We start from the raw sequence: 72,089 nt of genomic DNA, 5'->3' as shown, positions 1-72,089 counted from the left end.
TATCTTCCCTCTTCCTCTCTCTCTTCCTCTATCTCTATTCATACATCCCTCCCTCCTTCCCTCCACCTCTCTACTTACCCCTCAGGAGATCTTATGACCCCTTTTAACATCCTAGTACATGACATGAGCCCTTAGGACACCATGTGACCCCTTAGGACACCATATGACCCCTTAGGATAATATGATCTCATAAAGGGTCATATGGTGTCCTAAGGGTTCATATGGTGTTCTAACACATGTGTGGCCTCTTTGGACCTCATATGACCCCTCATGACACCATATGACCCTTTTTAACATCCTGGTATGTATGACATGATCCCTTGGGACACCATATGATTCCTTGGAAAATATGATGTCCTAAGGGGTCATATGGTTTTCTAACACATGTGTGGCCCCTTAGGACCCCATATGACACCAGGACACCATATGACCCTTTTTAGCATCCTGGTATGTACAAAATGACCCCTTAGGACACCATATGATCCCTAAGGACACCATATGACACTCTAAGGGGTCATATGGTGTTCTAACACAGGTGTGGCCCCTTAGGATCCTATATGACCCCTTACACCATATGATCCCTAACACCACCATATGACCTCCGACGACCCCATATGACCTCTAACAACACCATATGACCGCTTAGGACACTCTATGACCCCTTAGGACACTATATGACCCCTTGGTACACCATATGACCCCTCAATACACCATATGACCTCTTAGGACACCATATGACCCATTTGAACATCCCAGTACACAACATGACTCCGTAAAACACCATATGAACCCTTACAACACCATATGAACCTTTAGGACAATATGATGTCCTAAGTGGGCATATGGTGTCTAAAGGGGTCATATGGTGTTCTAACACATGTGTGGCCCCTTAGACCCTATATGACACCTAACGACACCATATGATCCCTTAAGACCCAATATGACCCCTAACGACATTGTATGAGCCCTTAAGACACTATATGACTCCTCAAGACACCATATGACCCCTTTTAACATCCTAGTGCACGACATGATGCCTTAGGACACCATATGACCCCTTAAAACACCATATCAACCCTTAGGACAAAGTGATGTCCTAAGGAGTCATATAGTGTTCTAACACGTGTGGCCCCTTAAGACACCAAATGATGCCTTAGGACACTATATGACCCCTCAGGACACCATATGACCCTTTAGAACACTATATGACCCCTTAGGATACCATATGACCCTTTTTAACAATTGAGTACATGACATGTCCCCTCAGGACACCATATGACCCCTTACAACAATATGATGTACTAAGGGGTCATATGGTTTTCTGACACATGTGTGGCCCCTTAGGACCCCATATGATCCCTAATGACACCATATGACCCCTTAAGACCCCATATGACACCTAACGACACCATATGACCCCTTAGGATACCATATGACACCTAACGACACCATATGACCCCTTAGGACATCATATGGCCCCTTTTAACATCCTAGTACATGACATGACCCCTTAGGACACCATATGATGTCCTACGGGGTCATATGGTGTCCTAAGGGGTATTTGGTGTTCTAACACATGTGTGGCCCCTTAGGACCCCATATGACCCCTAGCGACACCATATGATCCCTTAGGACACCGCATGACCCCTTAGGACACCATATGATGTCCTAATAGGTGATATGGTGTCCTAAGGGGTCATATAGTGTCCAAAGGGGTAATATGGTATCATTACGGGTCATATGGTGTCTTAAGGGGTCATATGGTGTTGTTAGGGGTCATATGTGGTCCTAAGGGGCCACACATGTGTTAGAACACCATATGACCCCTTTAGGCACCATATGACCCCTTACGATATCATATTGTCCTAAGGGGTCATATGGTGTCCTAAAGGGTCATGTGGTATCCTAAGGGGTCATACCATGTCCTAAGGGGTCATATCATGTCATTAGGGGTCATATGGGTTCCTAAGGGACCAAACATGTGCTAGAACACCATATGACATGCTAGGACACCATATATCCTATTAGGACATCATATTGTCATAAGGGGTCATATGGTGTCCTAAGGGGTAATATGGTAACATAAGGGGTCATATGGTGTCTTTAGGGGTCATATAGGTCATAAGGGGCTATACATGTGTTAGAACACCATATGACCCCTTAGGACACCATATGACCCATTAAGATATCATATGGTGTCCTAAGGGGTCATATGGTGTCGTTAGGGGTCATATGGGGTCATAAGGGGCCACACATGTGTTAGAACACCATATGACCCCTCAGAACACCATATGACCCATTAGGACATCATATTGTACTAAGGGGTCATATGGTGTGCTAACACGTGTGGCCCCTTTGTTACCCATCTGACCCCTAACGAAACCATATGACTCCTAAGGACACCATATGAGGGCTCTAAACACCATATGAATGTCTTAAGGGATCAGGTGTCCTAAGAGGTCATGTCATGTACTAGGATGTTAAAAGGGGTCATATGGTGTCTTGAGAGGTCAAGATATTAAAAGGGGTCATATGGTATCCTTCATATGGTATCCTAATGGGTCATATAGTGTTCTAAGGGGTCATATGGTGTCCAGAAGGGTCATATAGTGGGTCATATAGTGTCGTTAGGGGTCTAATGGGTCACACATGTGTTAAAAAACCATATGACCCATTAGGACATCATATTGTCCTAAGGGGTCATATGGTGTCCTAAGGGGTCATATGGTGTCCTGAAGGGTCATATAGTGTCCTAAGGGGTCATATGGTGTTCTAAGGGGTCATATAATGTCCTAAGTGGTCATATAGTGTCATTAGGGGTCATATGGAGTCCTAAGGGGTCACACATGTGTTAGAACACCATATGACCCATTAGGACATCATATTGTCCTAAGGGGTCATGTTGTGTGCTAGGATGTTAGAAGGGTTCATATGGTGTTCTAAGGGGTCATATTGTGTCCTAAGGGATCATATGGTGTTGTTATGGGTCATATGGGCTCCTAAGGGGCCACACATGTGCTAGAACAACATATGATCCCTTAGGAGTATGGGGTCATATGGTGTCCTAAGGGGTCATTTCATGTACTAAGATGTTAAAAGGGTTCATATGGTATCTTGAGGGGTCATATGGTGTCCTAAGGGGTTATATGGTATTGTTAGGGGTCATATGGGGTCCTAAGGGGTGACACATGTGTCAGAACACCATATGACCCCTTTGGACACCATATGACCCCTTAGGAGATCATATTATCCTAAGAGTTCATATGGTATCCTAAAGGGTCATATGGTGTCCTAAGGGATCATGTCATGGACTAGGATGTTAAAAGGGATCATATGGTGTCCTAAGGGGTCATGTTGTGTACTAGGATGTCAAAAGGGGTCATATGGTGTTCTAAGGGGTAATATGGTGTTGTTAGGGGTCATATGGGCTCCTAAGGGGCTACACATGTGCTAGAACACCATGTGACCCCTTAGGACACCATATGACCCATTCGGATCCATCATATTGTATTAAGGGCTCATACAATGTCCTAAGGGATCATGTTTGTACTAGAATGTTAAAAGGGGTTATATGGTATCCTGAGGGGTCATATGGTTTCCTAAGGGGTTATATGGTGTCGTTAGGGTTCATATGTCCTAAGGTGTGACACATGTGTTAGAACACCATATGACCCCTTAGGACACCATATGACCCATTAGGACATAATATTTTCCAAAGGGGTCATATGTTGTCTTAAGGGGTCATGTCGTGTACTAGGATGTTAATGTTACAAAATAGGGTTGTCATTGCACCAAAAGATCGACCTGTCAATGCCCGATACAACCACTAGACTTGTAGAATCCACATGAGGCTTTTAAACCATGTCTTGAATCCCTACGAGGGATGTTGGCCCACTACCAACAATCCCCCTCCCAATATCACTCGTCACGGCCTACGTGATTCGAACATGTGACAAAGCTCTGATACCACTTGTTACAATCTAGGGTTGTCGTTGCACCAAAAGATTGACCTCACAATGCTCGATACAACCAATAGAATTATAGAATCCATAGGACGTTGTTAAACCATGTCGTGAATCCCTGCGAGAGATGTTGGCCCACTACCAACAATTAAAAGGGTTCATATGGTGTCCTAAGGGGTCATTTCGTGTACTAGGATGTTAGAAGGGGTCATATGGTGTTGTTAGGGGTCATATGGGTTCCAAAGGGGCCACACGTGTTAGAATGCCATATGACCCCTTAGGACACCATAAGAGAGAGAGAATATTAAAAAGGCTAAAAGGGGACAAAGGGAGAGAGGTCCTAAAAGGACTTAAGGGGAGAGAGAGAGAGAGAGAGAGAGAGAGAGAGAGAGAGAGAGAGATGTACTAGGATGTCTTAAGGGGCCTAGGATGTTCTAAGGGCCCATCTTATGTAATAGAATGTCTTAAGGAGCCTAAGATGTACTAAGGGCCCATCTTATGTAATAGGATGTCTTAAGGGCCTAAGATATACTAAGGGGTCATATGATTTGTCTTAATAGGTCCTAGGATGTACTAAGGGGTCCTAGGTGTCTTAAGGGGTCCTAAGATGTACTAAGATGTCCTAAGGTGTGGTATGATGTCATAAGATGTGCTACTTGGGGTCCTAGGTGTCTTAAGGGGTCAATAGATGTCTTAGGATCTAGTAAGGGGTCGCATGAGTCTTAATAACTCTTAGGATGTACTTAGGGGTCGTATGATATCTTAATAGGTCCTAAGATGTACTAAGGGGTCCTAGATGTCTTAAGGGGTCAAAAGATGTCCTAACATGTACTAAGGGGTCCTATAATGTCTTGATACGTCCTAGGATATACTAAGGGGTCCTAAGTGTCTTAAGGGGTCAAAAGATGTCCTAGCATGTACTAAGGGGTCCTATAATTTCTTGATAGGTCCTAGGATATACAAAGGGGTCCTAAGTGTCTTAAGGGGCCATAGGTGTCTTAAAAGGTCCTAGGATGTACTAAGGGGTCCTAGGATAACATTTTAACATCTAAATATACATGTATAACATTTATATATAACATTGAAAATATCTAGAATGTATAAATAACATTTAAACATATAAGAAAGAAATTTAAACATTTAAACATCTAACTAAGTAGGTAGGGAGAGAGAGAGATAGAGAGGTATATAGAGGGAAATAGAGGTAGGGAGGGAGTGAGGGGAGGTTCATAGAAAGAGAGAGGAGGCAAATAGTAGAGAGTTAAGGATGTGAGAGAGAGGTGGAGAGATAGATCTAGATTTTGGGAGAGAGAGGAGAGAGATAGAGAGAGGTAGAGAGGGATAGAGGAAGAGTAATATGGAGAGAGATAGGTCTAGAGCTTGAGGGCAATAAATAGAGTGATATAGAGAGAGCAAGAAAATGCTGATCAGAGCCTGCTGATTGTTGGAATTTGACTAAGTCTTAAAGTTTATAAGATCTTCTAAAATTTAAAATTCCCATTATAACTCTTAGAGATTTGAAACCACTCTCAAATATCTTGCCAATATATACATGAAATTTAACTTAAATTATAAGAAAGGAAAAAGACAAAGGGAAATGTGACTTAAATGTTATATTTCATGTATAAATAGCTTATTTTTAATTAAAAAAAAAAACAAAAAAAGGAAACGAGATCCTATTCTATTTTAAAATGGGAAAACAGGATCCCATTTTCAGTTCTATTTTTAAAACGAGATCTTGTTTGCTTTTATATTTTTAATTATTGAAAAAAACAAAACGGGATCTTGTATCCTAAACAGTAAACCAGATCCTGTTTCTAAAAATTTTGAATTTTGGCCAAGTTTTTCTTTTGGATTTTGGCTTGGGAAATGGGTTGGAGTGCCAACCCTCTTGCTTGGACCTGGTTTGACCTGCAACTTAAAGGTCAAATCAATCTTCATATAAAATAATGACTTCAAAAATATATCTGAACACCAAATTTTTTAGATTTTTTTCAAACAATGAAAATCCATTATAGTAGAGACTATCTAGATTCCAAATATATAATTTTTTTTAAAAATGGATCAATATTTTATTTTTAAAATAATTTCTAATGAAAGAGGTCCATAAACTTGAAATAATAAGATTTTTTAGTTTTTTAATAACTTTTTTGTCTTTAAGTTTTTTGAAAAAAAAATTATATGGCATCAAACTAGAGACAATTCTATATAGTTTTTTTTTTTTTTTAAATGTTAAGTTTAGGTCAAAGTATGCTTGTCATACACGAGGATTTTTCAAAACAATGATTATGCCCAATAGAAAATTAACAAAAAAAAAAATATGAGAAAAAAATTACAAAAAAAATCTTCATCAAAGGTGAGTGGGTTATAGATATTTTCGCAGAAGGGTTCAAAAAAATCCTTTCATTTAGGTCAAATTATGCTTGTTGTACACGAGCATGGTATGGTCCTGAAAAGTGACTTTTAAACTATAGGTTTTAGTAATGCCTATTCAAACTTAATTGTTAAGATCTGGGTAGTAAAATAAATTACATATTTGGAAATTAGACTTCGAGCACTACATTTTCTGTTACTATCTTTTTTCAAGATTCATTCTTTAAGTGCTTCAAATTTTTAGGTCAAACAGGACGAAATCTGAAAAACAGAGAAAACACTTTCACTTTTTGGCCAAAAAGTGGACTCAACTTCTTGCAGGCACCCCTTTAGGCACTATAATAACACACATTCTAGTTGATTGCTTTGGAGACTGTCATTTGATGCTGCCCCTCATAAATTTTCTTCCCCTTTGATATGGAGGCTCATGGTAAATGCATCAATGGCAATGTCAAACCTTCTGATCTATCTTCATTTGTTTTCTCTATCATTAGGTACTTTGACTGGGTTATCTTTATGGTACTGTGCACTGTCAATATGCTTTGGGATGTACTCTTGATTGTAATTTTCATTTATTATCAAAGGTGGCTACTAAGGACTACATTATAGTGTTCATGTTGTGAAAACTTACTTTCCTTGGCTATCCTTTCATGATTGTGTTTAACCAAGATAGTGTACTTTGATCCTCTATATATATGTGGAACTCTGACCACTGGGGTTTGTTTCAACTTTGACATACTCAATAAACTTGGTACCTATTATTTTCCTTTGATGTGCTTACTAATCACTACTGATGCCTCTGAGTTATTCTTTTATCACTAAATCTTGATATATTTATCTATTACAATACTGAGAAAGTAATATTATTTGTCTTTTTGGCTATCATTTGTGGATGAGATGTCTCTATTTTAAAGAATCATTTTGTTCTGAGATGGTTGCATTGTATCTTCTTCAAGGTTTTTTTTTGCCCTTGTAATCTCACTGTATTTTATGACCTTGATCTGATCATGATCCTCTGTGGCTTATGTCTCATTTTCTATCTAGCAATCTGACCTATGTATGTGTCCATTGATCATTACATCTATGTCACTTCTAGGTGGTCTTTAGTCACTATGACTAGTTACTATCACACTATTTGTCGAAGCCTAATTGAAACTTACAACCTTTTGAATCCATCATGTTTTTTATCCCCTTGTGATCTTTTGTGTTATAAGTGATCACTGTATTCTCATGAATATCTTTGTGGCAATGATTCTAGACTTTTTTTTTCTTATCACAACTCTACTAGTCTTTTGGACTGTCCTAAGCATTGTTCTTTGTGTTTTGGGTACAATAGTAGATTTGATTCATATCATTCATACTTGGACAGTGGATGGCTCTTTTTTGGATACTTATCTTTGAATGTGTACAAAAGAATATTCTGTGCTCATTAATATATAGATGCTTCTCTAATTACTCTGAGACTCTATTGGGACTACTTGGCCTTTTAACCTACCAATATGTTTCCATCAAATAGAGATGCGTTATTTACAATAGTGGTCTCAAAATTTCACTGTTATGATTGATGGGCCCCATTCAGTGAAGACATATTAACATGTTAGCATGATGGGCTCAACCCTTATGGGAGCCACATTTCACCCCACATTTTGAATCTGATTAATAAAAAGAGTGTGATTTTCACCTGTATCTGCACACGAAGCAAACATGTTAGAAAAATAAATGTATATTGCAGATGTTTATGATAGCTTGGCTGCTTCCTAAATGAATATAGTGTGCATTGCTTGTTTACTATGAATAAAGATTAGCTTATACATGCATAAGTGTTTGTTCATGTAAGGTTAGATACCTTTCATTGCTTAGAGCATTTCTCTAACATCATTGTTATTGTCAGATGCAGGAACTAGCAGCGAAATGAAGCTAGGCAAGACACATGTAGCTCGAGGCAGCAACATCGCAAGACAACACACTTTGAACTAGTCATTCCCATGCAATGACTGGTCTCCCTCATTAAATGCATATTTATATTTGTGAAGAGGGGAAAACAGATTTGAAAGGTAAACTGATCAAAACATAACGAAATAAACATGCAGAATGCTAAAATATCATTAAAAGACCATTTCACCTTGCTATTTTACCTTCTCCTTCGGATTGAGCTTGATGAAGTGAAGGTGCCCCTTGATAATGCTCCACTTGATGTGCTCCTTTGATTGATGGATGTGGATGGCTCTCCAATAGTGTTCACAAATGATAAGGATGAGATGATCAAGTTGCCAAGATGATTTCCTGGGCTCAAAAGGGCAGCATAAGCTTACTGGATTTCAAGATGTTTTGAATGAAGGGATGGAACCCTATTTTATAGGAAGAGGAGAGGAAAATGGATGGCTAGGATGAATTCAAGATTAAGGGCTAAGATTTACTTGTGAGCTCACACAAGCTCCAAGAGAAGGTGTGGAGACCAAGAAATATGCCTTAAAGGCATTTCGTATCTCCACACTCTACAAGATGCATTGGAGGAATTAAAAATTCTCAAAAAATGGATATTATGGGGATTAGAAGAATAAAAAGGAATTAAAAATTCCTTGGGAGAGGAAAATGCCTAGAGGAATGTGAGATTTCGAAAATCTTACGTTCATCTAGAAAAAGAGCATTTAAAGCTAGTGGCTGGATGACAGGACAAAGAGTTGACTTTGTGGCTAATCATGATGATTAGCCATTAACAACTCATTAGGAGGGGGATTAGAGGAAATGTTAGGTGGGATTTATATTTGTAGGAGAATTTGACTAGAAGAGAGAATGAGTGGAGGGAATAAAAAATTAGAAGAATAATGTTAAGTGAGTTTAGGGAGTTTCTAGAAGAATTTATTAGGTTAATGATGAATTAAGAAGATGATTTGTAGGAATCATGTAGGTTAACTAATTAATTGAAATTAATTAGCTAAGAGGAAGATTTGTGAGGATTTGATTTTTTAGAAGAATAAAGAAAGGGATTTATTTATTAAATAAATCATATGCTATAGTGACAATATTAATTATATTTAATTAATATTGAGAAGAATTTAATTAACATAATTAATTAAATAATTATGTAAGGAATTAAAATAATTAAAATAATTATTTTTAAGTGTCTACAATTTGTTTACTTATTCATGTATATGCTCTTTCTTCATTTGCATTGAATAAGCAAATTTAGTCTCAAGGCTTGTGTGAGACAGTGTACATTTTTACATTCAATAAAGACTACTTCTTTGTATAGAAAAAATTTGCATAAATCCTTTCTATGTTACTTGCACTTGTATGAATGCAATAATTTGTTAACGTAATATTTTGATTTTTGCTTATACACATGAATGTAATATATGAAAGATTAAGAAATGTACATTTTCTCCTTTTAATTTAAAACAATAAGCTCTACCTGATTGAGTTGTAAGTGAGAATCTGGTAACAAATACCACAGGGCCATCCAATATCTTTTTTGACTCCACACAATGAGACAGATAATAATATGTTCTTTCTCCATTGTCTTCAATTGCAATAAATGCATAAACATGTGCAATAATATAAAATTGAATTTGATTAAATATGTATGTAGATAATTTACCTAGTCACACTAGATCTGAAACACAATCAAAGTCAACTGATCCTTTCATCTATGTGAGTTGGGATTCTATTAGGAGTCGATCTGTATCAAGTGGGCTTAGAGTTCTCGTACACCATCCGTCGACCCACTCCTTCAACTCACACTTATTCCATGATTCATCTAAACCTGACAAACAAAAGCACACCATATGTCGCATATGTATAGTCCATGTACCTGCATTAGAGCTTCTAAAGAGTGTAGCTCACTCGATCCTATCAATGTATAACAATCCTCATATTTTACAATGTTAGTTTCATCTATCAACCAGGAAAAATCTATGAATTGTAGACTCACCTTGATTACCTAGACCCATTGTAGCATTACACCACTTGACTTCACATCTGTCAACTTTGCTCTATCTTTCTACTTTAACTCTTCTCATGCCAAGGCTTTTTTGATACATGCTCCCCCTTTCCATGCATGACCTCACAAAAGTTCCACATATGTTGAACACCAATGCTCTTATTCATTTTGCTCAACCAATAAAACATCTGAGAGTTCTTGAATTATGATGCACAATTATCTGACCATATGATATGTTGATTGAATGAAATACCCATATGAGCCAAATCACGATAGAACATTTGAAAGAAACCTTGCACAAACTCAATAGAATGTGTGCGATCATCGCTAATATAGACATGGTACTCCCTCAATATCTTCTGGTTGTCAGTATACTAACACCAACATGAATGAATGCTATATGTATAAATATAGAAACCTATGTGGAGTTGTAATACTGGGATTGCACCTCATCATGTGGCTCTAGTGTGTAGTTCTCTACAAAGTCATAAATTGCAATGATGGAATCAAGTGGAAATGTGTCCTTGCATAGCTTGAATTGCAAGTCCAACCATCAATCTTTGTGGATAGTCCTTGCATACTCATATAGTATATTCTCATGAAAAATGCCCATAAACTGATACACTTGAATCTTATCAGTGATAGATTCGCACCTTTTTGCCTTCTTTGTCATCTTTTAGACTATAGGACATTGTCTTATATTTGTCAAATTCCACTAGTTTGTTCCCAATAACATGTGTACTCTCCATATGTTCACACATTGGTAAATTTTTCAAGCCACCACAGTAACACGTGTCATCCAAGGATACTTTATTGCAAAATTGTTGACCATCAACTCTTTCACATAAAATGGTAGATATGAAACCCCTTGAAGATCTAGGTGGAGCCTTTATGCTACATTCTTGCAAAATATTATTAGTATGAATATCTACACATATATGTCAATAAAAATCATAATGATAAGAAAATTCAATATTTTCTCTACAACAAGTTGTGCATGTGTGTGATTTATTTTGACATAAAAAAGGCTAATAGAATTTCAAAAAATCTTTGACTAATTTTAATTTGAGGATACATCTCTTGAAACTTGGCAAAAAATTATGTTTGAGTCATATCCAAAAAAATGCTTTCGATGCAAATCATGGATTTGACTATCAATTCTCCTCCTTACAACATCTCTTTGATTAGGAGAGACCCTTGTGTTAGTCTTCCAAAATTATTCAATTAAGGATCTCAAGGCTTCAACAATTGCTATCTTTTCGCAGTGGTCTGCTAGAGAATGCCCATAATTATTTTTCATTTGGATGCTCAAATCTTTCATGCCTTCCCACAACTCTCATTAGAGATTTTCTACTTATTGTCATTTCTTTATTTGTCTTTCTAATGAGCTGAGATTTCTTGGTTTGAGAGCTTACTATTCTTGATGTGAGGAAACATTGTGTGACATTTCTATCTTTCGCGCATGATGTAGAACCCACACACTTATATATGCACTCATTATATTCTTGACAACTGATTTCTCACTTGAATCATTCGATGCTCTTAGCCCAAGAATCCTCATGATGGGCCTAAATTTCAGATTTCTCATCATTTCAACAAGTAGTTGACATCTTTTGGTCTCATTTAACTTCTCAAAATATAATCTCCAAATTTGGTTAGCATATCTTTGAGAATTGCACTTTGGAACCTTATCAACCATTGGCTACAAAATATTAGTATCAATATCAATTGAATACTTAGGCTTTTTATGCAAATTATAGGAGGTGCTCTCAGAGTTTGAGTTGCCTCAATATCAAGAATGTTAACAACATTAGGGATAGATGACATACCTTCAACCAAAGATAAAAATGATGATGTACCTTGAAATTGAGATTTACGTGCAATGTGGCATGTTGTAGAAGGGGCACCTTCAACTTCAAATGTGAGGGATGGTGTGCCTTTAACTTGAGATGTGAGAGATGGTGTGCGATCAACTTGAAATGTGAGAGATGGTGTGCCTTAAACTTGAGATGTGAGAGATGGCACACCTTCAACTTGAGATGTGCTAAATGATGTGCTCTCAACCTTGGGCATCAATTATCTCTTTGTATGGAGGTTTTGCATTCGTTCTCTTTGTCTTGCCAATTCCATATCTCTCTTATATTGGGGCGAGAATTCATGTTCCTTTTGAATTGGCATGTCTTCTTCTCTGGTGTTCAATTTCCTTGATTCACGAAGTTGTCTCATATTGTCTCATCTTTGCATTCTTAGCTCATGCTCTTCCCATGTGGAGATAGAGAGGGAGAGGAAGGGAAGCAGAGGAAGAGAGAGAGAGAGAGAGAGAGAGAGAGAGAGAGAGAGAGAGAGAGAGAGAGAGAGAGAGAGAGAGAGAGAGAGAGAGAGAGAGAGAGAGAGAGAGAGAGAGAGAGAGAGAAGGGGAGAGAGGGAGATGATTTGTGTGTGCGTGCGTGTGTGAGAGAGAGAGAGAGACAAAGAGAGAGGGAGAGAGAGACAAAGAGAGAGGGAGAGAGAGGAAGAAGGAGGGAGAAGATGTGTGTGTGTATGTGTGATAGAGAGAGAGGTAATGAGAGATGGGGAGGAAGAGAGGGAGAGGAATAGAGGAAGGAAAAGAGGAAGAAGAAGTAGGGGAGGGAGGAAGATGATGCGTGTGTATGTGAGAGAGAGAGAGAGGGAGAGAGAGGAAAATGGAGAGATAGAGAGGGAAAATAAGGAGGGGAGGGAGGGAGAAGGTGTGTGTGTGTGGGAGAGAGAGAGAGAGGAATAATGGAGACATAGAGAGGGAGGAGGGGAGGGAGGGTAGATAGAGAGGGAGAAGAAGGGGAGGGTGGGAGAAGATGTATGTGTATGTGTGTGTGAGAGAGAGAGAGGAAGAATGGAGAGATAGGGAGGGAGAAGGAGGGGAGGGAGGGAGAAGGTGTGTGTGTGTGTGTGTGTGTGTGTGTGTGTGTGTGTGTGAGAGAGAGAGAGAGAGAGAATGGGGAGATAGAAAGGGAGATGAAGGGGAGGGAGGGAGAAGATGTGTGTGTGTGTGTGAGAGAGAGAGAGAGAGGTAAGGATGGATGGGGAGATAGAGAGGGAGATGAATGGAGGGGGAGGAAGAGAGGGAGAGGAATAAGGGGAGGGAGGGAGATGGTTTGTGGGTGGGTGTGTGAGAAAGAGAGGGGTAAGGAGAGATGGGGAGATAGAGAGGGAGAGGAAGGGAAGAAAAGGAAGAGAGGGAGAGGAAGAAAGGGATAGAGGGAGATGGTGTTTATGTGTGTGTCTGTGTGAGAGTGAGAGAGAGGTGGGTAAGGAGGGATGGGGAGATGGAGAGGGAGATGGAGGGAGGGTGAGGAAGAGAGAGAGAGAGAGGGAGAGGGAGGGAGATTATGTGTGTGTTGGTGTGTGATAGAGAGAGGGGTAAGGAGGGATGGGGAGATAGAGAGGGAGATGAAGGGAAGAATAGGGAGGGAGGGAGAGGAAGAAGGGGATGGAGGGAGATGGTGTGTGTGTGAGAGAGAGAGAGAGAGAAGAAGAAGGAGGAGGAGGAGGAGGAGGGGAGGGAGGGAGAGGATGTGTGTGTGTGGGGGAGAGAGAGAAGAATGGAGAGTTAGAAAGGGAGAAGGAGGCAAAAGATGTCTGTGTGTGTGAAAGAGAGAGAATAATGGAGGGATAGAGAGGGAGAAGGAGGGAGAAGATGTGTGTGTGAGAGAGAGAGGGGGGGGGAGATAGTGAGGGAGATAGTGAGGGAGATAGTGAGGGAGATGAAGAAGGGGGGGGGGGGGGAGGGAGAATATGTGTATGTGTGAGAGTAAGAAGGGATTGAGAGATAGAGAGGGGTAGGAAGGGAAGTAGAGCAAGGGGAGGGAGGGAGATGATATGTGTTTATGTGTTTGTGAGAGAGAGAGACAAACAGAGATAGAGAGAGGTAAGGAGGGATTGGGAGATATAGATGGAGATGAAGGGAGGGGGGGGAAGAGAGGGAGATGAAGAAAGGGAGGGAGGGAGATGATGTGTGTGTGTGTGAGAGAGAGAGAGAGGGAGAAGATGTGTGTGTGAGAGAGAGATGGAGAGAGATGAATAATGGAGAGATAGAGATGGAGAAGGAGGGAGAAGATGTGTTTGTGCGAGAGAGAGATAGAGAGAAGAATGGAGAGATAGAGAGGGTGAATGAGGGAGAAGATGTGTGTGTGTGTGTGGGAGAGAGAGAGAGAGAGAAGAGAGACAGAGAGAGAGAGAATGTGTGTATGTGTGTGTCTGAGATCTAGAGAGAGAGAAAGGGGAGATACATAGGGAGAAGAAGAAGAAGAAGAAGAAGGGGAGGGAGGGAGAATATGTATGTGTGTGTGTTTGAGACAAAGACAAAGAGAGGCTTAATGAGGGATAGGAGGAAGGGATGGGGAGGAAAAGAGGGGGAGGAAATAGGGTCAGGAGGGAGGGAGGAGATGTGTGTGTGCGTATATGTGTGTGTGTGAGAGAGAGAGAGAAGACACATTGTGAAGGTTCTCAATACAAAGCATTTGACATATGTCATATTTAGCATGCGCCAAATAAGGTGTAGGCCAAATGTTTTTTTCATTTGGCGTGTGTCATATTTGGCATGCACCAAACTTGTTGCCTTGGCAAACACCAAGCCTCGGGCTTGTATTTGCCTTGGGCATCCAACCCAAAGGCTTGGATGTTATTCTCAAGCATGAGACGTGTTTTCCAGTAAACATTAAAAAAATTCTAACTTTTTTGTTCGTGTTCTCCAACAGTATGCACGTGTTTCAATGCAAACAAGAAAAAACACCATATTATCATCAAGCTCTCTCTTAGATATCCAACCATATAATTCTTTTCAAATTTTTATAATTTTAAGGTCTTCATCTCTAAAAAAATTTGTTAGTGTGTCCATTTTCTATCAAAAATCAACATGTCGTATTTCAGGCATAGATTTTTACCCGTCTATCAAATTTTTAACAAAATACTTTTCTAGAAACTAGACCCCATTCTACACAATTTATAAGAAAAATAAATTTTGATTTTTGATTAGTTTTCACATTTTTTTAGCAAGGAGCATGCTGAAATTTTTGTTTTTCAAGATGTGTCCACTTCAGAAATTTGTAATTATTCAAATATTCATAAAAAATTACCAAAAAATCTGGCATAAACCTTAGTATGTTAGCTACTTTCTCTCCATAGCAGAAGGAAAAATTATTAAAAAAAATAATAATAATATTTTAAGGGCACCACATTTGGTGGTATGTTTTGTTTTTCTGAAAAAAAATAGGAACAATAAATGTGGTGCCCCTTTTTGAAACTCTTAATCTCTACCATTTTCCAAAAAAAATAGTAGTTTAGAAAGTAGATTTGGAGCACTTCAACTTTTGTTCTTGTTACATCTTTAAATTTTGAGTGTACCTATCTTCAATTTTTCATCGAAGTTTAGACTTTGCTGATTTGAGAAAAAAAAAAAGTGGCATCTTAAGACCTTTTTTATCCCCATCTTTGTGCACTTACCCATAATTTACTGGTGCACCTCGGAGTCGCTTTTGATAGTAAGGTTTGCATGTTTTTCATGGTCACATGCACGAGGCTTTTCTCTCAATATAATGGGTGACAACCTCATGAAAGCAAACAGAGGGTGGAAAATTTGGCTGGGAGAACAATAACTGAAGTCTCATTTTTATTGTGAAGACAATTTATTGATTTGTCATAGTATTACATGAAGCAAGATAGGAATGTTGAATAGACGGAGCAGAGTAATATGGAGAATTCAGACAAAGAATTAGAGGATAGAAATTGCAGAATGTCGAATTGACATTGTCAAAGAACGAAGCTGAAATGTGAGGTGATCAATGAGTGAGAGTGGGAAGTAAGTTTGCGAATTCAAGAAGATAAAGAGTACTACCCTTCCATATTTAGTTTTGCTTGATGCAACCTGTTCATAGACCAAAAATACAGGCTTTCCGTTAAGATGGTCCTTTGCAGATTTTCTTCTTTGATGCCGATAGGTAAGATATCATGTAGCTTGGACCTTATAACCATCGATTTTACTTAGATGAATACTAGATATGTAGTAACAACACTATCTTTATATATAATTACTTAGCTTCTAGAAACATTCAAGGTGGATACTTCTATTTCTTGCATATGTATCATTGAGATCATTGCTTGTGTATTTAATACATGGACAATCTCTTTCTATATTAGAGAGCCCATATTATGAGACTAGGTGAAATCAAGTCACACGGAACAGAAGTAGGATAAGCTTTCCAAACTCTAATTGATGCTATCTTTCTACTGAAATATTGAGCTTAGTAATGATCATCTAAGTTATAATTAGATTTCCTATCTCTTTGTTTAGATTTCCTCATTCCTGGTTGTATAATTATAGTAGACTAGGATATCTTTGAAACTTGTATGGGGTTGGCTTTTGTCTATCTAAGTCCTTGGAGTAATAGTATGTCCATTTTAGAATCGACACCTTGAAAATAGAGTATTGACCTCGGTTGACGCAATATCTCTACTCTTTGAACATAGAATATGCATTATATTTATATATGAAAAAGATTGAAATTGACATAGCTCAAACTTATTGTGGATTCTACATATATGCCCTTCATTAGAGGAGTGTCATTGAGGTACCATCTCGTAGATATTCTTATTTTATCAAATATTGTACTGAGAGAAAGTAGAACTAAGTAGTAGTCATTTGTCATGTTTTATACTGGGATAGAAAAGTTGGTTCTTTAATAGAATGTGTTATGTCATTGAAGAGATGTGAATTAATTAGTTATCCTTAATAAATATTGTTATGTTAAAATTTTATTAGATAATTGATTACCTTGAGGGAATTTAGTCAATAGAATGGAATTTGGTTTCATGATTGATCCTAGTTTTTATTTGGGGATGGGTCCTTGGAGCATAATTGTGATTGTATAAAGCATCATTTGCATGATTTTAAATTAGTTTATCAAATTAGAGAATGGGTTAATATTAGTGTATGCTCCCTTAAGGTTATTATTATCTACTTCCTCATTAATGTAAGTATAGGTATAAATACATAAATTATACAAGGGGCCTTTTTAGTTAAGTCATATTAATGCAATTAGCTTACTTAAAATTCATGTCAAGGATTAGGAAATCTTTATCTTTAAGCTTGGACTTCATTTATTTTGACTTCATGGAAGAGCTTGGCTCTATAAGTATAGTAGATGCCTATCTTGTTGCTACTTGTGCAAATATTAAGTAGGGAAGTAAAGATGACATAAATTTTCTTACAACTGATATCATAAGCTATTATACTATATCATACAGTTTTGGAAACACCAAGTTTAGTTTATGTGAATTATACAAATGGATTGGTTTTCATGTGTAGTCTTGATTATCAAATGATGATGAATAAAAAGATGTCTTTATAAGCCAATGAGTTCTTTTGTGGACCTATAGATATGTCTAGACTATAACACTTATATCCACTTATGTGTTCATCTATTCTTGTGAATGCTCGTGTATGCCTTTGAAGTGCTTTTATATACATTCTTTTGTTTTCTCTATGATTCAGATAAATTCATATTATGTTCACCTATCATAATAAATATGATTGAGATGGAAATGAGATCTCAAAATGACTTGTGATAGTTAAGCAATGATTGTTGCTTCTTTCATATTTGTTAGTGTGAGAATGTGGATATCATGCTGCAAAATTTTTATTACTCTTGCCAATATCGCATTGCTAGTCTTCCTCATGTTGGGCTGGGTATCTTTTGTGTCATGAAAGATTCTAGGGAAGTGTAACTACTTCGTGGTAGGGTGGAAACGCGCTCCGACAATGTTCTCATCTGTGATGTGCATGAGGGAGACAAGTGTCAGAAGTTCCTGTCAAGGTGGTCTTCGTGATTTGTTCCTTCAGAATTTATTGAGTTCAACCATGTGGTCTATTGTAGATGTATATGTTTTCTTTGATCTATAGCTTATACACTCTAACTTATATGTAGAAATGTTATTTCATGTCTCTATCTTTTGTATTTGAACATGTGGCATTAATGGATGATTGTTGATGTGTAATTTGTGAATTTTATTATTATGTTACTATGGCGGTCCTTACATTTGGTATTGGAGCTCTAGGTTCCACACTAGGGGCTTGAGTTTGCTATGCTCAGTTGTGACACTTGATCACATAACTCTCTAGTTAAATAGTGTTTAACACATTTATGTGTAAGTACTTATAGATTGAGTCAATAGTTGGATCAATGTGGATCAACTAGAGTAGTGAGGGAGAGAGCCTCCTAGTTTTTATTACACCTAACAAGAAAGGGAAATATGTCATTTGCTTTAGAGTTAATAGAAGCAAAAATAATATCCCTTAGTGAAATACATCTTGCATCATGTTGATGGAACCTTGAAGTTTTGGTTTCGCCTGTGCATTTTCTTGATCGGAGTGAATGTCCAAATTTTTCTTAAGATTGCATATCCATTGATTCTGATTGGAAAATATGAGCTCTATAATGCGAGTAATGCATTTGAAGTAGAATGATTGCTCTTCAACACGTGTGATGTTAGAAAGAAAGTGAAATTTGTGATTATACTGCATAATCAATTGGTGTTTGATCTGTTGGCAATTGACACTCAATTGGTTGGTTTCATTATGTTATCATTAATGGCAACATGGTATTGTATTTCGGCTTCATGTTTTGATTCAGTTGTGTACCGACAGGCACTTCACAGATGCTACACCGGCACCGGTAGGACAAAAGGATTTGTTTGGTTACCGGTATTGGAGGCCAACATGATTTAGAATATGGTTATCGGTATTGGAGGTCGACATCTTTTAGATCCGGCTTTGGCAATTGATTTTGATATTCATGTATTTATGTTATCTATCCAACATGCAATTTGATATTGTAATTATCTTTGTAAGCCGACATAAGGCATGATAAATTGTATAGGGTATATAGGTTAGTTTGGATGAGATCATTTTTTATATAGAGGAGATTATGGATATGCGAATGTAATATGATGCGAAATATATCAGAGAGATTATATATGTAAGGATATTTATGTAAGGGTTATTCTGGTAAAGGGTTTAGGGTTTCAGACTGGAACTGAGAGAGCTTAAACCAGAACTGTATTTAGCCATAGAATATGCTATCTTAGCAGTTCATCACTTCTCCAGATTTTAGTCTGGATTTATATATAGTCAGTGAGACTCCTTTTTGTGATTGAGTAGTGTGCTCTAGGTTGTAAGCCTTCCTGCAAGTGCAGGCCCCTTATATTTTGTAATATCTCTTCATATGGCCAGTGAAATGATATTGTGGGTCACAAATCCCACCATGGTTTTTCTTCTTTGAGGTTTTCCGTGTATAATTGTGTGTGTTATGATTCTCATTTATGTGATTGGCTTATTGGTTGCTTTACTTCTTTCAATTTTGTATGTATCGGTATACCGGTTAGTGTATGCATGTTTTAATAAGGCTAAAATTGATCATTCTAGTATAACAGTAATTCACCCCCCCCACCCCCCTCTCAGTGTTATTTGGTTCCAACAATTGGTATTAGAGCCTTGTGCCTCAGAGGAAGTTTAACAGCTTGAGGAAGATCCTGAATCTGGAATCCATGAATATGGCTTTGGAAAAGCAACTTGAGATGGCATTTGAAGATTATGATGCTAAAAGGATGAAGAACTTAAAGCTACAAGATGAATTGAGTTTTGCTAAGTAATTCATTCTTGTCCTACAAGAGAGGCTATCATCTGTTCAAGCTAGGAGGAAGGAACTTTTGCAAAGTCGAGATGATAAAGAGAAAGATGCACTTAAAGAACAATATCAGAAATTGAGTCAGGAGAACATGGTCACGAAAAATGAAATGCAAGTTATAGCTATGAGGATGTCTAAGGAGATTGAGGACCAAAAGAAAAAGGAAGAAAATCTTGTTGTATCCCTGAAGAACAAATTTGAAGAATATGGGAGGTTTGTTCATGAAAATGATATGTTGAGAACTGATTTGGTACAATCATAGAGTAATGAAAAAGAGCTTGAGAGACAAATGATAATTTTGAGAGAAGACTTAACTACTACAAGTGAGTATAAAGAAAAATTCAAGATTAGCTCAGCACAGCTGGATGAGTTGTTGAAGAGACAAAGGTAAATTGGAGATTCCGGTGGACCTGGATTTGAGCAAGGGGTAGAGTTCTAGTACTGCTAATGAATATCAAAACCACAAGGCACCGGTAAGGTAATTTAATTCTTATAAATTCAATGGTAGATGTTTTGTTTGCAATATATTTGGTCACATGGCTAGACAATGTAGAAACAGAGCAAATCAGATCCCTGATTCTGCTCCTGGTATATGTTCTAAATGCAATAAGTATGGTCATAAGACAGAAGATTGCAAAATGAATGTTAAATGCTATGCATGTGGAAAGTTTGGACATATGGCTAATCAATGCAGGTCAAGAAATTTTACCGGTTTTAGCAAAGCAATTCAAAAAAACAATGTTACATGTTATGCATGTAATGAGGCTGGACATATTGCTAAATTTTGTAGAAGCATAAATCCACTGGTTGGCAATTGGGGATCAAATGAGAAAGGGAAAAAGAAGGTTAGTGAAATCTGACAAGATCATACTCAGGGATGGGTTAGGAAGACTAAAGAACAATCATCAGATGGAAATGTCCTGGTTAATTATCCGACAGAAGAGGTTGTTCCTACATCGGCAAGTAGCTCATCCGGTAACTAAGGCAGATGCCTTAGGGGTAGGCAAAATTCATGAAGATGTTGCATATGCCCCAGGAAGAGGTTCTGGAAGATGTTCCAGACATTGGAGATGTTTATCCGGCATGGATATGTTATGTGCAAGATCTGGTATCTTTCATCAGCATTCATTTATGTCAATGGAAAATTAGGGTTTTTTCTCGAAGGTTAAAAGGTCGAATTCACTTCATTATTGATCACCTTGCATTCAAAGCGATTTCAGAGCGATCAATAGCGACTAAGAGCGATCAAAGGCATTTCAGAGAAATCAGATTTCTACTTGAGCGATTTCACCGACGTCTGGATGAATTTGTTGAAGGTTTTTCACCAAGAGTGATCAATAGGTATTTATCTTTGAACATGGAATTGGGATCATCTTCTATTCCTATCCTTCTTGCCAACCCAATTGTAGTAGAGGTCAAGGACTGCCCCAGGCCAATCTTCAAGTGGTATCCACATGTGGCTACCCTGGAAGATTTGGTTGGAGAATTTTCTCATGTTCTGGAGGGTGTTGTCTATGTTAAAGATGTTAGGACATATATTCATAGTCACATTGAGGACTTGGGAACATCAGAAATTAAGGGTATGTATATGAGCAAGCTGATGGGAGAATCTGGAAATATCAAAGCGACATACAAACACATTGAAGACTTAGGGTTTACCGGCATTTTGGACATTCCGGAATTGGAAGATGAGATAATTAGATATGTTTTGAGCAGAGTGCATGGGGAATTCATCTGGTTAGATAGACCTTACAAGATCACCAAGGAAGTCATTCGGGCAATCACTGGTTTACCATCGATTGGGCAACATCCATATAAGAAGGTTTCGAATGTTTCATGAACAAGATCATCGGCACGACATTTGACAGGAGATCTATGAGAGTGAGCACTATTACCGACATAGACATCAAATTTGATAGCATGATCATCGGGTATAAGGTAACTGAGTCAAACTGACTGAATTTTGTTTTCAGTTCATGCATTTTGGCTGCATACAAAATGATGAGAGAGGGTGTGAAATTGGATCTATGCGGCTAGATGTTAGATGAGTTATTAATAAACCTAGGAAAGATTAAGGGAGAAAAGAAGGGAACCTTCCGATATGGTAGCTTGATAGTTTGTTTAATGTTATTTTTCATGAATGATACACCCGGTTTTGGTAAAAGGCAATGGGAATTTGACATTCTGGTAGGAAGACAATTGAAACAGTCAATTGCTACTTTAGGAAGTCAGAGAGATGATAAGGTATGGGGATATTTCAAAGAATTTCAGAAATCTAGGAAGTTTAGGGTAAGGATTCCTGAGCATATTGTAGAAAAATATTCAACTGACATATGCTTCATGGTCAAGAAGGATGAAACATTTATGGAAGTAGTTAACCCCCGAAAGATTTGGATTAAGGAAATGGGCTATGAAGTAGATGCATTGATTCTTGAAGCTTATGCAAAAATGTTGATTGATGCACCTATTGATGAGGCAGAGAATCCCTGTGGAACTGCACAACAGAAAACACATGAGGTCAAAATAGAGAGAAACGGGAAGGAAAAGCAAGCAAATTTGTTGAGAAAGTCTCACATGACATCAAAGAATTAATTGATGTTGTCTCAGAGAAAGGCGGGAAGAGGAAGAATCTAAAAGTACACATTGAGCCTATTACTACAGAATCTGAATCTGAGGATGACACACCCTTGGCATTCAAGAGGGTTGTTAGGAATACAATAGAGGAAGCAAAGGTAGAAGCCAAAAGGCAACTGGTTAGGAAGGTTACACTAAAAATACCGGCATGGAAGCAAGTACCAAAGGCAACACCTTCAACTGCATCCAATAGTGCAAAGAGAAAGAAGAAGAATGAAATTGATACAACTATTCAATCTGGTAATGTGAATATCATTCCACCTAAAAATTGTGCAGAATTAATAGATGAAATCGCTAAGGATGACATATTGAAGAATGTACAGTTTTATTACGAAAAATTAGAAGATGATGAACAAAGAGAGGTAGAGGAAGCATTCTTATTATACTTGGATATTTATAAGAAATCCTTAATAGAAATAGAAAATCAAATACCGACTGAATTGTATAATATATTAAATGCTAGAAGACTGCCAACTATGCAAGAAGACAAACATATTAAGATTCAAGAGTTATTATCTGTTTGTGTCACTATTGCTCCAGATGAAATGGAAAGGACACTTGGGGTGGCAGATAGAAAAGTCTTTAATAGCAAACATAAAATAACTAGTCTGATGCTAGGAAGGGTAAATGAAATAATAAAGGAGACTCAACAAGCATGGATTAAATTCTTTGGAGAGAACAGAGGATTCTTTACTTCACCAGAAACAAAGACAAACATTGTAGACATCCTGGTTGAAGGTAAAGGGGACGGGATTATGGGTACTTCACCCTCAGTTTTGAAAAATATTAAGATAGTGGAAATCAAGCCCCCGATTGATACAAATGTACAAACAAATATTGAAATACCGGTTAATACAAAGAGCAAAAAGGTTGATTATGTACAGGATACTAATATTGAGGATATCAGTCCTCTGGATACAAATGTACAGGTTGAGGTTATTGTTCCTAAAGAGGAATTGACAGTTACACAGACTGCACCAAGTGGTGAAGCCATCGGTCTAAGTGAGGAAGCTATAAAGGACAAATCATCAGAGGAGAAGGAAGGGGAAACCGGCAGAGAACCAACAAATGGTCCATCATTGTTGTCAATTGACACCTCACAGGTTGAAAAGAAAAACATAAAAGAGATGAATCCTACTGAACTCATGATGATGGCAGCACAAAAATTAATGAAGGAGGGATCTATATATAAAGGGGTTATTGATCAATCAATCACAGTTTTACACATACTAGTCCTGGAATGCAAGATTGACAATGAAGCGAGCCCATCCAACAAGATTAAGATGATCATTGAGCATATCTCAAAGGATTTTAAATCCTTACAGCAAATTTCAAACCAGCAAGCACTGGAGAGATTCACTCAGGCTAAGAGAGCTGCATTTGATCAGGTGATTGAATTTGAGAAGAAAAAGATTGATGAAAAACTAAAACTGATAGATAATTCTTTGAAACAATGTACAAATATTTATAGGGTATGTTGCAACACTGATATGCTTACAATAAATGTGGATAAGAAAATAAAAGAACTTTAGGAGAAAATTGCAAATATAGTTAATTCTTTTGATGGATTGACATCATTGACTACATCCATTGATGGTCAAATTTTGATTTTGGAAAACCAAATTTCTATTCTTGAGAAGGAAAGAGACAATATAATAAGAAGAGCCAGAAGTCTGAGAGGCTTGGTGAGTCCCTGGTTGGATTCACTCAGTGTACATAAGAAAGAGTGTATGGATATGGTGGGAAATCCCACACCGATAGAGGAAATGAGAAAGAGTCATTTGCACATATACAAAATGGTCTTGTATCCATTTTCGGCACGTTCAAAATTGGTTGGGACGCCTATCTTGAGTATTGGAGAAGGCTTATCCATAAATTTTGAAATTTGTTAAACTCTGGTAAGATATTTTTGGGATATTCATTGTACATCTTTTTGAATCTTTGACATTCTTTTTAGAATTTTTGATGGCATTGATGTTAAAGGGGGAGTGATATAGATGTGAAAAATAATAGAAAGAGTTGTATACATTAGGGGGAGATATGGAGACATGGGGATATGGGGATATGGATTATTCTTGCATTAATAAATATTCATCTTAGGGGGAGTAGGCATGATAAAACCGGCAGATGAAACCTTGACCATTTTTCACATGAGTGTTGCCATCAATGCCAAAGGGGAAGATTGTTGGAAATTGACACTCAATTGGTTGGTTTCACTATATTTTCATTGATGGCAACATGGTATTGTATTTTGGATTCATGTTTTGGTTCAGTTGTCTACCGATAAGCACTTCGCAGATACTACATTGGCATCAACAGGACATAAGGATTTCTTTGGTTACCAGTATTGGAGGATGACATGGTTTAGAATATGTTATCGGTATTGGAGGCCCACATCTCTTGGATCCAGCTTCGGAAATTAATTTTGATATTCATGTATTTATGTTATCTAGCTGGCATGCAATTTGATATTGTAATTATCTTTGTAAGCCGACATAAGGCATGATAAATTGTATAGGGTATATAGGTTAGTTTGGATTAGATCATCTTTTACATAGAGAAGATTATGGAATGCGAATGTAATATGATGTGAAATATATCAGAGATATTATGTATGTAAGGATATTTATGTAAGGGTTATTCCGGTAAAGGGTTTAGGGTTTCAGACCGGAACTGAGAGAGCTTAAACTGGAACTGTATTCAGGCATAGAAGATGTTATCTTAGCAGTTCACCACTTCTCCAAATTGTAGTCTGGATTTATATATAGTCAGCGAGACTCCTTTTTTGTGATTGAGTAGTGTGCTCTAGGCTATAAGCCTTCCTGCAAGCAAGACCCTTATATTTTGTAATATCTCTTCATATGGCCAGTGAATTGATATTGTGGGTCACAAATCCCATCGTGGTTTTTCCTCTTTGAGGTTTTCCACGTATAATTTTGTGTGTTATGATTCTCATTTATGTGATTGGCTTATTGGTTGCTTTACTTCTTTTTACTTCTTTCAATTTTGTATTATCCGATATACCGGTTAGTGTATGCATGTTTTTATAAGGCTAAAATTGATCATTTTGGTATAACACTGATTCACCTCCCCCCCTGCCCCCCACCCCCTCAGTGTTATTGGATTCCAACATAATTCATGCATAATAATATTATAATAGTGCACTAAGGATATAAGTGTCTACAAATTGAGTTTGAACACTTGATTAAGGATGTTTGATTTTTGTCTTTGCCTAGTACTAAAGTCTTTAAGGATAATATTTGCCATGAGTTTGGGCATGTCTCTAACAGACCTTGGATGCAAGGTTACGTGTAGCTTTTTACTCCCTTAATGTGACTAGTGTTAGTCATGCAATTTATTTGAAACCATTTTTAATTTTGATGATTTATTTTTTGTTATTGATGAAAATGTTCCTTGTGTTGTAAGGACTCGTATTGTGTTTTTGAATTTTCTTATGAACGGTTTAGTCACCAAACTATTTCATCTGTTTATTTTGTCACTGTTGGTCACACTTGATTTATTGTTGAGATGTGCACATTTATGATTTAGTGTTGAGTTTGATAATTTCTCCTCTTGTGATTTTCTTCTAAAAATATCATGGTGATTATTCCAAATGTTTGATATCGTTGCTCCTAAGTTATGTTAGTGTTGTCCTCTATCGTGTTTGAGATGAACACTAATAGAATACTCAAGGGAGTATATAGCAGAGAACATACCAGGCTAGTATTAATATACTGATTAAGCAAAATATATTATTTTTATGAAATGTCAAAAGATGTAGAACATTGTGTGTAGTAATTAATGTTGAGCAATATGCATGTTAAGGTGGATTATTTTGCTAATAAAAGTAGTTCTCTTTATATGTGTTTTGGGTTTATGTTTTTGGGATGGGCATTGAATATGGAATCACAAAGAACGATGATCCTCTTTTTGGGGAAATCCAAATAATTTGAAGTTCTTTGGCCAAAGCCATGTGTCCATTGAAATACATGGAACTAGCCTAGCAAACTTTATTAATATGTTTCTTTGTCGTATCCCGATAGTAGGATACATTGCATTTCATACAAACAAATGCATGTAGATATATCAGGTTGCACTAGATTCCCTCTTGCCTATTTTTTTCAGGTAGCTACACACTGCAGGGTTGGGCATTCTTTGAGTAGGAAGAATCCCAAGGAAGCATAAGATTTGTGGTTGGGAGGAAAAGCACCCAAATCATGTTCTTGTCTCTTAGGCTTTGCGGATGACCATGTAGGTCAGTGATGGCCAGAGACTTCATTGATTATGTTCTTACATCATTACTTTTATATCACTTGTATTTGTACAACATTATGGTGTGGATTACAAGGCATGAGAGCCTCTCTCTCTCTCTCTCTCTCTCTCTCTCTCTCTCTCTCTCTGTGTGTGTGTGTGTGTGTGTGTGTGTGCATGTATTGGATTTTTTTCATTTTATTTCTAGAATTATGTGAAACTGAGTTGATAGTTATCCTTGAAATGTTGTTGTGGCAAGATACACACGAGGGCCTAGGTTACATAAATAGCAATTTGGATCCACTAACTTTTTAGGTGATATGTGATTATTCATGGAAGATCTCTCAACATACCTAAGTATCACATCTAAAGGGGTATGCATGAATGATTTATTTGTTAATCCTTATATATTATCAAGTTGTGATCTAGCTTAAAGTTATTCTTAGAGAGAATTCCTAATCCTTAAATGATCATTGTGTGTCTTGAAATGATGAACAATTAAATGATCTTTCCACGAGGTATTGATATTTGTGAATGAGCTAAAAATATGGCAAGTGTATACAAGTACATGCTAAGAATGTTGATAAGAAATACATAGTAACTTGGTCAACTCATTTGCAATGCAAAGGTATGTTTTTTATTAGATAAAAATAGGTTTTTAAGGGACCCCAAATCTTGTACAAAATAGGATTTAAAAGGGGCTCTTGCAACCCACAACATGAGATATTCAGTCAGGCTCACAAAACGGAACAGAATCGGTTCAAGACGAAACAAAACAAAGAAAGGGTAGAGACCCCAAAGAGAAAAGTTGCTTGAAAAGTTAAGCCAAACCATGAACCAACTGCAGGTAGACCATAACAAACAAAGGGCAGCAGAGAGAAAAAAGAAAAGAAAGTTCCAGCTGCCCACAAGGGTAAAGACAACCCCCCTAACTTAGGATTTCCCTATGGAAGCCTTCTTGTGGGATCGAAGGGTCATGTCAAAAGAAGGCGAGGACCGCTTAAATGTTTGTGTTTAACCTTAATCCAACCATCTTCAACTTTAGCAGCCTCATCTTGTCACTCCAATGAATCTAGTGCTAGAAACCCAGCAGCCATGGAGTGACTAGCATGCGATGCAGCTCCAGCAAGGTTGGGGCCAAAATCAACCTTGGTAATAGAACCAAGCAAAGGGACCGCACCAGCAATCTCCCCTGAGACAGGATCAGCCCTAGCAAACTGGAATCCAGCAATCGGGGTAGACCCAATAACCAAAGAGCCAGCAACATCACCTTCCTTCCTAACAGCAACAGGAGGGAGAACCTCAACAGAAGAAACACCAGCATGCAACCCACAACCCCCAGAAACCATCTTAGGCCGCAAAGAAACGGAACCACCCACCATGGGGGAACCCACCACATTCGTCAACGGGACCGTTGTGGCAATCGGGTTGTCCTGAGTAACCACCTAGGAAAAACTTTGCTATGAAGAAATTTTCACAATAAAATAATGTTGAGTTGAAGCACCGTTCCACCAAGACGCGGAGTGTTTCTTAGTAACACTAAGATCACATTTTGCAGGAACATGACCCGTTTTAAAGCACCTTCTGCATCTGAAGGGAATCCCTTCATAGACCAAAGGCTGAATCCAATGGCCCTTAAGAGACATAAGTTTGATCTCTACAAGCAATCCCTTAGACATGTCAATGTCCACCAAGATGCGAACATAGGTAGAATGGTGAATATTAAAGGAATTAGAATCAAACATCAGGAAGTCCCCAAGAGCCTCACCCACTTCCTCAAGAAGAGAATCCACCCAAAGATGAAGTGGAAGGTTAGGGATTCTAACCCATAAAGGCATCTTGTTGAAAGTTTCGAAAGAGGGATTGAAATCTTTGTGCCAAGGCTTAACCATTAACACAAAACGGTCATCCCAACTGAAGAAATGATCACAAAGAATACAATTTATGTCTTCGACAATGCCAAATTTTGCTATGCAAAACCCTTTAGCTAAAGGGAAAATATGAAATGTACCATAAATGAGTATGTGTGTGCATTAAAATGATTTTTAACTAATAGAAACATACAAAAATGTTTTGTTTGTTTAAGCATTGAGATAAGTGTATCTTATTTGGACAGGAAGAAATGTTTTGAGGAGTCTTTTATTTTGATTTTGATTATTGGTACTAACATGGACTAATATTTTGGTGGTGTTCCTATGAGTGTGATAGATGGGACAACACTTCACAAGAAACAAAACATTGTTAGAGAGAGGTAGCCTAACTTTGTGAAATTGAATGGCAGTAATGGAATTCACACACTCACAGAATTGCACCCATCTTGCATTTTGCATTCATCCTCCAGCTCATAGTTGGGTTGTACATTAGATGGATGTGAAGAGTGCCTTTCTTCACAAGGATCTTTAGGAGGAGATTTACATGGAGTAGTCACAAGGATTCATTGAGGACTCTTCTTTGGTTTGCAGACCAAGGAAGTCTGTAGATATGGCCTCAAGCAAGCTCTTAGGGCTTGGTATGCCAAGATGGATTCCCTTCTTCTGTTAGCAAGATTCACCAGATGTCATTTAAATATGAATGCCTACATTTTGTGATAGGATGACTCTTAGTTGCTACTTGTGCTCTATGTTGATGACTTGATCATTATAGGGAGTACCTCATCCATCATTGGCAGTGTCAAATCTTCTTTGCATGAGAGATTTGCTATGAATGACTTGGACCTTTTGCACTACTTTCTTTGGATTAAGATATCAGGGTTTTATTTTGGGATCACTCTTGCTCAACCCAATTATGCTCTTGATCTTCTAGCTCAATTCCACATGGTTGATTGTAAGCCTACATAGACTCCCTTTCTTTCAGGAGTCAAGCTTGAGGCTAAGTGTTCCACTCCACATGTTGATGCCACTTTGTATCATCAACGTTTTTGGGAGTCTCATCTACTTGGCTCACATACACCTTGATATTTCCTTTGTGATTGGCTTGGTTTCATGCTTTATGTAGGAACCACATGAGCTTCATTGGAACACTACCAAATGCATCTTGCATTACATGTAGAGTACACATCACTTTGAGATTTACTATGCAACAGGTACATGACTTGACTTGGTTGGGTATACAAACTCTGATTGGGCTAGCGATCTTGATGATCATAAGTTCACTTCAGGCTACAACTTTCATCTTGGTTTTGGCCCCATTTGTTGCTAGAGTAAGAAACAACATGATATTTCTCTCTCTCTCTTCAACTAAGGTTGAGTATCGAGGGTCTATCAATGCAGCTACTGAGGCTATTTGGCTTCAGAATATTCTATCTAAGTTTGGCTTCACCCTCCATGACCTACAGTCCTTCATTGTGACAATTAGAGTGTCATTCAAATCTCGAAGAGCCCGATTGACCATCAACGGACTAAACACATCGAGATCTATATGCATTACATCAGGGAGCTAATGTAGGAGCAAGTATTGTCCTACAACATAGTAGGTATTGATTTGCGGTATTTTCCTACATCATAGTAGGTTGTAGACATCTTCGCCAAACCCTTCACAGAGAGTGAGTTTCATCACTTGTGAGCTCTCTTGGGGGTGTAAGATATTTCATCAAGGCAGGTCAGTTGACTTCTCCATTCTCTCTTATGGGGAGTCCTTTTTCCTCACTCGAGGTTTTGTCCTTCTCATTCTTCTTTGAGAGTTATTTTGTGTGTTCATCTCTCTTTTGAAGGGGGGTGGGGGTTTCCCACTAGGTTTTCTCCTTTGAGCATCCATAGCGATATATCTGTTTGATCCTATCTACCCGCCCTTGGATATTTCATCATCATGGATCCTCATAGGTCATTTTCTCCACCTGATTTACATCCATATATTTATGATTTTGACATGTTCCTAGCTTTTGTGCCTTTTTCTATTTAAATCTTCAACCCTTTTAATAAGGACGTCTTTCTATGAAGGTGGTGTTCTATCATATACTTGCACTTTACTCCTTTGTTAAGTTGGTTAGTGCATATCTTTTTTTATAAGATTCATTCATCTCACTTGTCCATGACCTTCATGTTGATCCTATTTCTCCTATGGCTTGTGATAGTGATGAGCATGTGCATGGTGCAATTTTACCTTGTGATGATGTAATATTGTGTCATGGATATGAATGATGTACCTTATTTACTTAAACATGACATTGTTGCACCTCATGATTTGTCTCTTACATGTTAAAATAGCATATCCATCCCCATCAATTCATGTTCTTTAGAGGAGTTACATTGTTTCACGATGACGTGTCATGTGATGACTATTATTTTGTATTTCATGTGAGCCCTATGGATACCAATACACATTCTTTTACTTAATGATATCTCCCATCATGATAGCATACATTGTGACAATAGCTCCTTAGTTTTTCAAGTAGAGAGAAAGAGAGTGATAAGGAGGGAGGAAGGGAGAGGTAGTGAGGGAGTGATTGAGAGATATAGAGAGGGGAGAGGCAGCGAGGGAGAGAACAATAGAGACAAGAACAAACCATATTCTCATCAAGATGCAAATAGCTGGATGAATAAACAATGTCTATAAGCCTACTTATTTTGGTAAGGCAAAAGGGAATGAGAGCACACAATAATGACATGTGGCTCATTGAAATGCAAGGGTAGGTAGGAGTTAGTTAGAACTCAACCACCCAACACAAATAACTATGCATCCTAAGAAAGGATAAGTCCACCTAAAGTGGAAATGCTTCGACTACTCCTATTCAATTCCCTAAGTAATCTTAAATAAAGTGTAATTATATCTTAGGAGATAAATAAAATAAATTAATTACACCAACACCCCCTATTAAGTGCAACTTAGGGGAATGTAGACTCAAGCTAATAATGCAAGATGGGTCTTGGCTAATAGGCCATATTAGGTACCCACCAAAAGAGAGATGAACACACCTCTCCACAACAACGTCTCTCTCTCTCTCTCTCTCTCTCTCTCTCTCTCTCTCTCTCTCTCTCTCTCTCTCTCTCTCTCTCTCTCTCTCTCTATATATATATATATATATATATATATATATCAATCACTCCCTCGCTACCTCTCCCTTCCTCCCGCCTTATCACTCTCTTTCTCTCTATTGGAAAAACTGAGGAGCTATTGTCACAATGTATGCTATCATGATGGGAGATATCATTAGGTAAAAGAATGTCTATTGGTATCCATAGGGCTCACATGAAATACAAAATAATAGTTATCACAAGACACGTCATCGTGAAACAATATAACTCCTCTAAAGAACATGAATTGATGGGGATGGATATGCTATTGTAACATGTAAGAGACAAATCATGAGGTGCAACAAGGTCATGTGTACGTAAAGAAGGTACATCATTCATATCCATGACATAATATAAAATCATCATAAGGTAAAACTGCACCATACGCATGCTCATCACTATCACAAGCCATAGGAGAAATATGATCAACATAAAGGTCATGGACAAGTGAGATGAATGAATCTTTAAAAAAAAGGATAGGCACTAACCAACTTAACAAAGGAGCAAAGTGCAAGTATATGATAGAACACCACCTTCATAGAAAGACGTCCTTATTAAGAGGGTTGAAGATTGAAATAGAAAAGGCCACAAAAGCTAGGAAAATGTCAAAATCATAAATATATGGATGTAAATCAGGTGGAGAAAATGACCTATGAGGATCCATGATGATGAAATATCCAAGGGTGGGCAGATAGGATCAAACACATATCACTATGGATCCTCAAACCCTAATCAAAATATTATAAGAAGACACAAAGAAGGGTAGATTTGACACCAACATAAATCTGATAGAAGGAGGATTTGATTAAAAAAAATGAGCTACCACAGTGAGGCCCCCTATTAAACATTAATGGTAAGTTTCTAGACCAATAGCAATTTAAAGCATAAATAATATACCTACATAAAACATAAATAATATACCTATTAGAGTAGTAAAATATTTGGGGGTTTACTTTGAATTCTATTTGTTGATTCTAGAACTATGAATAAGGAGCTGGTGAAAGTCTTCTACCTATTGAACATTTTTAATTCGATGTCAGATGCGTAATTTTACTGAGACATTTCTTTCTTGAGCAACATCATTTAGTGCCATGTATTCTTAAGGAAACAGTTACTTTTGTTTATTTGTTGCGGCATCTTATTTTGCACTGAGCAGCACCAGGTTCGTGGACTTCACACTAAGTTAAAGCAATTCATGAATTCACACAAGATTTCCCCAAGCTCAAAGAGAATATGTTATTCATTTTTCTCAATATCCTTTTAAGTACCTGCAACTTGCAGTATTCAAGAATATTTGAGATAAGGACATTCCCAAGAGTCAGGAAATGTGTGTCCCAATTACACTGATGTATATTAATAGAGAGTTCTATTACATATTACACTCAGCAGGTCCATACAACAAAGAATTTTTGCACATACAAAGTACAATTAGTTCTTAGGTAACATGACCATCAGTTCAAAATGATACACTAACTCCTAACAATACCATAATGTGGGAGATAAATTCAGGATGTGCAGGCCAAGCTGCTGCTGTCACTAGGTTCTCATCTGTAAAGCATTTAGTTATTGGTTCTGGCTCCATCCATTCAGCACCAGCAAGCAATACATTAAGTTTTACTGCCGGGTATGCTGTACACCTTTTTCCCTGTGAAACAACATTTCAACTCGTACATGAAATAATACACTTTCCAAGCACATGTATTCATAACATTGAATCATGGTATAAGTAAAGTTGCCATTTTATGCAAAAAAAACTTACCTTGAGTATGTTTGCTGCTGCTAGTATCTGCTGCCCATGACAAATTGAGGCAATTGGTTTTTTACTTTCTGCAAATAGCTTTACAATGGATAAAACCTTGTCATTTAATGCAAGATATTCAGGAGCACGACCTCCAGGAATTACCAAAGCATCGAAGTCTTCAACCTTGACATCTTCGAAATTAGCATTGAGAGTGAATTTATGGCCTGGTTTTTCACTATATGTTTGGTCACCTTCAAAATCATGGATAGCAGTTAGGCATGTGTCCCCAACATTCTTGCCTGGGCAAACAGCATCAACATTGCAGCCTAAAGATTGCAAAACTTGGAATGGAACAATAATTTCATAATCTTCCATGTAGTCCTACATAAAAAAGGAGAACATGATTATAAAAGTGTCAAGAAGAGATCAATGGACCAGAGATTCATTCAATAGACAAATATGTTGCACTTGGGCTCTAATATATCCATACAGATTGGCCAGCCGGAGGAGAAAAAACAAATCAAAATCTAAAAGAGATCACAAGGTTCTAAGTTTTGCAAAACAGAAAAAATTAATTTCCATGCTCACGGACTAATATAAACAATCAAAGAAGCAAATGCCTACCCCACAGAGAAAAAGAACACGTTTCCCTGTGCCAGTAACCTTTCCTCCCAGTGACTTCAAGAAAAGGCTTATATATTCAGGGTGTCCGTGCCAAGCTGTACTGGTGATCAAATTACCATCAATGCAGCATGCTGATAATGCCTCTGGTTCTTTCCATATCCCCCCTGCAGCAACAACAACAGGCTTTACAGCAGGATATGCCGTACACATTTTCTCTTTTAACACACCTGCAGCAGCAAGAATCAATTGCCCATGACAGATAGCAGCAATGGGTTTGTTTGAATCAAAAAAATGCTTAACCAGTTCAAGAACAGATTCATTTAGAGCTAGGTACTCAGGTGCCCGTCCTCCAGGAATCACCAACCCATCGTACATCTTTACATCAATATAATCAAATGTTGCTGTCAATTCAAAATTGTGACCTCGTAGCTCTGAATAAGTCTGCAATACACAATAAGCAGAGCCTAGTTTGGATCAGATATTCATATTTATCAGTGCCTTATTTAGAGCTGATATTCAAAATTTAAAGCCTAATAGGTAGCACAAATCCTATCCAATATCTATGCAAATAACTTTTGAAAGTAATGAAACTCAACATAAATACCTTATCATTTATGGTGCATAAAAAACCTCCCCTTCTGTTATCATTTTGTAAACTCACTATCAGTTCTACAGATCTGCCAATTTTCAACAAAAAATGTAGAATGCACAAACATCCTACAGCTTAATGTCCTAGAGACAAGCAAGGTAGATAGATATCTTCCACGTTTGCACAGTATTAAAAGTGTGTAATTAAATCTTGAGTGAAAGTCAAGTGTTGAATGTTGTTAGTGTCAAAAGAATAAGGTTTGTCGGTTTAGCGCAGAATTTAACAGAGGCTCTTGTACAGTGCAACAGTAAACTGATGTATAATAGAGTTTCATCAGAGAGAACTTTTTCGTGCATAGGAAGGAGGCAATGTAGACCCTCAAGGTTTCTTTAATCTATGGCTTTAGTTCCCATGAGATATTGAGGGTCAATATACTCAATTATGCAATACAAGATGTTGAGGATATTGTTAATGAACATCAGTTAGCAAAGTTTGGATGCAACATAATGTCAAATGGATAGACAAATAGAAGGAATGGAACACTCATCAAGTTCCTAGGGATATTGGCAAGATCTTTTAGAAATATGTTGATGTATCAAATAGGATCAAATCTGTGAGTATACTACTCTAAGTTGTTTGACAAGGTGTTCATGGATATAAGGCCATCAAATGTAGTTCAATTTATTATAGACAATCTTGTTTCTTGTGTTGTTGGGAGACTCCTTATGGACAAGTATCCTACTATGTTTTTTAAGCTCATTTACAGCACACTACCTTGATCTAACCTTATAAGACATTGGAAAACATGAATAGATTAAGAAGTATTGCAAAAGGCTCACATTATTACCAAGTTCATCTATGTAAATAGATTAAGAAGCATTGCAAAGGCTCACATTCTTACAAGTTCATCTACGATCACATGAGGGTGTTGTGTATGATGTGCTTCTTCACAGAGGGCAAGGAGCTAGTTTGACTAGGGGTGACAAGATTTGTTAAGCACTTCCTTGCATTGCAAACTCCTTGGTAGAGCCAAATGTTCATTTCAAGTGAGTGGATGGAGTCTCACTTCACAAATCAAACAAATGGCAAATTAGTGGCAAAGTGCATTTTTCCTATGCTTTTTTGGGATGCGGTTGAATAGCTTGTCGAATTTTTAAAAACCTCTAGAAAAAGTTTTACAACTAGAGGAGGGAAAGAATCCTCCATCGGCTATTTAAATGAGGCAATGGATAGAGCCAAGGAGGTGATGAGAGGTAGGATGGAAAATAACAAGTACGAATATATACCATTGTAGGATATAACTGATAGTAGATAGGATTGATAGATGCAATCCACTCTTCATATCATTGGATACTATCTAAATTCAATGTTGCTCTATAGTCCTTAATTCAAAGATGATGTTGAGGTCACACACAATCTACTCATGTACATGGAGAAAATGTCTCCTACCCCAAAAAAATTGCATATCATTATGGCAAAGCTACCAAAATACAAGTAAGAAAGGAAATTTTTCTCAAGTATGGTTGTCACTCAAAGCACAAAGGTCCTCAAATCAAGTAAGCTCCATAAACTCTTGCCATTCTCCCTTTATTGTGGACATGTAAAATAAAGGTGTTAAGCTAATAGTAGATCTTAAATGATGTCTTCTCAAAATAATTTGTATTTTTTAGTGTAATGGTGGGATTTTTGTGGCCAAGAAGTCAATTATCTTCAAAGATGGCAATGTGCATTTTAAGACAGCCATGTGGTTCATATCCTTGTGAGTGTACTTGAAGTGTTTTTTAACAATACATTCCAAGAAACACAACCATTTAACACAAGAACAAATGAATGACTTGATGTTCACTCACCATGACCTCCACTTGAAGCTAATGAAAGCTAAAGTTTAGAGTTTAAACCCTTTTAATAATAATTATAAATTGTAATCATAGTTTTCTTCACTTTCAATTCCTAAATCAAATTTCTCTGTGAACAAAATTAGGTACTAGTGAGGAGGACCAGCCAATTGACCTTAACAAGATTGATCCAGATTCTAGGTAGTTTGCAACTGATCATGTCCTTGACAATGGTGATGTTTATGATCTCCTTAATGAGGCACAAATATGGTAGTGATGTGGTTGACCGATGCAAGAGAGGCTCAAACATGAGTTTCATCATTAGGACCTACAAACCTCTAATGAGTTAGAATGTAGTAATTTCTCCCGCATGCTGGAAACTTCTGCCACCGTGCAACCACCGGCTAACTTCAGTCTGCCACCAGTTCCACCATTGAAACAACAGTTAATTCCATCAGTCATGCAAAAGACTGTAAGTTATGATTCTTTCCAGAAATTTATATATGCTCTTGAATTCCTCTTTAAAAGAGGCAAATGTAACTCAATATTTGCAAGCAATAAAATTATATTTTGGTGCTGCAGCACATTAATTTCTGTGTTCATATTTTCTGTGTGTTTTATAATTCCTGTGTGTGTTTCAATTTAATTTTCTGTGTTTGTTCTGCTCCATCCACCCCATCAGTGTCGTATCAGAACATGAGAATAGATCTTGGGCATGAGACTGTTGGATCAGGTCTATGGTGTTCGCTGGAAGTTGGTGAAAGCAAAGAAATTATCAAAGTCATTAAAGATCCACCCATTGCTAGTTTTGGAGTTGTGAGAGAAGTCGCTGCCCATCCAAAAGAAGGTCACTAATAAAGCCAAGAAAAATAAGTTCCAGATTCTAGAATTGAATTCTCAGGAAGAATGCCGCAGTCATTAGAAAGTTGTTTATTGATGAGTCTAAAGCCCCTCTACAATCAGAAGGATTGCAAATCTGTGAAGAATTTTGTTTTGAGGAGTTTGAGACGCCTTAGAAAAGGTCACTAATTGGAGATGTTGGAGCTGTCATTCAAGCCAAGATCAAAGCAGTTAAGAAGTTCGTCAAAGTTTTCAAGAATACAATTGGAGGAAGCCTTAAAGAAGTAGATCACAGTTTTTTTATCAATGCTGCCAGATCATACAATATTGCTGAAGAAAGATTGCTAGTCAAGACCAGACCATCATTTGAGAATAGAAGAGTATGAAGGCAATTGAATAGTTAGAGAAAAGAAAGGAGATCATTGGTGACACCTCAGTAAAAGACAAGGAAGACAGTCAAGGGATCTATAAGGAGGACGAATCAGGTATAGAAAGATTGCAGAATCAAAGAAAGTTAAACAAGTATACAAGGTGAGTTAAAATTTGTGAATTTCAATGGGAAAATTAGGCAAAAGAGTGTTGAAGGAAAATATAAATCTAATTTCCGAGATAGATCTTTTAAAAGAAGAATTAATAGAAGTGAAGAAAAGTAAAGTAAAGTACAGATATAAGCAGAAAAATATAACATTTCAAATGAAATTAGTGATTATAAAGAGAAAATTGAAGATCTAGAGGAAAAATTAAAGTGGTTGAAAGAACATATTTTGCAGATAAAGGAATTGATTAAATTTGATGAGAAGAATAAAGAGTTAGAGAAAAAGTTAAAGTTGTTTGATGAGGTTAAGAAAAAGAATGCAGATATGGAAGAAAATGTTAAGAGATTAGAAGAATAAAATAATTTACAATTGTAGGAAATCAAAACATTGAAAGATGAGAACGGATGTTTGAAGTCTAAGGCATTGGTATGTGATATTTCATGTAGCACATTTGTGTTTCCCTTTTGATAAGTGTAACTTTGTTGAAGATGTTAGTGATAAAGATTGTCATGGTAAGATGGTAATGTTGTTAATACAAAAGCTTCTAGTTGTTTTGATGATAATATTGTTAGATGTAATGGCAATGAAATGAATGTTGGTTTGAAGATCATGAAAGAAATGGGATATAAAGGTAAAGGCTTAGGCAAGCATGAACAAGGAATGAGAAAACCTATTGAAACAATAATGAGGCCCAAATATGAAGGTCGCAGGTATGTCATAGGTAAAGGAAAGAATGATACAAGTGTTCCAGGTACAAGCAAATCAGATCAAGGAAGGCAATGTATTCAGTGTTCACATTGTAACAGGAAAGGACATACGAAGGATAGACGTTGGGATCTCCATCCATGCAATATTTCTGGATTGAAAAATCATTGTGATAAGAATGGTTAGTACAAAGAGTTAAAGAATGAATGCCTGAAAATGGATTGTGGATGGACTTATGGATCTAGTTGGCAAACTACTACAGGTATGTTCAAAAATTTGTTCAAGTATAAAATTTCATATGTGAATGTGAACGATCATCAAAGGTTTGAATGTTCAGGTCAAAGGAAAATATTGTCTAGCAAGACGCCTACAAATAGGGAGTTTGCAAGAAGATTCAAATTGAAGTTTTGAAGGTTTGAAGGACTGTCGTAGCAGTTAAAAGAAGCAAAAAGAAAGGAAAGATCTGAAGATCAAGAGTTGTTTTGAAGCTGTCAAGCAAAAGAAGGTTCAAGAAAGTCTAAAGACAAAGAATGAGACAAAAGAAGACAACAGTCAAGGAATTGTACATGCAGTAGCATTTGTGGTCGAAATTAAGGGGGAGTGTTAGAATGTAGTAATTTCTCCCGCATGCTAAAAACTTCTACCACCATGCAACCACTGGCTAACTTCAGTCTACCACCAATTCCACCGTTGAAACGGCAGTTAATTCCATCAGTCATACAAAAGACTGTATGTTATGATTCTTTCCAGAAATTTCTATATGCTCCCAAATTCCTCTTTAAAAGAGGCAAATGTTACTCAATTTTTGTAGGCAATAAAATTATATTTTGGTGTTGCAGCACATTAATTTCCGTGTTCATATTTTTTGTGTGTTTAATAATTCATGTTTGTGATTCAATTGAATTTTTTGAGTTTGTTCTGTTGTAATGTCCCCTACTTGATCTATTTCAATATACTAAAATTGATTGTTATTCTTCAATTAGTTATTAACAAGTTCTTATTTTTTTTTTTCATTAGATGATTAATTTCATTATTCATAGTTCTTAATATAGTTATCAAACCCTGCTACTACTTCAGTTTTAAGGGAGAACGGTCTATGTATGTTCCCAAATACAATAGGTTCCCTCAAAGTTTACAGATGCAAGCCCTTACCTATCTTGGGTCTATACCCTCAAGGCTTATGGGTCGCTGATCCCCACCCTATCTTGGGACTTAACCCATTGCTTGGATTTAGACTGCCCCTCTTTGGAACATCTCATTCCCATCTTCTTAAATACTGACAGTAATAACATGATTTAGACTATAAGTATACTAACTTCTCATGTGTTCATAATATATATGAAATTAAGTATGACTGTCATACATATTGCAGTCAATATACTAAATTTTGTATAACAACATTATCAGGCTTCATATATTAAGCATACATATTTAGCACATCCCATGCATACTACCAAGAACACAAATGTTACTGCCTGTAACTCAATAACAGTTCTGATCTCATCTCATCAATGGTGATGTCACTAGATGCTTTTGATTCCTTCCCTTTATATCTCTCAATGTGAGGGAGAGGTCACACCTCTTCATCATGTATGTCCTTCGGCAAGAGACACACCCTTTCACCATCAGCACCCTTTGAAAGAGTGCAACTCTTCATTCTTTCTGCCCTTTGAACGGACACAACCTTCCACAATCAGATCTGCATTTCTTATTTAAATCAGATCTGCACTTCTCATTTTCCAAATTCTCCCCCCCTCAAATGAGTTTCTCTTCTCCCTTTTATATCTCACGTTTAAGGGAGTCACAACTTATCATTTCATGCCTTTTGACCATTCATTAACTTTAATCAAATTTTAATTATGTCTAATTATATTCTCTTATATTTTAATTTAATTTTTATATTTATTCGTTTGTATTTTTTTTTATTATTATTATTTATTATTAAATTATATTTCAAAGTAGGGACATTACAGTTCGTTGCCCTCAAATGATTTTCGTTGTCTTCAAGATGATGTTCGCTGTCAGAAGGAACCGTTTGCTGTCCTTTGTATATGATTCGCTGACCTCTGAATGTGCTTCACTGACTTAGGAATATGTTTTGCTGACTTAGAAGATGATTCGCAGATCACAGAAGTAATTTGCTGTAGAATGCCGAATAGGAATGTAATCACTGATTGTGTGTAATTACAATGACATTGACTTCGCATATATATGTGCCTCTAGCATCCTTTAACCATTTATGTCGGCCTTGTTAGCTTTTGGCGTCAAGGCCTCATCTTTTATATTTTAATTTTATTTTTATTCTTTTGTAATTTAATTTTATTATTATTATTATTAAATTATATTTCAAAGTAGGGACATTACATCTGCTCCATCCACCCCATCATAATGGGGCTCTCTTTGTATGACCAAAAGTTAGTAGCTATGTTTTTCTTTCAAACTTTGTACTTAGCTTGTAGGTTGACTTGGTACAAAATAGATTGCAATTGAAAATTTGAAAACTATTAGCATATAGTTATTATTTATGCACTAGCATTGTGCAATGCAATGTAATTGGTGATATGAGCATTAATAACAAAAATTTATATTCTATAATTAATAAGCTAAACTCTCAATTTTATTTGCTCTCCACATCTCTATGCTATCGAGATGCCTTTAAATTTAAAAGGCTACATGTTTTCGATATTAAAAGCAGCAAAAACTGGGTGCTGGCCCAAAGATGCAAAAGCCCAATGGCTGCAAAACAAAACTCTAGTATCAGCATATTAAATCCAGACTACCAGTAAACAAACACACCAATAGCAGAGAAAATTAACAATAATAGACATCCAAGAGGTTCAAAATAACAGTCTTAAAAACACAAACTAAACTACTGTAGTAGTTATAAAGAGTTTTGAAAACCCCAACCAAAATGGCATAAAGCAAAAAGAACTAAAATCGGGACGAAGCCCTAACGGTTCCTGTGGATTTTGCATCCAGCTTGCTGAAAGACATTCGCCCAGTCTTCTATCAAGAACTTGTAAAGTTCCCTGCAACTTTCATCGTCCTTGCCCTTCTGGCCCACCAAGTCCTGATGCAACAGGCAAAGCGTGGTGGCAAAACTGTGCATGACTATGAGCCCGAATCTGGAGAACGAGCCCATTTTTCTTTCCAAGTCAGTCAGCCTCTCATTTGTTTTGATCAGTTCGGCTTTCAACTCCGAGCACTTAGAACAGGTCCCTTCCTGAGCTTTTCGACAGGTCCCTTCTGGAGCTTTGACCGCTTCATCTTCCTCATTAGGCATCATCTCCTGAGTGAGATCGATAGGTCCAACATTAGTAGAATCCAAGATGTGGGTTGAATTGTTGGCGGTACCAGAATCCTCGTCACCCTTCCTCCACCTTATTCGCCAGGACCTTTTGACATTCCTTGACAATTTCTTCAATATCGTGATCCCCGTCCACTTTGGAGCCCGAATTGTCGATGATTCTTTTCCTACCCCCCGAGCGCTACCTAGAGGCAAGTCTATTGAAGTGCCTAGGGGTACTAGTATCTTCCGCCATATCCTCCTCCAAGTCCACCTCCTGCAAAATGACTTTGGTTTTTTGGACTTGGAATTCTCCAAGTTAGCAGGGGGGTTTTCTTTGTCTTCGTCGTAGTGCCAGAATCAAGGGTTTTGTGAGTCAGGGTTTGAGGCTATCTCTGTTGGGAGCAAAGTTTTGGTCTCCTTATTCCTTTCTTTCGACTAGGGCCTGGGATATCTATAACATTTAAGGAGGAGGCAAGTGAAATAGCCGCTTCATGAACAACAATAAGGTGTGGAGGCCAAAGAGCTAAGTGGAAGCAATAAAGGCGAAAGATGAGGCTTTGGTGGATAGGAATGGGCTTTTTGCCCTCGGATTTGGCACAATCTACTTCCTCCAGAATAGCATTTTCTAGGGAGTGGAGGAGGAAGAAAGGGAAGGAAATTCTAGAGTTGTTACAGAAGTAGTTAAGCATACGGAAATGATAGTAGTAGAAAACTTTAAACCTTCCCTCCAGTGTAAAGTATTTCATGAATCATGAGACATACCTAATCCCATGGGTCCGATAGCTCCTCCCTATCAAATCCACCATGACGCTTGACCGAGTTCTCTTGTTCTCTGAAGAACTAGTTTAGGCTCTTAGTGTCTGTAAACCTACTAGTTTTTTTCCACTTCCTTCCCTTCGTGGATAGCCCTATCGCCTTAGTAATAACATCCTCATTGATCTTGAAGGAAATCCCTCTGATAGTCACTCTGTGTTTCGTCTAGAAAGAGGCAAATTGAATGGAGAGGATTGCATCATGCCCATTCATTGATTCAATGAACTGGGCAACCCCACCCTCTTTACATATGTGCCAAACCGCTTCCTTGGACATGAATTCTTCATGCTTGTCTGGTTTCATCGTCACTCTTTCACCACCCATATTGTCACCTTTAGTAGAAGTTAACTTCTCACAATTAGAAAAATTATTGCTCTCACTTTTCTTTTCGGAAAGGAAATTACCTTTTACAAAACTTGTAAAAGGTGTGTGGTTAACGAGGCCATCACGACAATGCACAAGCAATTGATTTTTCCATTCCTCGCGGTAACACTCCACATGTGCCAAAAGGTTAATCCTTTCAAAAGACTGAAGGCGATTAAATGTGCCCGATCTTGCAAAATCTTATCACCATTCGGATGACCAATTATCTTTTTGTAGTATCAATATGCTGATGTCATCCTATAATTGGAACGAGCTCATGGTTACGAAGCTTATCATGATTCGTTGGGCGCAACCTACAATTATTAGGATTCATTGCCATGTCCTCCTCCCACCTATCATCTTTATCTTGCTTAGTCATGAGATTTGAATTTATTGCCACGCCGTCCATCCTTTTGCTTTTACCCGCTTGCCTAGTGAAGGGATTTAAAAATTGTGCCACCCTCATCAAACTCAGACTTCGAGTTGAAACACTGGAGCTTTCTCGGTCACAGGAAAGGCCAAGAAGCAGGAGAAAGATAGAGAGAAGACAAAAATTTTTGGATTGCATCATAATTAGGAAGCAGTGTTGTGTTGATGTTTGTAGCTAGGTCGGATCCCTTCTAGGGCTGACCTAGTACTCTTGGCAATTAAGTGGCTTGTCGGCCTTAGGCTTATTATTGATTCAACTTGACTTTGTGTAAGTCTGGCCCTAATTGGGCGTCATATGTAACTTGTCATTAAGCAACACCTATATGTAACTTGTAATTGTATTGGACAAGACCTATATGAATGTAACTTGTAATCTATAGGTCTGATCCTATTCTTGGCGCCAAAACAATAAAGCCGACCTAGGTAAATTAGGAGGCTATGTCACATATATATACAAAGCATCATTCATGCTTATGATACATTCATTCCACACATCGATCTCCTTCAGCAACAATCAGAGAATACATTATTCAGCAGTGATCAGCAAATAGCATCTACAGTCAGCAAATATCTTCTTAGGACAGCGAATTCTCTCCTAAGGACAGCGAACTATCTCTTAGGGACAGCGAACTTCTTCCAAGACAGCGAGTCCATTCAGAGGCTGTGAATCTTCTTCATTATCAACGAATGGTGTTTGTCTTCCTTGATCAACATTCAAGTGTTTTGCAGATGAGTCCGTAATACTATTGTGCCCTAGTTTTGAATCTATCACTCTACTGTGCATATTCTGCTGGTCAAGTGCTTCAAGTGTTGAAGCAGACCTGTAAAGATTTATACTGATTTTTCCTAATAAGATCTGAGATTATTGTTGGGTTTTTCACCTCCAAGAGGAAGGTTTTCCCAAGGTATTTTGGTGTTCTTTATGTGCATTGATTTTTGGTTTTTGATTTTGCTATCTATATGTTACAGTCTGATCCTCAATCTAACATGGTATCAAAGCTAAGGTTGATTCAATTGTGATCAGACTTTGTGATAGCAGCGCTCCTTCTTCACGCCATTTCCAGCATTGAAGATGGTGATTGGTTTGAAGTTTGAAGATAGACTTGACGGAGCTTTGAACTTCACCTCGTGGAAGGTTAGAGTCCTTATTGCACTTGAAGAGAATGATCTACTTCAGTTTGTAGAAGGAAAAGATCAGCCTGAGCCTGAAGATCAAGAATAGAAACTCCAATTCAAGAAGAGTTGAGGTTGATATCAAGAGGAATTAAGCATAGTCATTATGATGTGGAAAATCAAGTCCTTGCTACACACACTTCTATGGAAAGAGGCAAAAGAAGAAAGAGGGATAGTGACAGAGGTCCAAATTCTGCTCCGAAAAGGGACTTATCTTACATTCAATGTTTTAGGTGTGACAAGTATGGCCACATTGCTCGAGAGTGCAAATCTAGGTCTACTCCTCTAGCTTCTTCTGTGGAAGTTGACATAGGGACACCTCAGGAGGAGCCAAGGTCAAATGTCAACTCAAAAGGGTTCTTATTCTAAAAGGAGGAAATGTCATTTTTTTCAGCTTCAAAGGGAGCCCGACATTTCAGCTTCAAAGGGAGCCTGACATTTTCAGCTTCAGAGGGAGCCACGTCATCATGAAGATTTGGTTAATGCATTTTTCTCTGTGATGGAGAGATTTGAGGTGAAAGCCCTTGTTAATGAGTTCTTCTCTATGAGAGAGAAGTTCGAGTTGCAATCCCTTGTTAATGAGTTCTTCTCTATGAGGGAGAAGTTTGAGGTGCAATCTCTTGTTAATGCATTCTTCTTTGCGAGAGAAGTTTACGGTGAAAGCCCTTGTTCCACCCTCTGTGAGTAGGCATGGTGGTAATGCACTCTTCTCTGGGAGAAGTTTGAGGTGAAAGCCCTCTTCCACCCTCTGCGAGTAGGCATGGTGGATGTCATAGCACTTGTTTTTGTTCACCCTCTGGGAGTAGCTATGGTGAACGTGATTTGGTTTCCATTCATGGGAGTAGCCATAATGGACCCACCCTCTGGGAGTAGCCATGGTGGTTGTGTTCGTTTGTAATTCCATTCATAGGAGTAGCCATGGTGATGGTGTTCATTTGCATCTTTCATGGGAGCAGCCATGTATCTCGGATCTTGAGAAGGTCTCCTCCCTAGCTAAGGGGGAGTGTTGATGTTTGTAGCTAGGTCGGATCCCTTCTAGGGCCGACCTAGTACTCTTGGCAATTAACTGGCCTGTCGGCCTTAGGCTTATTATTGATTCAATTTGACTTTACGTAAGTCTGGCCCTAATTGGGCGTCATATGTAACTTGTCATTAAGCAACACCTATATGTAACTTGTAATTGTATTGGACAGGACCAATATGAATGTAACTTGTAATCTATAGGTCTAATCCTATTCTTGGCGCCAAAACAATAAAGCCGACCTAGGTAAATTGGGAGGCTATGTCACATATATATACAAAGCATCATTCATGCTTATGATACATTCATTCCACACAACAGTCTCCTTCAGAAACTATCAGAGAATACATTCATTCAGCAGTGATCAGCAAATAGCATCTACAGTCAGCAAATATCTTCTTAGGACAGCGAATTCTCTCGTAAGGACAGCGAACTATCTCTTAGGGACAGCGAACTTCTTCCAAGACAGCGAGTCCATTCAGAGGCTGAGAATCTTCTTCATTATCAGCGAATGGTGTTTGTCTTCCTTGATCAACATTCAAGTGTTTTGCAGATAAGTCCATAATACTGTTGTGACCTAGTTTTGAATCTATCACTCTACTGTGCATATTCTGCTGGTCAAGTGCTTCAAGTGTTGAAGCAGACTTGTAAAGATTTATACTGATTTTGCCTAATAATATCTGAGATTATTGTTGGGTTTTTCACCTACAAGAGGGAGGTTTTCCCAGGGTATTCTGGTGTTCTTTATGTGCATTGATTTTTGGTTTTCTGATTTTGCTATCTATATATTATAGTCTGATCCTCAATCTAGCATATTGCTCTCCTCTATGAGGAGTTTTCGAATCCGGCCAAGAAGAGACTCCCATTTCCTCCAAACTCTAATACCTTCCAGATGAAGGCCAAGAGCCGCCATAGAATCAGTACATCTATTCCCCTCTCTAAATATGTGGGTGATAGTGAAATTGTCTAGACCGAAAAGAAGTTTGTTGATGTCATTTATGATATCAACCATTTTCCAACCCACATTAGATAATCCACCAGCACCATCTATGACCAACTTTGAATCACCTTCAATGGCCAAGGATTTTATATTCAAAGAAACGGCAATTTTGATCTCCCAGTAGAGTGCCATGCATTCTGCCTGATTGTTAGTGAGGCCATTAAGGTTTCTTGAGAAAGCTGCAATCAGTTTCCCTTCAGCACCTCTAATCAGACCTCCCCCAGCTGCCTTCTCCTGCTTCGCCACCCCATCAAAGTTCAGATTGCACCAATTTTGATTAGGGGGGGACCATTTAGTAATATTTTTGGCCATTATTTTGGAGTTGTCAAAGATGGCGAAATCTTTGGGCAAACCCCATTTTTTCCCACTCTCTCATCATACTTAGTTGGGGGATGACGTGGACATTTTCCTGTTGTGACAAAAAGATTTTCAAGGACTGATTTGCACAAAGTATAAAGAAGGACTCAAGAGAGTTATCAGAGTCTCTGAAAATTCGGTTGTTCCTCTCCTTCCACAGACTCTAGTAGACATGGGGGGGAATTTGTTTCCAGAGTTGATCAATTATTAGGTTATAGGAAGGGCTTCTCCATTCATCAATTAAATGCTGAAGCTCACCGTTTCTAACCCATGGAATTTCAAGCTTCTAAAGGACTTTAGTCCACATTTCAATTGCAGACTTACAATTTAGCATAAGGTGCAAAATGGATTCTTCCTCCTCTTTACAAAGAGGACACCGATTAGGAATTTGAAATCCTCTTTTGACCAGATTGTCCTGAGTAAAGATCTCACCATGTAAAGTCGTCCATCAAAATAAGTTGATTATAGTTATCAGGTGGGGGTTCCAAATCTTCTGCCAGGGTCCACGGGGCAGTTAATTCCTCAGCAGTGCCATATAAGCAGATTTGACCAAAAAATCACCTTTGTTGTCCTTGTAGATGAAACTATCTGCTCTAGGGAATAGTGGAATTCTGATTTTGTCAATTTCAATCTGGAGCTCAAGAGCTTTTTGGGTTAAGAATGGTTGATTTAGGCAGCATAGAGCAATACTTTTCCATATTTGTTGAGGGGAGATGTAGTCTTTTACAATAAGGCTAAAGTGACTCTTGCAGAAGGTTTGTAAATTCACTTAGGCCAGGATACAAATTTAAGGGGCTATCTCCAATCCAAACATCCTCCCAAAATCTTATGTTATTCCCATCACCAATTTGCCATTGGAGGTTATCCATAATGGCGTTTTTGCATTTTAAGATGTTGTTCCAGATTTTAGAGCCGGATGGGAGGTCCATCACCGAGAGAACTGATGAAAAGGCTACATTTTCTACTCCTTTTTTTGTTGTCATTTTTTTATCTTTTTTAAAATCTAAATTTTTCTCGATAAAATCCTCATTTTTTGAAAAATCTTATATTTTTTAGTTGTCAATTTTTTCCAACAAAGATTTTTGCTGCTACCAGCTCAATGAGTCATTGAGTGTGCTGGGTACGCCCAGTATGCAGTTGAAGATTGCAGTTTTCTCTATTGTATTTGTGTAGACATATATCATATACAAAAGATACTAAACTTCTAAGCGAAATAGTTATCAAATGCAAAAGGGCTCTGTTTCTGCTGGTTATTGGAAGAGGCAGCTGTATAACAGCCATCAAGACGAAGATGAGCTTAAGGCTAGATTCACACGCTTACTATAAAGCGGAATGATTTGGTCTTTATGACCAGCATCAGAGGCGGAGCATCAGGGGTTCGAATCCCACCGCCACCTACTTCTGGTTGGAAGGCTTGTCAAATGGAAAAGCAGACCTCTCTGCTGGACTTTGTTTCTGCTGATAATTCGAAGAGGCATCAATAAGAAAAAGATGGCACCCTCAAGGACAAAGGTAAGGTGTACTGCATTTTCTTGAATTCTTGTATGAGTTAAAGAATGCTTCTTTGCCAAAATTAAACAAGAAAATATGTATGGACTAACTGATTTCCATAGTAACCAAAATAAATACTAATGGAGAATACCCTATCTTACACCTTATCTTTGCTAAGGAATGTGTACTCTTATTCCCATGATTAAACTTGTTTATCTTACATGTGACAAATCTTCCAATTATTGGATTATTCCCTCCATTTTGGTGATTTTCCTTGCGCATCATCCTCAATCCACCTATATTGTTCTACTCAGTTTATTATGCTCTTTTAAGACATATGCATGCCATCTCCACACCAATAGCAAATTGAAAGGCGACTACTTCCCTCTCTTCAAATACCCTCAAAATTCAATCATTCATCTACCCCAAACTTGATGATACTGAAGAGCTAGACCTTGAGAAGATCCACGTTCACCCAAACTACCACAATTCCTTCAGATTTCGTATCTTATTTTTACTCTTCCTTTGAAATTCCTGACAACAGCCCTTGGCCCTCATGTATGTCCTTGACAGCAGTCCTGTCCAGCTTGTATCTTTGGCAGAAGCCCTTGGATCTGATCTGCATTCTTACAGCAACCCTGATGGGCATTCCTTCCTTTGAGATCAGTCCTTGGCTATGGCTTGCAAAGCAGTCCCATATAGCTTGCATACTTTAACAGGATCCCTATTTTAATGTATTAATTTTTCACAATCCATAATAGCTATTGTAGATGTTTCTGGTTTTGATTGTGTGTAATTTTTTGCATCAACATTTTGGATCACACTCTGTGATCCATAATCAGAATCCCTATTTTTCCCTCTAACTCTTTTGGGATAGTGTCTGTGCAACTGCAACCTTGATTCTATCTTCTACCAAGTTATAAATACTTATTTGAAGAGGCAATCTAATAAAGAATGTAAGGGAGTTTCTAATAGAAAACACTAGAAGAAGATTTGCTTCTTATTTTATTGATGCTGTCTGAGGCGGACATAACCTTCATGGTCTTTTCAAGAGGTAAGTCTCATGGATGTAATTCAAATCATTTCATTGCATTACTCAACCCGAGGTACACATGAGTGGGCCTGGCAGTGAAGAGCTTTTTCTCGAGTAGGGGAGGCACAAATTTGCAGCCTACGAGTGTTATGGTATGTGCCCCCATAATCTAAGCAAGATCAGAAATGCAGGGTCATCCCACAAGGTATAAGCTACCTGCAACTTTAGGACAGTTAGGGGCATAGGACATCAGTTATTGTGGAACTTAAAAGGATCCTTCCTTTTCTCCCCTTATTTACCAAGACTATCATTCACGAGGTACAAACTCTGTTTCCAAATGGACTTTACCCTAGCTTCACAGGTTGCTAAATTGGTTTCCAAGGGGTCCCTAGTCAGCTAACTTAATCTTACCCAAAAAAAAAAGCCTCCTCTTCTTCTCTTTCTCTAATAAGATATACTATTGCACTATAAATGCATTTTCCGTCTTATCTTTCTTTCTTGAGTGAATGAGGGGAGCCAAAAGTTTGAAAGCTGATGAGGTAGGGTATGTGCACTCCATAGTCTAAACACAGTCAGGTGGGTAAGTAGACTCCATAAGCTACCATCTAGTCTATGCACAATTAGGTGTGCAAAGCGGCAAGCATTATTGATCTTAAAAGGACCTTTCCTTTCCTATTATGATTTTAGCATCCGACGAAAGTCACATCACAAAATTTAAAAATCCTTAAAACACAGGGAAATAGAACAATATAAGATATGGAATTCTAATCACACCTGTCCTAGTTTCCAACGAATTTGAAGGAACCTGAGGATCGTTAATCATTTATGTATTATAAATTGTCAAATATGAGGGGGAAAGTAAATTGTAACATTGTTCTAGCCTGTGACCATATTTAAGGAATGTCAAAAAGAGATAAGTTAAGAAAACATGCCTGGTGACCAAAGAATTGAAGTATAGCAGTGGGGCATTTATCGCCAGCTTTTTTCCCGGGGCAAACAGCATCCACCTTGATTCCATAGGCTTGAAGGGTCTGAAATGGTACCATTACCTGCGAACATAGTTCAGTTTTTTTTAAATTATTTTTTATGAAACAAAAAGACAGTTATATGATAAAATGGCTTGATCGAATCCTACCTCATAATCTTCCATGTAGTCTCCACAAATCATAAGAACGTGTTTCTGAGCTGCAGAATCCATCGTTTTCTTCTTCTGAAAACTCTTCGAGCTCGGAGTGGGCTCTTCTCAACGTCGGATACATAGCAGCATGGGAAAGATGATTAATCCGACGGAGATTGCCAACCGGACTGTGCGATAAATTAATCCGAATAGGACAACTTTTTGTAGGCTTAATAATGTTTGAAGGGAATTTTAATTTTATTATTGCAGTAGGTGCTATTTTTAAAGTTTATGCTCAACATCAATATACTATACTAATAGGGATGGTCGGAAGACCATAGCAGTCTACCTAATTTTGATATGATTTCAAAATAGGCTGAAGACTCGTCAAATGTAGTAGTTTAACTTAGGTATTTTAAAAAGTTTTTTTAATTAATAGGTTTTGTATTTAAAAAAAAGTTAAATATTGTCAACATTTCATGGAATAATATTGTATAAATAATGGATTTTATTGAAATAATATAAAAGAATATTGTCGATATTCTAAGGGAACAAAATTTCCTAAATAATGTTGTTGTTATGTCATGAAACATTAAGGAATGGCTTTCAATGAGGAATCTTCAATACCACATAACATTAAATGAGATGGGAGAAATATATTTTAATTATTTAGGTATTGTTGGTCAATCTCTAGCATGTGTTCATCATATATTCTTCCTTTATGATCATACATTATGCTTATGCAATATGATCATACAGGATGCTTATGCAATAATGCTATTCTAGAAGCCATTATTTGTAGCGCTAACAAATATTGGTGTTGAGTATTTACTTTTGTTTTAAGCATGCTAGTATTCTTTATTTAATTGTGAGTAATTAATGTAAAGCAAAAAGATCCATCATTTTTTCTTCATGAAGATGATAGGTGCATCCCAAGAGAATATTCTAAGATGAATGTGCCTATTTTCCAATAGTTCTTGCTACAACTTCAGCTTACAATGCTCATAAGTGGTCATCTTATAAGACATTGGTGAAATAGGCATTGCTCCTAGAACTAGATCAACATGAAAATCTAGGTCTTGTCTAGGCAACATACTAGGTATCACACTCAAAGAACATCTACACACTCTTGGAAAGGGTGTGATTATCAAGGGGCACCTCATTGATGGGGTTCACCTAGTTTGCTAACACTTCACCTAGTTGGTTTTGCTCAATTCCACCAACTCTCCAGGCCTAGTTGCACTCTAGACCTCCAAGTCCTTCTCAATCACTTCTAGGGCTTGCTTCTTAACCATTCCAAGGTGTTTGCTTCAAGTGTTTTAGCTAGGAACCCTACCAATTCACAATGCTTCCCATGTGCTCATTATGGTTGTCTTGGCTTCTACTTGTCAAATTGACCTCCAATTGTTGTGAGTAGATGCAGACGTGTGGAGATGGCTACTAACATGTTTTGAATGCCTTTTGAGTCCATTTGAGGTTTGCAATCATTAGCTTTCTTACCGATTTCAATATTTTGCCTAGAAAAGGGCTACAAGGAATTAGCCCTATTAGGCCTCCAAAATCCGGTTTTCTAGGGCTTGAGTGAAAATGGTCCAAAAGACCCCATAGAAAGTTTGTATTTTCTTCAATGACTCATCTAACCTCAAGTGATTTTTGTGGTTTGGGCTCCTTACTCCACCGTACAATGTCCTAACCCCAAAATGAGGGTTTTGAAGGGTTTCTAGGCCTTCTAACCGACAATGACTGGTCAAGTTGGTGTTTGGGAATCAAATGATTTTGTCAAGGCTTCTCCTTGCATTGGAAACTTTGTTCTAAATTCATGTACCCCTCCAAAATATTAGATGGTGGTTTGGCATTCACCCTTGCACTTTGCACTTCAATTTCACCTTGTTTCCTCTAGCTAGGTTGCTCCAAAACTCACCTAGAACAAGGTGACAACCATATTGAAAATCATCTCCAGCACTTGTCCCTACATATGTACACTTTACAAGTGGTTTCCCTTCATTTCCCAATATTCCGTGATGGTAGCACGTGTGGAATTCATGGGGCAACCATTTTACATAAAACTGCTATACAAGCCAAAACTGGTTGTGTGCAAACCAAAACAAGAAAACACTAATGGAAACTATCTAAAAAGCTTGAAATGGAACTAAAAACTCTGTAACACACCAAAGAAACTCAATCCATTTCTGGATTAATGGATTCAATCCATTTTACATTTACAAAAATGAACAAAACAAGCCAAAATGCTGCCAACTAGTCTGAAAATGAGTAGTTTCAGATTGTTGAACTTACAAAACCAAGTCTCCAAACTTGGTAATCATGCAAGAGGGGGTTCTTATATCACTTCCCGCATGTGGAGTCTTTCTATGGCGTTGGACAATCCCTAACTCCATCGCTAATCAAATTAGGACAAAAGTTGTCATGACAACTTTTTGCAACTTTGCACTTTTTCACTTTTTGGCCTTCTCAACCTATGAGGCCTATTCTAAGTCATCACACATGACTTTTAAAACATGTCTAAGACTAATTTAACCCTCCCTATTTCCTATACCAAGTTTTGACACTTTTGACAATCAAGAAGGTCAACTACTAACTCAAACCACTGCCTAGGTACAAAATGCAAACCTAGGAAGATCTAACTCAAAATAGGCTTACATTTCACTCATCACACTCACTCTTGGACCCTCCTAGAGTCCTTATTCAATACCTGACTTGGCTAGGGTCACTACAAGCCAAAGTGAGAAAAATCTCTAAGCCTAAGTCCTAGGTGCTCCTGCACCATTCTCCCAAACAAAAGAAAATCATGTCACATCCTTGGGAATCATATTTTGATCAATGCCTAGCTTGTTAAACATCATCTCAAGCACCCATGTAGCTTCAGCATCATCCATACCCTGCCATTTGATTAGGTGCTCCCAATAGGTTTGATGCCTTGTCTTCTTGGCGATCCTTGAACTTAACACCTTCTCGGCCTTTGCGATTGGTTTGGTTGGTAACTGAAGGTTGTTCACATCATCTGATACCTTTGAGTGACTACAATCTAAACTTTGAATTGGTCCCTTGTAGGCAACTAAGTCTGCTATTTTGAAAACTGGTGATAATCCTATGTCACTAGGTAGATCCACCTTGTATGCATTTTCTCCATACTTGGCTAGAATGGCACATGGACCTATCCTTCTCATTTTCAACTTGTTAGGCACTCCTTGTTGTAGCCTTGCTTTGTTTAGGTGCACCATGACAAGATATCCCACTTGAAATTGGAGGTTCTTCCTTCTTTCATCAACTTTTTGTTTGATTTTGTTTGTGTTCTCCGTCAAGGCTTGCTTGACTGATTCATGTACCTCCTTCATTGATTGAGAAAAGTCTTCTACATATCCACTTCTTGTTGCTACACTACCTAAGTTTCTCAACTCCAAAATACCTCTTGGGTGCACACCATAGACCACCTCAAAAGCGCTCTTGTCGGTAGTCCTATTCATGGTGTCATTATATGCATATTCATCTTGTGAGAGTACTTGATCCCATGTCTGACCATATTCTTTGGTAAGTCACCTCAATAAGTTTCTCAGGCTTCTATTCACCACTTTGGTCTGCCCATCTGTTTGAGGATGGTAGGCTAATCCAAAAGAGAGGTTGGTGCCAATGTTTTGCCAAAGTGTCTTCCAAAAATGACTCATGAACTTTGATTCCCTATCTAAAACAATTCTCATGGGTAAACCATGTATCCTTACTACCTCTTTGAAAAACAAATGAGCTATTTAGCATGCATCATGAGTAGTCTTGCAAGGCACAAAGTGAGCCATTTTACTAAATCTGTCCACAATGACATAAATGTTGTCAAATCCCTACTTTGTCCTTGGTAAACCTACTACAAAGTCCATACTAATGCATTCCCAAGGTCTATTTGGTATGGGAAGAGGTTGGTATAAACCGACATTTGAAGAAGTACCTTTGGCCTTTTGGCAAACTATGCAAGTCTCCACATACATTTTCACATCTTGATTCATCCTTGGCCAATAGTAATACCTTTGAACCATCTCTTGAGTCTTATTGACTCCAAAATGTCCACTAAGGTTTCCAGTATGCTTCTCTTGTATGAGGTTTTATCTCATTGAGCCTCTAGGCACACAAAGTTGCCCACCTCTAAACAATAGTCCATTTTGCAAAGTAAAATCAGAATACTCACTATGGAAGTGATTTTGATACTCCTTACACACCTTGTAGGCATTTGAGAATTCTTCATCCTCCGGGTATAAGTCTCTAAAACCGTCAACACCTATGCTCCTCAATTGGATTTCTTGGACTGTCAAAAGTCTCTTGCTTAATGCATCAGCTGCCTGGTTTAACTGCCCTTTCTTGTGCTTAATGGTGAATGTGTAGGCCTGCATGTACTCCACCCATTTCATGTGTTTATGACTGATTTTGTCTTGTGAATTTAGAAAACTCAATGCTTGGTTGTCCGTATAGACTACAAATTCCTTAGGAAGGAGATAACGTCTCCACTTCTTCAAAGCCTGCACTAAAGCATATAACTCAAGATCATAAGAGGAGTATTTTCTCTTGGCATCACTTAACTTATCACTATGGAAGGCTACTGGTCTTTCTTCTTGGCTTAGGAAAGCACCTACTGCAACATTGCTTGCATCATATTCCACTATGAAAAGTTTCTCAAAACTAGGCAACATTAGCACTAGTTGAGTAGCTATCTTCTCCTTCAAGGTTTCAAAACCTTTGTTTGCCTGTTCACTCCACTGAAACTTTGCCTTCATTCCACTTCTAATGGTGTCTAACATTGGTGCACATATAGCACTGAATTTCCTAATGAACTTCTTGTAGTACTGAGCTAGTCCATGGAAGCTTCTCACCTCTGTTGCTGACTTAGGAGTAGGCCAATTTACAATGGCTTCAACCTTGCTGGGATCCATCTTGAGGTTTCCTTGAGACAACACAAACCCAAGGTAAACCAACTCCTACTTAAAAAACTCACACTTATCCAAGTTCATGGTTAGCTTTTCATCATACAATCTTTGTAATACATCTTGCAAATGATTAATATGATCTGCCCTATCCTTACTCAAAATGAGAATATCATCTAGATACACCACCACAAATTTACCTATGAATTCCTTCATCACCTCATTCATGAGTCTCGTGAAGGTGCTTGGAGCATTAGATAAGCCAAATGGCATTACAAGCCACTCATAGAGATCCTTTGTAGTCATGAATGCAGTTTTCCATTCATCACCCTCCTTAATCCTAATTTGGTGATATCCACTCTTAAGGTCAATCTTGGTAAAATACTTGGCTTCTCCTAAACAATCCATTAGGTTTTCTATTCTAGGAATTTGGAACCTATATCTGATGGTGATCCTATTTATAGCTCTAGAATCAGTACACAATCTCCAAGTACCACCTTTCTTTGGGGTTGATACGGTAGGGACAACACAAGGGCTAATGCTTTTCCTAATTAGGCCTTGGTCTAAGAGCTCTTGGATTTTCTTGGCAATCTCAACATTTTGTTGGGGAGTCATTTTATAAGCTATCTTATAAGGCAAGGATGTTCCAGGAATGAAGTATATTTGATGGCTTATGGTTCTTTTAGGAGATAAGGTGGCTGGTTGTCCATCACTTACTATGCCTTTGAATTTATTCAACAAATCTTGCACCTGTATTGGCAAATCTGGCTGCTCTTTCTTGTCTTCCTCTTTGGGCTTCATTACTAGTGCAAACCCTATACCTTCACCTTCCTCAAGTGTCTTCAAGAACTATTTTTCACTCACCAAAAGAGCATTAGGACCTGCTGCCCTCTTTTCACCTTCCTCAAGGATAGATTGAATCTTGAATGTGACTCCATCTTTCTTGAATGAGTATGCATTCTTGGCTCCATCATGAATAGCTTGTCTATCAAATTGCCATGGTCTTCCCAATAGAAGATGGCATGCATCCATGGGTAGGACATCACATAACACCTTGTCCTTATACCTCCCAATGGTAAAATCCACCCATTCTTGCTCATTGACTAGGAAATGTTGGCCTTTGTTCAACCAAGCGACTCTATAAGGGTTGTTATGAGGTATCCTTTGCAATTTGAGCTTACTCACTACCTCTTTTGACACAATGTTGTCTGTTGACCCTGAATCAATGATCACTTTACAAAATTTGTCCATAATCTTGCATTTGATCCTAAATAAGGACCTTCTTTGGCTTGGCTCTTCTCTAACCACTTCTTTGATCAAATTTCTCCTTATCATCAAGTTGTCACCTACCTTTGACTCTAGGGCAACCTCTGAAGTCTTTCTGCTTGAAGTCTCTTCTTCAAGATAGTTCACTCTTCTTTCACCACCTTGTGATGATGATCCCTTCTCTGGATACCTATATGTTGGATGACCAAGTTGGTTGCAATGGTAACACTTCATTGTTGCAAAGTATGAGGAACCTCTACCTTGGCCACTAGATCTTCCTCTGAAACCACTGTTGGACCCCCTTCCTTTATTGAATCATCCTTTACTAGTGCCACTCTCTTGATGCTCAGTGATTTTAGACTCTCCTTGTGTTCTTTGTTCAGAACTTCTTCCTCCAAAGCCTCCCCTATGGCCTCTATTGTCATTTCCTCTACCTTTGCCCCTATTGCTACTTGAGTCATGCCTTCTTTTCAATTTTTTTTCCACCTTAAGGGCAAGTTGATAGGTTTGATGGACTATTTTTGAGTTCATTAGACTGATTTCTTCTTGGATGTTCCACCATAGACCATTTAGGTACCTAGCGACCTTGAGACTCTCTTCTTCCACCACATGAGATCTAAGGCTAAGTTTGTGAAACTCCTCCGTATAGGTACTGATATCAAGGTCTTTTTGTCTTAAGTTTTGCCTCTTCCTATGAATTTGTACTTCATATTCATCAAGGAGATAAACTTCTTTGATTTTGACTAACATCCCTTTCCAAGAAGAGATGGGTGCTTTGCCCATTTTCTTCCTCTCATTTTGCACAAATTTCCACCATGCGAGAGCATCTCCTCTCATCCTTGACTTGGCCACCTTGACTCTTTGGGCTTCAGTTATGCCTTCACATTCAAAATGGTTCTCCATGCCTTTTATCCATTCTAGGACCACTTCTGCCTCCATCTTACCAGTGAACAATGGCAATCCTTCTAGTGATTTCCCACTTAAGGCCTTCAATGCCTTCAGGAAAGGTTCTTGTTCTAGGATAGGGTCAGGTTTAGGTACTTTTTCAATCTCTGACACTTCTTTACCCTTCCATTCTACTCCTTCTACCTTTACCAACACTTCATCTGCCTTGGTTTCTACCTCACCAAGTTTACTCTCCAATTCTAGCAACTTCTCCTTCAGGAGTATTTTCTCTTCCCCCTGATCATCCACTTTCTTTGCCAACTCTGCATTGGTCACCATGTTGTTATCTCCTATAGATTTCACTGAGGACATCTACTCACCTACCCCAAATCTTATAGCCTCTGATACCAATTTGATGGGGTTCACCTAGTTTGCTAACACTTCACCTAGTTGGTGTTTCTCAATTCCACCAACTCTCTAGGCCTAATTGCACTCTAGACCTCCAATTCTTTCTCAATCACTTCTAGGGCTTTCTTCTTAACCATTCCAAGGTGTTTTCTTCAAATGTTTTAGCTAGTAACCCTACCAATTCACAATGCTTCCCATGTGCTCATTATTGGCTTCAACTTGTCAAATTGACCTCCTACTATTGTGAGTTGATGCAGAGGTGTGGAGGTGGCTACTAACATGTTTTTAATGCCTTTTGGGTCCATTTGAGGTTTGCAATCATTAGCTTTCTTACCGATTTCAATATTTTTCCTAGAAAAGGGCTACAAGGAATTAGCCCTATTAGGCCTCCAAAATCCGGTTTTCTAGGGCTTGAGTGAAAACAGTCCAAAAGACCCCATAGAAAGTTTGGATTTTCTTCAATGACTCATCTAACCTCAATTTAGTTTGTGGTTTGGGCTCCTTACTCTACCGTACAATTTCCTAACCCCAAAATGAGGGTTTTGAAGGGTTTCTAGGCCTTCTAACCGACAGTGACTGGTCAAGTTGGTGTTTGGGAATAAAATGATTTTTTCAAGGCTTCTCCTTGCATTGGAAAATTTTTTCTAAATTCATGTACCCCTCCAAAATATTAGATGGTGGTTTGGCATTCACCCTTGCACTTTGCACTTCAATTTCACCTTGTTTCCTCTAGCTGGGTTGCTCCAAAACTCACCTAGAACAAGGTGACAACCATATTGAAAATCATCTCCAGCACTTGTCCCTACATATGTACACTTTACAAGTGGTTTCCCTTCATTTCCCAATATTCCGTGATGGTAGCACGTGTGGAATTCATGGGGCAACCATTTTACATAAAACTGTTGTACAAGCCAAAACTGGTTGTGTGCAAACCAAAACAAGAAAACACTAATAGAAACTATCTACAAAGCTTGAAATGGACCTAAAAACTCTGTAACACACCAAAGAAACTCAATCCATTTCTGGATTAATGGATTCAATCCATTTTGCATTTACAAAAATGAACAAAACAAGCCAAAATGCTGCCAACTAGTCTGAAAATGAGTAGTTTCAGATTGTTGAACTTACAAAATCAAGTCTCCAAACTTGGTAACCATGAAAGTGAGGGTTATTATATCACTTCCCACATGTGGAGTCTTTCTAGGGCATTGGACAATCCCTAACTCCATCGCTAATCAAATTAGGACAAAAGTTGTCATGACAACTTTTTGCAACTTTGCACTTTTTCACTTTTTGGCCTTCTCAACCTATGAGGCCTATTCTAAGTCATCACACATGACTTTTTAAACATGTCTAAGACTAATTTAACCCTCCCTATTTCCTATACCAAGTTTTGACACTTTTGACCATCAAGAAGGTCAACTACCTACTCAAACCACTACCTAGGTACAAAATGCAAACCTAGGAAGATCTAACTCAAAATAGGCTTACATTTCACTCATCACACTCACTCTTGGACCCTCCTAGAGTCCTTATTCAATACCTGACTTGGCTAGGGTCAGTACAAGCCAAAATGAGAAATATATATAAGCCTAAGTCCTAGGTGCTCTTGTACCACTCATGTACCTTGCTCTCTAACTAACCACTCACAAAGATTATGAACATTTGACATCCATTATCATTCTCTAATTCAACTACATCATAGATATCACATTAATAAAAATGTATCTATAAACTCTTATTATCATTATATGGTCACTAAACCCATAATAACACTTTATTACCTTGCAATAGAAATTGATCTTTGACCTAATGGACATCAATCAAATCAATACTAAGTATGAGCTTTGAAGATTCCAAGGGTATGATATGTATAACTCTTCTTGGTGGTGAAGTTTATAAGACCTAACTTGCAACCATGCACAAGTGAATTTTTTTCCATCTTGGCACCTATGACAGACTCAACCAACCAATTATTTACTTACCTAGAAGGTACCACTTAACTCGACATCTTGACCTTGGTAGACCACTCTACAATAAACACAAAAGATGAATAAGGCAAATGAATAGTGGGATTTGCACTTTTTAAAGGTAAGATTCTTTATAAACCCTTATTTTGCCATGTGTCACTAATCCTTTGATATCTTCACCTAGAGGACTCTGATTCGTGTGTTGTCTAATATGTTGGAATCAAGTTTTAGTCCTCTATATTTCCAAATGCTCATTGAGTCATTTTGAACCTCATTGAGAGAATTTGTAATCACCTATCCTTCACAATTGAAAGCAGTATACATGAAACCTTATTTCTACCTCCTAAGTAGCAAGTAGAAAGCATATAGCTACCCTTGATTTCATTATTCTTAGTAAGCATTTTAGGTGATTTATGATTTTGATTGACAAAGTGGTCTTGCAGAATGCGGTTCCTAACATTGTATTGTAGGTATTGCTATACTTCGAGTTTCATTCAACACCTTTACAAATACGTTTCTTTTTCATGAATGTTTACTTTTCTATACTTTATCTTGCATATGCATGTAATTTCATATGATCGCTAAAGTGGGGACTAATATATCATCGTAAATTGTACACCTCTAATTAGGGTGTCCAATTCCACACTTTTTTGGCAATCACTTATGTGTGTCTCATTTTACTATGCATTATAGGACCATATGTATTTAATTAATAATTAGTTCAAGAATATGAGTCTATCTTAATTTAAATCTTATCACACTCTTATTTAGGCCCTTAATTCTAGGCGTACCATTTATCTTTCATCATTTTAATTATTTTTTGTCTTTACCTATTTCAAAAACTCAAAAATAATAACACTTTTCCCATTGAAATATCATAATTCATCATGAAACTTGCATTTTCGAGAATTAGATCCTATAGTCTAATGACCCTAAAAAATCAGACCTATTTTTTTGGGACAAATTTGGCCCAAGCTCCATTGTTGAGTGCATTTTGGCTAAATTTTCAAGAGGTTATAGGGTCAATCTTACAATTTTCAAAACTATCTCGATGTAAAAAAATAACATTTCTAGGTTGGCCATTTCATCCAATTAAATTTGTGAGATTCTGCGAGAAGCGAAAATTGAGCCAAGATCTGATGTCGGTCGTAGATCACATGCAACTCCTCACACAATGGATGATCGAAGATCAAAATAACTGAATGAAGATAATTTCAATATGAGAGAGAAATAGAGACAAAGAGGAGAATTTGGAGAAGACTCTCACCGAGCTATCACTCCACTAACTTAACTAGTGAAGGTGAGAGTATAGTGCTTCTATATAGAAAAATATAAGCATATACATCCAAGGGGTGCATTAACTCCTATTCCCCATAAAAAGTGGGAGGTTTTACCTTCTTGGTAAATGCCAAAACATGTGGCATAGCCTCCTTACATGAAGACAAAAAAGGAGTTGAGAAAGTTGGCACATAAGGCCAAAAGAGGGTGTGAAACCCAACTACACCATAACCCACTTAGGAAATGACAAAATAGTGGTTATGAGAGGTGGCACAACAAGACAAAAGAGGGTGTGTAACTCAACTACCCATGTGAGGTGGAGAGTTACACATGTAGCTGAAGTATTTCACCACGTGTCCTCATATAAACCACTCCTATTAACCTAAGCAAGCTTAAATAATATATGTGTAGGAAAAATAAATACCCCCTAACATAAGGAAAATAAAAAACCTACACTAACACCCCCCCTTAAGCGTAGCTTAGGTGGGTGAAAATATGGGTCCCGACAAATGCAACCATGTTAGGTACCCATGTACATAGATAGCCCCCCCAAAAGAAGAAGCCCCCCCATAAGAGGAATAGCCCCCCCCTAAATAAGGAGAGAAAGAAAGGAGGACTAAGAAGTCCCTCCTGAGGTAGACACCCGTCGTATCCAGAGCAGAGATCACAAATGAAGGAACTTGCTTTCAGTGAAGGGTTTGGTGAAGATGTCCACAATTTGCTCCATTGTAGAACAATACTTAAGATCAATGATGCCTTCCTGAATGAGCTCCCGAATATAGTGCATATGTATCTCAATGTGTTTCGTCCTCTGGTGATGAACTGGATTTCTTGAGATATGTATAGCACTTTGATTATCACAAAAGATGATAGTAGGCTTCCTAATTGGAATACCAAACTCAGTGAGAATATTCTGAAGCCAATTTGCCTTAGTGGTGGCATTAACTGCCCCTTGATACTCAGCCTCTATTGATGAAAGAGAAATTGTAGACTGCTTCTTACTTGACCAACGAATTGGACCAGAACCAAGTGAGAAGAAATACCCTGAAGTGGATTTGCGATCTTGAGAATCACCCGCCTAATCTGAATCCGTATATCCCACCAAGTCAATATCCATGCCTACTACATACTGAATTCCATAATTGTGAGTACCCTGAATGTAGTGGAGAATCTTCTTAGCTACTTTCCAATGCAACTCATGTGGCTCCTGCATGAATCTAGAGACCATGCCCACCACATATGAAATGTTAGGTCTCGTATGAGTCAAGTAGATGAGGCTCCCAACAATTTGTCGATATAAAGTGCTATCAACCAAGGGTTAAGAGTACTTAGCCTCAAGTTTGACCCCAGACAAAAAAGGAGTAGGTGCAGGCTTACAGTCTACCATGTGAAATCTAGAGAGCATATCGAGTGCATACTTGGGTTGTCCAAGGAAGATGCCTGAAGAAGATTGAGTAATCTCAATTCCCAACAAGTAATGTAGAAGACCCAAGTCTGACATCATAAATCTATCATGTAGAGCAGTTTTCACTACCTTGATGGTGGATGAGTGACTCCCTATGATCAATAAGTCATCAACATAGAGAACTAGAAATGTGAGAGTATCATCCTGGTGCAGAATGTAGACATTAGGATCAAAATGGCATCGAGTAAAACCAACTGTTAGAAGGAAGGAGTCCATCTTGGCATACCAAGCTCGAGGAGCTTGTTTGAGGCCATAGAGAGACTTTCAAAGTCGACACACAAGTGAAGGATCTTGAACAAACCCTTGTGGCTACACCATGTAGATTTCCTCATGAAGATCACCATGAAGAAATGCACTCTTGACATCCATTTGATGAAATTCCCAACAATGGGTTGCAGCAATAGCAAGGACAAGCTAGATGGAATTCATCTTAGCAACTGGAGCAAAAGTCTCAGAGTAATCAACCCCTGGAACTTGGGAAAAGCCTTTTGCTACCAAGCGAGCCTTATACTTATCAACCGACCCATCCACTACAAATTTTGTTCGATAGATCCACTTGCATCAAACAAGTTTCCTTCCCTTAGGAAGAGGAATTAAATCCCATGTGTGATTCCTTTCCAAGGAATTAAACTCTTCTTGCATTGTAGCATCCCATTCAGGAACACCTGTAGCTTCTTGAAAAGACTATGGATCAGAAGCCGAAGCAATGAAGAGATGTGGAGCTTGCTGAAATTGTGACCTAGTTCTTCTAGAATCTGATGGATCACCAAGCCAATCTCCTGCTGACTCAAAAGTTTGTCGAGCCCAAAGAGGCACTGAAGTTGGAGAGTCTGGGGGAGAATCATCAACCTCTTAAGGATGACTATGAGAAGAATGTGAATCCTCACCATCACTGTCACCATCTGAAGTGGAGGAAGAAGACTCCTCAATAGGATTAGGAGGATTAAGATCCTCAGAAGAACTGTCATCATCATGAAATGTCTCCAATGTGATAGTGGATGGAGAAGTGGTATGAGAAGAAATAGAAGAACTCTCCTCAAAATGAACACTCCTCTCAATGAACAACTCATGTGTAGAGGGATGGAGAAGTCTATACCCTTTGACATCATCTGGATACCCAACAAATATGCAAGGCTTGCTCTGCGGATCCATAGCCTTGCGTTTCTCTGTTGGAATGTGGGTCCATGCAAGAGAACCAAACACTCTGAAATGCTTAACTATAGGTTTCCAACCAGTCCAAGCTTGAAAAGGAGTTACCCCCTTCACAACTTTATGAGGAACTCGGTTTTGGATGCAACATGCACAATTGATCGCCTCTGCCCAATACTGAGGTGCCAAAGACTTGAAGTGAATCATACAATTTGTCATCTCCTTCAAGGACCTATTCTTTCGTTCTACGACACCATTCTGCTGAGGACTATATGGAACTGTGTGCTGCATGTTGATACCTTCTGAAGCACAAAATTGTTCAAACTGATTATTAACATATTCACCCCCATTATCTGTACACAGAATCTTGATGAACTTCCCAGATTGTTTCTCTACAAAAAATTTGAAATATAGAAAATTCTCAAATACCTCAGACTTTTGTTTGAGAAAGTAAACCCATGTAAATCTGGATAAGTCATCAATAAATGTTAAGACATATCTAGCCCTGCTGAAAGATGGTTGTGGAAATGGTCCTGCCAAGTCACTATGTATGAACTCCAATAGCTGTGGAGCTCTCCATGCTTTTCCTTTATCATACTTCTCCTCAGGATGCTTACCAGGAATACATCCCTGGCAAACTCCGTCAGAAAATCGAATAGAAGGAAACCCTGAAACCATGTCTTGTTTACTGAGTTGTTGCAAGTAACGATAGTTCAAGTGGCCAAATCGTTGATGCCACAAACAACTAATCTCTTCTGCATGAGTGAGTAAAACTGTCGAAGGAGAGTCAGAAACAAAGTGAGAAAACTGATATAATCTGGATTGATGATCTGCTTTTGCCACGGCAATAGTAGACCCATTATGCATTTCACTGATTACCATTGTATCTGGTGTGAACTCAACTCGCTTGCTAGAACCAGTGTGAGTGATCTGATAAATGGATAGGAGATTAGTTGATAAAGATGGAACACAAAGGACATCCTTAAATGTTCCTTCGCCCACATCAACAAACCCTCTCCCATGCACTTCAACAAGAGTGTCATCACCCATTAGTATGGAAGGCATAGAACATGGCTCTAAAGAGGTGAAATCATCTTTTGAAGAAGCCATATGGTGCGAAGCACCCAAGTCAATTATCCAAGAATTGGGTTGTGAAGCAACAACAACTAGGGCCTTACCCTTTCCTTTCCCTTTACTCTTATCTGTATCCTTAGAACATCCTTCTGATGAACTTTGTTTGATTGAATCAGGCACCTTGATATTATTCTTTTCAAGAAGATTTGAAAGGTGATCAATTTGTTTCTTTAAACACTTATTCTCATCATGACTAGGCCTCTTACAATAAGAACACTTGACCTTCTCCTTCTCAGGTTGTTCACCTCTTGATGAAGAGGTCTGATTATCTGCTTTTGAAGTAGCAGATTTCTGATCTTTTTTCTTCTCTCCTTAGTTCTTTTGTTTCTTATCTTGCTTACTAGACCCTTTTTGTTCTTGTGTGCCTTGATTTACAACTAAGGCATGTGACTTAGAGGGTTTTATTGTACCCATTTGAACCAATTTGTCTTGCTCCCTAGTGAGTTCTGTAGCAAATTCATCGAGAGAAGGCATTTTGAATGTGGTACCTAGGGCACATTTTGTAGCATAGAATGTAGAAACAAACACAGAATAGTTAGGACCAAGCTTAGAAAGAATACTCAAGATTAGTTGCTTATCATCTTTCTTAGTTCCACACCATTCCAATTGCAATCTTACAGACTTAAGTTTAGTGAAGAAGTCTTGTATAGTATCAAAATTGGTTGGATTCAACCCTATGAGTTCATTCTCTAATTGATGACCTCTTAGCTCATCCTGCTTACCAAAGAGGTTTTCCAAAGTGGTCCACACTGCATTTGGTGTAGTGGTAGACTCAATGTGAAAAAGAAGGTCTAGAGAGACTGACATACATAGAGTACCAAAAGCTTCATCACAATTATTAAACCATTTAATCTTTTCTGTAGCATCTTGAGGTTCAATTTCAAGTCCCATAGTAACATGATGATATCCATGTCTTTTCAGATATATTATCATCTTAGATTTCCATTCAAAATAATTATATGGTGTTAAAAGTGGAACTATAGATGCATCCATGATAGTAGAAAATAAGATTGCAAAGAATCAGGAAAAGTGCAAGAAAGAAGGCACAAGAGACACCCCCACTTTTCACTAGTCTCAGAAATCACCCCCCTAAATATTACAAGGTTGGCACTTTATAATTAGTGCATTTACAAGGCTTTTTATTAGATTACAATTCTTTTAAGAAACCAATAGAGATTTTAAATAAAAATAATTTGAGACAAGATCTAAAAGAAATTAGCCTTATAACTGCTTAATTTATCTCAATACCTTTCCAACAACTATTAGTTTTTGAAAAACAAAGTTGTGAGGAGAAAGATATGACTAGTTGAAGAGAAAAAGAAGCAACTGATCCAACCTTTAATATCTGATAGACAAAGGCAAAAAATTTCAATTAGACTTGCAATAATGGAGAGTGCTCATTTCCAACTTTCCATCAAGTATTTGTTTGCAAAAATCTGACACCTGAGGCAAAAGTTATGCAACTTTTAAGAAATGTTGTTGAATTTCCCTGATAGAAAAACGGCTTAGGCCCTATTCATGCTCGATTTCTACAACATTTATTAATTTTATGGAAATACCATCCACAACCCAAAAGTTTTTTGATGTTGGGAAGAAAACCCAAAAATCATTTTTTGTGAAAGAGAACAAAAGTTGGAACACTAAAGCCGAAATGAAAACAACTCCAGTAAAAAAAATTTACTCTGATTTTTTACTGTGTCCTCCAAACTCTGATTTTGGTGAAGTAAAAGTCACTTTTGACTTTGTCAAGCCTTATGGACACTCTGGAAATTCTTATTAAGCTTCCAATATTACCACAAATTTGTAATCACCTAGATCTTACAAGAACACATACATGTAAACCAGATTTAACTAGAAGCTATTTTCCTTTAAACTGTTCTGATTCTCTAGATCACATGAGAATGCAGGAGAAGAGCATACTTAGTTTTTAAGGAAAATATTAGCTATATAAAAGTCTCAAATCCCTCAAATAAATAAAAAAAAAGCAATGAGCTATACTAGACAATAAGCTCTGATACCATGTGAGATTCTACGAGAAGCGAGAATCGAGCCAAGATATGATGTCGGTCGTAGATCACATGCAACTCCTCACACAATGGATGATCGAAGATCAAAATAGCTGAATGAAGATAATTTCAACATGAGAGAGAAATAGAGACAAAGAAGAAAATTTGGAGAAGACTCTCACCGAGCTATCACTCCACTAACTTAACTAGTGAAGGTGAGAGTATAGTGCTTATTATATAGAAAAATACAAGAATATACATCCAAGGGGTGCATTAACTCCTATTCCCCATAAAAAGTGGGAGGTTTTACCTTCTTGGTAAATGCCAAAACATGTGGCATAACCTCCTTACATGAAGACAAAAAAGGAGTTGAGAAAGTTGGCACATAAGGCCAAAAGAGGGTGTGAAACCCAACTACCCCATAACCCACTTAGGAAATGACAAAATAGTGGTTATGAGAGGTGGCACAACAAGCCAAAAGAGGGTGTGTAACTCAACTACCCATGTGAGGTGGAGAGTTACACATGTAGCTGAAGTATTTCACCACGTGTCCTCATATAAACCACTCCTATTAACCTAAGCAAGCTTAAATAATATATGTGTAGGAAAAATAAATACCCCCTAACATAAGGAAAATAAAAAACCTACACTAACAAAATTTAGGATCTCACATATAAGTGAGTTCCTTTCCTCATTTGTGATATGAATCTAGAGCACTCAAGCAAAAATTGAAGGTGTAATATTATGATATCCTAATGAAGTGAAGATGCCATCTTATGTGAAGATTCAAACCAGAAAAGTCAAGATCTAATCAAGAAGCATCGATTTTGCATCAAATTCATTCACCATGATGGAAGCTTTAGGAGATGTTGGAGGATCATAGGGAATCATTGACTCATGACTGACTTGTACCTCTTCCAAAGGGGTTGGGTATGACTTTATGTTGTTTTCATATTTCTACATTTAAGCTTCAAATTTGAGATTTATCATTTCAAGTTATGTGATTCATCCGTTCTTGATTTAGTTACAATTTACATTTAATCATATCATTCAAGGTTTTTTTATAACACATTTGAGTAGGATCCTAGTTTGTAAAGGTATGTATCCTTGTCTTGGTTTAAGACATCAACATTATCCTATGTTCACATCTTAATGAGGGCATACATGCAACCTCCTTATTGATTATGATGAATTTGTGTTGCACATTTCCTTACATACAATGCTTTGTTTGGTTATCCTTGTTGCAGTGTCTCGGTAACACCTTTACAATTGCTCACCTTGTGATAAGAAAGCTTCACTTGGAAAAATATTGTCAAATCAATTTCCTTGTAATAAGACAACTTTTCTTGGAAATTTCCCTTTTGTCAGACGAGTTGACTAGCATAACACAACTTGCTATACTATTTAATTCTCCTTTTCCAATTTGCAATCACCTTGCAATTTATGAAACCTTTGCTTGGAACCCCTTTTGTAGGATGAGTTGACTATATATAATAACATAACTTGATAGACTACTTAACTCTTCCTTTTCCTTTTGTAGGATGAGTTGACTATCATAACACATGATAGACTACTTTGACTCTCCCTTTCTCTTTCTACATGGATCACACAACATAACATGACTTGCTATCCCATGAGAATCCATGTTTCACCTAGCATAACATAGATTAATAGCTAGTGGAATCCATGTTTCTTTTCACCCTCTCTTTCATGGATCACCTACCATAACATAGCTTGCTAGCTAGTGGAATCTGTGTGTTTCTTTCTCCTCCCCGTGAACCCATAGCATAATATACCTCACTAGCCATTAAATCTTGGTTCATCACTTGATGTAATCTCTTTTTCTTTCCATGTGACCACTTGAGATAGCATTTTGAGAATTATATTAGTGGCTGAGATATTTTCACTATCAAGGTCTCTTCAACTAGTTGACTTCGAGACTTTGTTTTTACTGCTAACCCCTTTTGTGTGTCTTTTGTCTATTTGCCTTTTGTTTGTTTTTTTGTCTAGTTTTGTGTCCTTGTATGTGATTGTATGAGTTAAGATCCTAAGCTTGGGATCTTATTCCCTTGAATTTAGTGATGTCTTATCTCCTTGTAGTCTCTCTCTCTCTCTCTCTCTCTCTCTCTCTCTCTCTCTCTCTCTCTCTCTCTCTCTCTCTCTCTCTCGCTCTCTCTCTCTCTCTCGCTCTCTGTCTCTCTACTTTTAAATTATAACCATGTACAATTTACATCACTTTTTGTACCCCTACCTTAGTGTGACTCATTTTAGCTATGGGTGTGTGTGCCAAGATGGTGTGCAAAAAGGTAGACACCCCCCCCCCCCCCAAAAAAAAAAAAAAAAAAGTTGGAAAAACACAAAATGCGCACTGGTTATTTGACATTTTAAAAACCCCGTACATGTTTTGGATCGTTTTGTCGAGCTTAAATGAAGAAAAACTAGGTACGGGGTTTTGCTTATACTAAATGCATACACGGTTTAGTTTTCAAAACCTCGTACGCATTTTTCTGTCAATAATTTTTTTTTTACTACGGTTGCTTGGTCATTTTCACCTGTGATCGCAAGAAAAAACACTTTAAGGGTTTCAAGCAACACAATACATGAACATAGTTTTTTAAAATCAAACACACACACAATGGAAAGAGGTACGAGATCATATTTTTCATCTATTGTATGCATTTGATAAATTATATTTGCAATTAGAATGTAAATTCATCATTTTTAGTTATTTTTTAAATTTTTTTGTTATGAATGCATATTAGATTCAGAAAATAGTGCCCCCCGCAAGACACACCTCTTGAAAACTTAGGGAAAACCCCATAATAGAACCCACAAGAGAACCCTCAAGATACAAACCCTCCAACTCCTCCAGTAAACCATTCACAAACTACACAAGAGGATTTGATAAACCAGTTAACACAAAACAGTGTCAAAATAACTAGACTGGTGAATAGACTGAAGGCATCTGAGCATGAGAATCATGCATCCCTTGCCACAACCCTAGAATCTTTGGCTATTAGTGCCAATTAATTTTCCAATCAAATTACAAAATGGGGAAGTTATAGGGATCGATGTCGTGCTTTTTATGCTAGTGGGTTGTCATATAATGAAGTGAAAAAAAAACATAAGCACAAATATGTGCTCTTTTTATTGATCCCAAAATGGTTGAGACCTTACCTATTAATTCAAAGAGGTTTCTTATACACTGGTGTATCCATTTGTAGATGAAAAATGCTTTTTGGGATAGGTGGTGGATGGTCTTTGACCAACCACCTTGTAATAATTTTGAGGTTCCATTATATTTTTTGAGGAAACTATATTGTGATTTTATCCTCACTGAGTAACCAAAATATTTTTATATGAGAGAGTTCCAAGGTAGAGGTAGAGGCTCTACGCAAGATAGACCTGGATCTTCGAGGGTACAAAACCCCCAAATTCGCATCCCCCTAGCACCAAAACCTGTGGTCCATGTCATGATCCTAGTAACCCTGAAAGAGTCAATGGAGCTACAGACTCTTTCGGTGGCCACTGCATTGACCAATGTCATCATTCAACATGGAAAAAAGTTATCACACCCTCTTACCCCAGACGGTGATCCAGTAGTTGAGCCATCTGGCCTTGGTGAGCCCTTTCAACATGTGTGTCGTAGTTGTTTAGGTATATGCTCTGGGATGGATGTCGAGGCCAGTGAAGATGGTTCCACGTCCCATATGTGTACAATTTGTGGGAGTAGATGTTAGACTACCACTGCAGAGGATGTGGCGTTGACTGGTGATTTGGTGGATATGGTGTTTAGTGATCACATGCAAATAGAGGACTGTTAATTTGAATTGATATTTTATTTAATAATCACTTAAAAATTGTAAATATAAATGAATTTTCATTTATAGATCGATTTAAATTGATACAAACAATATGTATTTCAGGATGCAGTAGTGGGTTTTAATACACCATTTGATATTCCTCCCGCAATTGTTGTAGCTTCAGCTTCGACGCCCGAGGTATAGATTCTATAGCATGTTAAAATAGAATGGTACCTTGAATTCAAACTTTATTGACAACAAAACGCGTACGAGGTTCCAAAACTTTTTTTGACTGCGATCGCTGGATCCATTGCCTCCCACACAACATCTTCTTTGATGACAAAAAACTTTCTCCATTGAGCCTTCTAGATTCCTCTTTGCACAAACATTTGATGCCAAAATTGTATGCCATCTTGCCTTACCTACCAAATCCCCTTCTTCCTGTTAAATATCCCTTCAATCTAACAATCTCATCATTGTTCTAACAATCCCATCTACCATTCTTACCTGCGTGAAATCCTCCTTGGATACAATTTGGTTGCTTTAAAAGGGTAACAAGCACCACACATGCAATATTCACCTCCAAAGGTTGTGCTAACTCCTACTTTCTATCAATGAAATCATATCTACCTAGTGCTCCTATCGTCTCACCTCCATATTTTTATAGTGTCTACCTTTGTCCCCCGTGACCTCCATACTACCACATCTTCTTTGATAATCAACCAACTCCTTCTCGAGGAATTGAAAGGTGTGTGTGTGTGTGTGTGAAATTTGGAATCTGTATCTGAAACACAAACACTCAATAAGTCATTGCATGCATGGTTAGTTGATCAAAATCAATGAATGTAAAACCATAATAAGTCGACCTATTGCCTCCTAAAATATGCGAGTGTATATTTGCTCTCAGATTTATCTAAGCAATACCAGTGACTAGACTACACCAAGATGGAGGATTTAATCTA

The 72,089-nt window shown here is 37.8% G+C and overlaps 1 protein-coding gene across 1 annotated transcript; it reads right to left on the bottom strand.

Moving 5' to 3' along the window:
- Window positions 1-33,100: 33,100 nt before the first annotated feature.
- Window positions 33,101-51,058, bottom strand: LOC131069711 (protein DJ-1 homolog D-like). Its single transcript, XM_058005244.2, has 5 exons — window positions 50,863-51,058; window positions 50,660-50,776; window positions 34,254-34,694; window positions 33,648-34,010; window positions 33,101-33,533 (listed from the first exon to the last, which is right to left on the bottom strand). Exons 1-5 carry the CDS (start codon window positions 50,923-50,925, stop codon window positions 33,345-33,347), a joined length of 1,173 nt encoding a protein of 390 aa, XP_057861227.2. The 5' UTR covers window positions 50,926-51,058; the 3' UTR covers window positions 33,101-33,344.
- Window positions 51,059-72,089: the final 21,031 nt, after the last annotated feature.

Source organism: Cryptomeria japonica, chromosome 11 (assembly GCF_030272615.1).
Source record: "Cryptomeria japonica chromosome 11, Sugi_1.0, whole genome shotgun sequence".
Lineage (NCBI taxonomy): Eukaryota > Viridiplantae > Streptophyta > Pinopsida > Cupressales > Cupressaceae > Cryptomeria > Cryptomeria japonica.
The sequence above is the reverse complement of the archived record's forward strand: the minus strand, read 5'-3'. Positions and strand labels throughout refer to the sequence as shown.

What these genes read in the sequence shown, in the direction of transcription:
- LOC131069711 (XM_058005244.2), bottom strand. Translation starts at nt 50,925, where the DNA reads ATGGATTCTGCAGCTCAGAAACACGTTCTTATGATTTGTGGAGACTAC. An exon ending in GTGTTCTTTTTCTCTGTGGG is followed by an intron (nt 34,011 to 34,253) that starts GTAGGCATTTGC and finishes TTTTTTATGTAG; the next exon opens with GACTACATGGAAGATTATGA. An exon ending in CAGCAGCAAACATACTCAAG is followed by an intron (nt 33,534 to 33,647) that starts GTAAGTTTTTTT and finishes GTTGTTTCACAG; the next exon opens with GGAAAAAGGTGTACAGCATA.